At 43.1% G+C, this 71774-nt stretch overlaps 4 protein-coding genes across 5 annotated transcripts; 2 read left to right on the plus strand and 2 right to left on the minus strand.

The window, feature by feature from the left end:
• Window positions 1-4002: 4002 nt before the first annotated feature.
• On the plus strand, window positions 4003-6022 carry LOC136517998 (rho GDP-dissociation inhibitor 1-like). Its single transcript, XM_066511651.1, has 5 exons — window positions 4003-4317; window positions 4442-4508; window positions 4605-4823; window positions 5458-5582; window positions 5655-6022. The coding sequence occupies exons 1-5, from the start codon at window positions 4165-4167 to the stop codon at window positions 5733-5735; spliced, it is 645 nt and encodes a 214-aa protein (XP_066367748.1). The 5' UTR covers window positions 4003-4164; the 3' UTR covers window positions 5736-6022.
• An 8758-nt stretch (window positions 6023-14780) lies between these two features.
• Window positions 14781-16725, minus strand: LOC136518041 (rho GDP-dissociation inhibitor 1-like). The gene is made up of 5 exons (XM_066511693.1): window positions 16380-16725; window positions 16239-16305; window positions 15934-16152; window positions 15189-15313; window positions 14781-15099 (listed from the first exon to the last, which is right to left on the minus strand). The coding sequence occupies exons 1-5, from the start codon at window positions 16524-16526 to the stop codon at window positions 15019-15021; spliced, it is 639 nt and encodes a 212-aa protein (XP_066367790.1). The 5' UTR covers window positions 16527-16725; the 3' UTR covers window positions 14781-15018.
• Window positions 16726-19359: 2634 nt separating this feature from the next.
• On the plus strand, window positions 19360-35113 carry LOC136517669 (protein NRT1/ PTR FAMILY 2.7-like). Its single transcript, XM_066511301.1, has 4 exons — window positions 19360-19546; window positions 19630-19847; window positions 19963-20528; window positions 33948-35113. The coding sequence occupies exons 1-4, from the start codon at window positions 19414-19416 to the stop codon at window positions 34774-34776; spliced, it is 1746 nt and encodes a 581-aa protein (XP_066367398.1). The 5' UTR covers window positions 19360-19413; the 3' UTR covers window positions 34777-35113.
• A 236-nt stretch (window positions 35114-35349) lies between these two features.
• LOC136516395 (putative disease resistance RPP13-like protein 1) lies at window positions 35350-40629 on the minus strand. 2 transcript variants are annotated; one of them, XM_066509781.1, is made up of 2 exons: window positions 39809-40629; window positions 35350-38516 (listed from the first exon to the last, which is right to left on the minus strand). In XM_066509781.1, the coding sequence occupies exons 1-2, from the start codon at window positions 40508-40510 to the stop codon at window positions 36033-36035; spliced, it is 3186 nt and encodes a 1061-aa protein (XP_066365878.1). In that variant the 5' UTR covers window positions 40511-40629; the 3' UTR covers window positions 35350-36032. The 2 variants fall into 2 exon arrangements, with proteins under 2 accessions (XP_066365878.1, XP_066365880.1); XM_066509783.1 differs by having other exon boundaries at window positions 39909-40302.
• Between the last annotated feature and the right edge of the window lie 31145 nt (window positions 40630-71774).

Raw genomic sequence — 71774 nt, forward strand, 5'->3', positions numbered from 1 at the left:
TGCTTAATTCTTGTTCAAGCATAACTACCATTTTGGCAGGGTGCATGATATGTTTACCCCTTTTACTATTTTAATGCAAATGCACTTACTTGCATCATCACATGCATACATTCATTACATAAATACATTGCACCGTGGTAACCCAACAAAGACATGTCCATGATCAGGCATCAGGGCCATCACTCTCAAAAGCTTCAAAAAGCTTTACTCGACAAAGACCAATCTGTAGTCAGGCATCAAGACTTTCGCTCTCTCAAAACCTTCAAAAACTTTACCCCTAGCATATTATATGAAATGACTAACCATCCTTTGCGGCAAGTAGAAATCTAGTGTCTTTCTGAGTGTCGAAAGACTTGCCAGCAAGTAGATATTCGACGAAGCTATAACACCCAACCTATGTCCCAAAAAAATGCAGGAGATCAACTCAGGTGCATTTTCACGCGACTTCTCTAGCCTTCGACATGCGGCGTCGGCGTCTACATTGGCATCGCCTTTGGCATTGCGGGCTTCTCCACCATCTTCAATGACTTCACCAACATCGCCTCCGCCAAAGTATATTTTTAAGAAGGGCCTTCATCAAACAACTTTGCAGGAGGGCCTTCGCCATCACCTTTGGCATCTACACCAACCTCGCCTCTGCCAAACACCTTTGCAAGAGGGTCTTCACAAACAGTCATGACAAACTAGGATGACTCACCTCTGCCAATGCATCATCACGAGGAGGCTTCACCAACTCCTTCGTCATCAACACCAATATCTACTCCACCGAGCACCTTTGCAGGAGGGTCCTCGGTAGGAGGGGCTTCACTATCATCTTCACCTACCACAACATCTCGAGAGCCTTCGCCAACACCTCCAGCATCAATGCCTACAATGACTTATCATCATCGCCAAGATCAAGGGGCTTCATCAACTCCTTCGACACCAAGGTCTACCACACCTTCATCAACGACTTTGACTCAAGGGGCTCATCAGCCACTCTAGTCTGAACATCTACTTCCACTACTATGACTACATCGACTACACCTAGGAAGATGGATGATTTAGTCATGAGCACCGGCCAAGAGGGGCCAGGGGAGCATATCGGAAGACCAGCAACTCTAGAACGTGAAGTCTTTTTGCCCGACGCTCATGAGAAGGCCTTGAAGATGAAGACCTCCATGCCAAGAAGGCCTCAAAGACGAAGACCCCCTCACCAAGAAGGCTTGGGGAGGAAAGACCTTCGCACTAGGAAGGCCTTGAAGATGAAGACCTTTGTGCCAAGAAGGCTCAGAGATAAAGATCTCCATGCCAAAAAAAACCTCAGAGCCGAAGACCTTCACGTCAAGAAGATATTGGAGGAGAAGGCCTTGAAGATGAAGGCCTGTGCACCAAGCAAAGCCAACGAACCATGTCATAGAAGTGCATATAGAAGCCAAAGCCCAAAGGTGAAGACATCCAAAAGAACAAGGCACTTAGAGGTAGACGCCTCAGGACTTAGAACATGTATAGATTAGAGTTGTACACATGCTCTTTTCTGCATGCCCTTTTTCCCATAGGGTTTTTGGATGGAGTTTTTAGCGAGGCATGCGCATGTGGTTTGCGAAGGGCAGTCCTCGCAACTAAGGTTTGAGTTGTATTGTGCCTCTTCTAGTATGGGCATCTACTAGGTCATTTAGTACTGGCCATAACCTAGTAGATGAGGGGCTATTGTTGGGACATGCCATATTCATATGGGCTAAGTCCACTAGAAGAGGCCCAACTAGCGCCATTGGAGTGGCATGTAAAACCCAACCCCACCGAGGGGTCGCATGTAAATTTCCGCTTGCCTATATAGTGCCAAGAGCATGAGGGCAAGCGGGGCTCTCTTCTCTCCCACTGATTTTTTGCAAACCCTATTCACTGTCTCACTCTCCCCTCTTGCATGTTGGAGACTTCGTCGGCGGGCCTTCTCCAGGAGACCTTCTCTCGCCGGCCATCTCCGGCGGGACCCTCTTCGAATGGAACATTCATCACAGGGCCTTCTCTGCAGAGCCTCCGCATTAGAACCTCGTTGTGAAGCCTTCTCCATGGAGCCTTACTCATGGAGCCATCTCCGGGGAGCCTTCGCATGGAGCAATCATCAGGCCTTCGTCCGGAACCTTCGTCCGAGACCTTTTCCGGGAGACCTTCTCCCACCGGCCTTTTCCGGAAGACCTCACGTCGGCCTTCTTCGGGAGACCTTCTCCCGCTGGCCTTCTCCGGTAGACCTTCTCCCGCTGGCCTTCCCCAGGAGGTCTTCTCCTGCCAGCCTTCACCGAGGGACCTTCTCCCACCGGCCTTCTCTGGGAGGTTCCTGTCGGCCTTCACCGAGGGACCTTCTCCAGCTAGCATTCATCGTGGAGCCTTCTACTCTAGACCCTGTTCGGGACGCTTGTCCCAACAAGTTGAAATGTTGTCATTTTTTTCTAAAAATTGTCGAGTTTTAAACTGATTGAATTGTCTCAAACCGTTGATATGAAAATAGGGGTAACAACACAAAGTGCAAAATAAAACAAGGGAAAAATCACATGGGCAAATTTGTCCTTTTGTCCAAATGTTAACGGTGTTAATAAGTAGACTTAACATAATAGGGGCAAACTCTGCCTTCGTTTTGAAACCACAGGGGCAAAATTACCATTTCGATACGAAACAGGGGCACAAACATTTAAGCCCCAAAATAAAAAGCCCCCTATGTGAGGCTACCATCATGAAGTTGGTAGTGCCATGGCCCTAAACTAAGCCGCCATGGGTGAGGGAGCCGCACCAACTTTTTTGGTTCATGAGGGGAGTGAATTGAGCTATGGAGAGAAGTTGTACAAGAAATGGGAGATGTGGATGGGAATTGGGAAATTCGCTGCCTATGGTGGATTCCATGAGGCAGGGCGTGCTACGCATGTGCTGGTGCAGCGTGTGTGGGCTATGTCAGTGTTGATACACGCGGTGGGCTGGTAGTGCAAAGTGTGTCTTATATATTATTTCTTTTCTTCCTCACCGGCAAATATGCATGTGCGTACAAACACAACATACGGCGGTGAAGACCGGCACTATGTTCGCTGCCGGACCATACGCATGGCTGGTGGTAAAAATGTTTATCACGGCCGATAAGTCATCCAGAAGGGACCCCTCAGGCTATGAACCAGAGATAAGTATCATCACCGGTTGACACATGCTTGTTGCTAGATGATCTGGACCTGCCCATGCTGATTAAGGAGCTAGCTATATCTTATTAGATTCGATTGATCCTGGCCCAACCTCTTTTCAATTAAATCAAATAAATTTTAAGGCACATAGTAAGTGCTAGATGCAATAAAGGATTAATCTCCTATGGAAATTCAATGGAGATTATCTGACCTTAAAATTGATGATGGCTATTTTCTACATATGTTATCATGTTAACAAAGATGGAAGACGAGCCACATGCATGAGCGAGTAGAGCTGTGCCGTGCATAGGCTCGGGCTCGAGTAGTCAGGACATAGTATGAGCGGTGCGAGCAACGCCATGTATTAAATAAGTTTAAAAAAACATATTGTTGGATTGAATGTTTGGAAATTCTTAAAAACACCTGAAAGCCACGGAATCATAAAACAGACGTTGGATAATGGAGTATAGATCTTTCAAACAAAAGGAAACAGAATAGACATGATATAATTTTCATGATAAGAATATTTTACAGCTTGGTCCAAATTAGACAGCATGCAGCATGCATGTAGTATTATGCATTTTTTTCACCTAGTCGTCTTTTCCTGTCTAAGAAAATAGGTAAATCTGCATGCATGCACTTATTTTTCAACCCAAAAACACAGACAAGACAAGGAAAACATGGAGCGACACGGAAGGGAAGAAACAAACGCAACAGGAAAATTCATGCCAACCACAGAAACTACCATGCCAAAGCGTAACGAGCGGTGCGACGTAACGGTTGGCTCCCCGGATCTCCAGCAGAGGTGCTTACACAAGGAGTGGTGATGCGCACACCGGGCGCCAGTTCCGCAGCCGCCCGGCCCGCTCTCTTGTAAGCTACGGACCATTTCTCTTCCCTCTCTATCTCCACTTTGAGTAGTGCTGCCCCGTCCTCCTCTTCTCCATTGTCGTTTGTTCTCTCACGCGAGCCACCATCATCCCTGTCAACCGCGTTGGGAGCGCAACCGTGTGCATAGCAGCCCATGGACGATAAGGAGAAAGAGAAAGAGAAGGTGAAGGAGAAGCACGCCGACGGGACCGACGTTGAGGAGGAAGAAGAGGACGAAGAAGGTAACAAGCGCATTGTCGTGCTTGGCCCCCAGGTCCCCCTCAAGGAACAGCTCGAGCTCGACAAGGTATGTATCATCAATGCCTGAATAATTCAATGGTGCGTTGCTTTGATGTAGGATTTGACATATTCATTTCTGTTTCTTCTGAACAATCAAAACTACTCTAATGATCTGCTACTTGCTTGCATAGGACGATGAGAGCCTGAGGAGGTGGAAGGAGCAACTCCTTGGGCAAGTCGACACAGAGCAGCTGGGAGGTGATTATAACCTCTTATTTATCACCCTATATATCCTCATGTTCATATTGATCGAGCCATGGTGCATTCCTCAACAAACGAACATTTTTCAAGCAGAAACCGCGGAACCAGAGGTTAAGGTGCTGAACCTGACAATCCTGTCACCTGGCAGACCGGATCTGGTCCTTCCGATCCCATTCCAGGCGGACGAGAAGGGCTATGCATTTGCTCTCAAGGATGGCAGCCCCTACAGCTTCCGTTTCTCCTTCATCGTCTCCAACAACATCGTGTCAGGCCTGAAGTACACCAACACTGTCTGGAAAACTGGAGTAAAAGGTTTGGACTTCACAAGCGTAATGCATGATAACTAGTATTCTCAACACTTCACATCGGCTTTGAGTCAACATGCTGTCATCGAGAATTCGCGAGCCAACATATATAGTACAGATCACATAAAGGGAACGTTTCATCTCATCTGATATTCTGCTTCAAATTAAACTACAGACATGAGTACTGTCAACTTCCCGTTTTGTTCTCTCTTTTGTTTTGGAAAGTAACAACTTTCTATTTCTCTAGTTCAAGATGTACTTAAAGTTGAAGTGTAATTTGCATCTTTAGTGCAGTTAAATAATAAAATTTTTAGTGGTTCATCGTGGTTAGGAGGCATCACATGGTTCACATGATTATGCAATCAATTTAAGATGTCGTAATACTGGTAATGTGGTAACTGCTACTATAGAACAAAAGGAATGGACCTCTACTTTAAGATTAAACATGATGTATATATCGAATAATCAGGTAATCAGGTTCATGCATGCTACATGTCATATCAGTCATTGCATTGCTCATCCAACCACAAAGAATAACATGAGAACATACCATCTGGTTTAGGAGCAGGGTTTAGTCCTTTGTAATCTTTCTACCATTATTGTCCAAATGATGTTGTTGATATTTTCAACGTTTCTTGCAGTGGAGAACCAGAAGATGATGCTGGGGACATTCAGCCCCCAGTTAGAGCCCTATGTCTACGAGGGCGAAGAAGAGACCACCCCTGCTGGCATTTTTGCAAGAGGTTCTTATTCTGCTAAATTAAAGGTATTTATACTTACCACGCTTTTCCTTTGATGCTTGAAGATGCTTCACCAATCACTAATGCCGCATTCTCAGTTTGTTGATGATGATGGCAAGTGCTACTTGGAGATGAGTTACTACTTTGAGATTAGAAAGGAGTGGACAGCAGGAACCTAATGATGTGGACCGGGGCTGACTCGTCGGAGTATGTTAGAGTTCATAGCTAAACCAAGCAGAAAATGTGCTATTGCTTCAAGAATGATTCATTCACTACTTCTTCATCATTAATCGCATTTTAATTTATTTTTTGAGTTGTTATTGTACGTTGTTTGTCGCATAAAACTATTTATTCGCATATATAATTCCTGTATAGAGATACTTAGAGATATTTATGTAGTGTTGTTGAACTTCTCAACCCGAAACACACACGATTTGTTTGACATATATTCATCAATTCTTCGGCATTTTTGTATCCTGTAGTTGTGGGGTTGTCACTAAATTTGCAAGCTTGTTGCTTCTTAGTACATTTAATATTAAAAGTGCGATACTGGGACATGTTTGGAACTGTGATCTCTCACCACATGGTGTGGTGGCCGTGTGGTGGTGACCATGCCGCAATATGTATAGTCGTCTTCATAGTATCTTGCAGTAAATGAGTTTGTTGAGGTTGTGAGAATCAAGTGGACCATGTGCGATCTAGCGGGATTCTCCACTCCTTTTGACCGCCGCCGTGAGATATGCGATCTCAAACGCAGCACTAGTATCGGTTGTGTTTCCACAACGAACCTTTCAAAGGGAGCCACGTTGAGATCTGACGTGGCTATAGCGGCGTTCGAGCTAGAGAGGAAGTGAGGGTGTCCGGGGACTGTGACTGAGACGAACTGAAGGAGGTGAAGGTCCTGCTGGGTGCTGCCATCAACTTCCTCCCAGACCATGGCTTAAGGAGATTCTTTCTTGTTGTCTCATTGGTGCGATGTAAGTTTCGCCTTTCTCTAGCTTTTGTCTTTGATCTTCTTGAACCTATGATCATAAGGTCTTCTTCCTCCTTTGAAGTTATTTCTTTGGGAGAGCATGTGTTCTCTTTCTCGGTCTCTTGCAAGGCAGTGGGTTTTCATATTTATGACCTCTAGCCTTTTTAGTGCTTGGATTTCAATGTGTTCCATATTTGGCACAATGGTGATACTCCCTTTTTTCGTGAATTCCGCCATTGGCGGTAGGAGTAGGACTTGGCTTGATCTTTGGTCAGGACAAAAATCTATGAATCAATTTTTCGCTGTTGTGCTTATGGGTGCTAATAGTCAGCTAGTTGGTCCATCTTGGCATGCTCAAGCTCCTTCCAATGGCGGTCTTCTTCCTCGCCGTTAGTGTTTAAGCGCCTTAATTTCCTAAGAAATTTTGGTCTTTGGTCATCATAAGTTTGGAGTCTATTTCACTCTTCATTCAAGTAATGGCATGGATTCCTCAGTTTCAAATCATGTTCAGAGTGGCAATCTAGCTCGATCTGCTCTAACCTCTTTACATCTAAGTTCTCCCTCTAGATCTTCTTTGGTCACTCGCTACTGTGTCCACTATTTCTTGTTTGCTCATGGGCAAACCGAGTGTTGTGCATAATTAGATGTTCGGCTTGTTTTTGTTAAGGACATGTTTCCTCATCTGCTGCTTCCTGCCTTGGTTTTTTGGGAATCTCTTTGGAAAATTTGCCTTCCTTTGGTTCTCCTATGTCCCTATTGTCTACCATGACCTACTTTTCTCCCTCTTAAGCTTGTAGATGAGTCCAGGTGTCATGGGTCTGTAACCGCGGCAAGCATCATTGTTCGTCAGATGTTAAGAGTGTGGGTCTCCGGTGACTCTGGTGGACACAAGAACATAAGAGAAGACATGGCGATGTATTCTGGTTCAGGCTATCAGAGCCCTACATCCAGCAGTGAGTAGTTCTTTATATTCGAGAGCATCCAAACCAGGGGTTACAACAATAGAGAAAGAGTTTTGGCATGGGATCACTCGGTTCTATCCTAGGCTCATCAACGGTGAGGTTTCTTCCCCGGCGAGGAAGGCCTCTCTATTGCCGGGTTGCTAGGGGAGGAACGCTCTGTTGTTCCCCTCGGTTGCTCTATGCTGGGCTGAGGCTTGGAATGCTCTGGATCTATCTGTCTGGTTTTTCTCGCCTCCCCCTCTCTTGGAGCTGACCTCCTCGTTATATGCCGATAAAAGTTGGGTACAAGGCAGTTTGGGATTTTAGTCTATGGTCTTCGTGCACTAGACACCAGGAGGGCGTTGCTATGGCGTGGATGGACCCTGGCATTGTCCTAGAGTTGGGAGCACCTCGGGCGCCGCCTGACTTTGTTGGCCCTGACGCTTTGACCATCAGGGGTTGTCTGTTGTGGGTTTGGCCTCCACTGAGTAAGCCTTCTCAAGGCTTCCTTGGTGGCAAAGGTGCTCCGACTCAAGGGAGGATGAGCGGGCATGACAACCCGACGCCCCTAAGATCAGAGGGATTATTTGTCCCCTTGTGTCTGCCATCTGCGTGGCCTTGTCGGTGGAGCGCCCGGTGATACCTCCCGCTCATCGATCAGGCGAGTGCCATGGAGACCCTGAACCATTTCTAAAGCTTTGGAAGCTCAGGAGGGTGGATGCCCATGGCATTGGATCATGCCCAAACACTAGCTCGGACTAGGGTCAAGCCGAGGATCAAGTTCGGGCTACAGTCGGTCGAGAGCCAGCCCCAGAGTCCTAAGCAGGGGTCATGAGCGTGCTCGGGCTTTGCCTGATCCTTGACCGGAGGGTACGTGCTAGTGTACCCGATAGGTATAGCCCCTGAGCCCCAAAGCGACCCTAGAGGGGGCGGTCGGGGATCTCTCGGTCGGGAGTCTCTTTCCTAGGGACTTGACATACCCCTAAGTTTGACTCTCATCACCGGGCCTAGTGGTGCCCTATGTTTTGACTCTTTTGGTCATTTGGCTTAGGTTAGGTCCAACGCTTATAGATCCCACTATAGCATCCTAAACATTTTCCTCTTTAATCCCTCTATCGCTCTCTTAAGGTGCCGAATGTCTCAGTGGTTCCGTATTTGGTCACCTCCACGGTTTCCTTAGCTTGCTGGTCTTTCCTTTCTTGTTGCCCTTCATGGATCGTGCCTCCACTCCACCGCTTGTGCTCTTGCTTTCTTTCTCTCAATGTCATTGAGCAACCAAGTCCTCAAGCACCAGCGCACCATCTACAAACATGGCGATTCATTTCATTTATCCTTCTCTCTTCTTGACAAGGGGATACAATCGAGTGTTGGTGGATGGCCATTGCTCAATACTAGGGTCCTTCTTGAAAGGGTGCTGCAAAGGAACAATGATGCCATTGCTTTGACCTCACCTCTGCCTCGACATTTGGGTATCCTTCATTGGGATAAGAAATATGTTTGCAGATTTTGTGAATGTTCACAAGCGGCTCAGTTTTCAATCTACTCAACCATGCACATTTGGTCAAGCATATCAGCGGTTCAATTACATTCATGATAAAGATTTTTTGGTTCATCCTGGTCCACATAATTTTTGAAATTTTCATATTTCTTTTATTCAGCATTATCAGGCCTTGTTAGGGGGACCGACCTTTGACCGCTGCCCCTACCTTCGTTTCCTTTTGTGTTTGCGGGTCTGCTATGCAAGCCGCACCCGAAGGTACGCACGGGGTAGGAGCTTTTGTGTTGGTTGGGAGACCAAGGCTTCATGAGACCTAATGTTGAAAATACTATAAAGAACTTAAATTAAGCCTCCAAGTTTGAATGTAATTCAAATTCATAAAAGAACTTTGAATATTCTTAGTGGTGAAAATAATTTAACATTTACGAGATTGACACTTCATGTTCTTTAATTTTTGTTAAACAACAAACCTAGTTTCCAAAATACTTGGAAGATGAGCCTTGGGTGGCTGGTGAACATTTTTATCATGTTTTGGTCATCAAATTTGAATTTAGACAGTGTAAAAATGAAATCCCTAAAGCAATGCCATGAACTCTAGAAACAGCTTGATAGTGCCTACTTTGCGTTTAATTACTCACTAATATATGGCCCCAATGACCTTGAGCCCTTAATAGATGTCGTAGATCACGACGTGGTGATGATATTTTGTGTAGGACGCCACACCCGAGTGAAAGGTCCTAATGGCTAGAGGGGGGGTCAATAGCCTATTGAAAATTTCTACAACAACACTTAGCAAATATATTAGAAAATTAAATAGCAAAGTGAGTATTGCGCTAGCCTACTAAAAGAGCAAGCCACCTACCATAATTCTATTGACTATGGTCACTAAGTTATTGAGCTCTCAAAGGCTAACTAAAGTGCCTCACTAACCACTAGACCCGACACAAGCTAGCTCTCAAAACTAATTATACTAAAGAGCTTAGCTACACTAAGAATGTAATACAAGAGAGGTGATGATGTTTATACCGATGTGTTGTGGAGTGTGCCAATCACAATATGAAGGGACCAAACAATCAAGAAATCCTCATAACAAGATGACACAAGATTTTTTACCAAGGTTCACTTGCATGCCAGCAAGCTAGTCCTCGTTGTGGCAATTCACCCACTTGGAGGTTCACACGCTAAATGGCATCACACGCCAAACCTGCAATCGAGTGCTGCACAACCAACACAAGATGGGGATCACACAAGCCACGAGCAATCCACTAGAGTTGCCTTTGGCACTCTGCCAGGGAAGGCACAAAAAAAACCCTCACAATCATAATGATCGGAGCCAGAGACAATCACCTTCCTCCGCTCGACGATCCACCAATCACTGGGCCATCTAGATGTCGGCAAACACCAAGAGTATCAAGATCTCCACCAGCCCAAATCGCCCAACTAGTGCCACAAGATGCTAGAACACTAAGCAATGCACTAGAGGCTCTCCAATCTCACTCAAGATGATGAAATCAAGTGTGCAAGTGAGTGGAGTGGTGTGCTCAGCTCTTAAAGGGTGTATGCAGCTGTTAGAAGAGCCAAGAGAGTGGCCAAGGCCGGCCACTAGCTCTATCTATAGCCCACAAGCAAATAGAGACGTTACCCTTTGGAGCCAGCCTCTGTGAGGGCACCGAACATGGCGGTGCTGGCACCGCCCTAGGGGTGGCAGTGCCCCCAATGGTCAAATCCAAAGGCTAGTTAACTGGTCAGGTGGTCACCCAATAGGCGGCGGTGGCACCGCCCCTAGGGTGGCGGTGACCACCCAGCCAACTACCTAGAAAACCCCCTTCTCTGGACTTTTATGGCGGTGCACCACCCTTAGGGCAGCGATGATCGGGCGGTGCACCGCCCTCAGGGCTGCGGTGCATACCGGACACACCGGTGCCTGCTCTCTCCTCTGCTGCTCTCTGGCACGTCAAGGTGGGCACTGCCATAGGGATTGTGGTGCCACCGGATAGGGTGGTGGTGCCCCACCAAAGCACCCCACTCTCGGCCTCCTTTGCCGATCATCGCCACTGGGGTGGCGGTGCACCGTCACAAGGGTGGCAGTGCCCTTGGGGGCAGCAACACAAGCCAGGCTATGCCTCCTTTTCTTCACCTTTCTCACTACCTTTGCAAATGTGCTAACACTCCAAGTGTTTCACCATCACGTGCAAGTGTGTTAGCATTTTCACAATTATTTTTTAAAGGTTAATCACTTTCTCACCGATTGTGCACTGGGTCTAAAATGCAATGCAAGTATTTCAACACCTAGTGGCACTAGATGACCGAGTTGTCCGATAAGAACTCCCCTCTTAATAGTACGACCATCTATCCTAAATGTGATCACACTCTCTATAGTGTCTCGATCAATGAAAACAAAATAGCCCTATGGATATCACCTTTGCCTTGAGCTTTTTATTTTTCTCTTTCTTCTTTTCAAGTCCCAGAGCTTGATCATGTCCACACCATCACCATGGACTTCATTTAATGTGGCCATCTCCATCCATTAGTGCCACATCGCTCCTTCACTTGGATTGGACCATCCTATCTAGTCACACACTTAGATGCAGATGCAAGGATTAGTCCAACTAGGTTTCATCAATTATCTAAAACCAAACTAGGGCTTTCACCGAGTCTAAACGGAAATGATCACAAAACTGATCATAAACTGCACAAGGTTTTGTTCCACCCACATGTTTTTGTGCCAGCTATTTGGTGGTTTGCCCCAATGGCAGTCGTGTGCCGCCCACGTGTCACCGTGCTTATGCTACCTTGCCATGTGCCCGCCCACGTGTCCCTGCGTGTCCCCTGCTGCCCCCGACCATCGCTATGTGCTACAAGTCGTGTCCGCCGCTTGTTCACTGCGCACATGGTTGCTGTCCGCGAACCACAGCTACCTTGTTGCGTGTGCCTTGACCTAGCCCCCACACCCTCAAGATGTGGACACCGTGCACAAGGAAAAAAGTTATGAGCTATCCACTAGCTAACTATTAGAGTTAATGAATCCAAACGGGGACTTATTGCTCCTGTGTGCAGGATTTTTGGAGAAATAGCTTGCCAACCCTTGGCTTTCCGAAATCTCTTAATCCTTTCAGGATTGGATGGGTCCACATGGGAGATTTGGAGCTTACGCAATAAAATGGCCATTGGAAAAGACTAACAAGGCCATTGAATGTGATGTTTCACTACTACAGAATTGGACATCACTGTCGGCCTCATCACTGTTAGATTTTAAGAAACCGACAATGATAGCCCATCACTACCGGTTTTTTTTGCTAAAACCGGCAGTGATAGGACCAACCGACACTGATATTCAGGTCTTCATTGTCGGTTCATATCACTGTCGGTTTTAGTCAAGAACCGACAGTGATATTGGGTCATCACTGCTGATTTTTGCTAAGAACCGACACTGATACTATCATTGTCGGTTCATGGCTTGAACCGACAATGATATGCTACAAAAAAACTTCATAAGTTTCTCATATGATGTTCGAGAAAGACAAACTTTATATCAAAGTTGTAGTACTCAACGAGATCTACAACTTTGTAGTTCAAACTTTTTTAATTTGAGATTGTTTGGATGTCAAAATATTTTTATTTGAAATCATCTATCTAACGAAAATTACGTTAGATTTCTAAAATTTAAAATTTGAATTTTTCAAACGACCTCGGATAGAGAAATGCCCAAAGCAAAAGTTGTAGATCTCGAAAAGTTATGCAACTTTGTAGTTGATAACGTTTTCATTTGAAATCATTTACTACTTTAAAATACTGTTTAAAATTAAAATTTGAAATTATTGAAGAACTCTGATTTCTCTTTTCAATTTTCAGCTAAAATTTGTAACTAGTCTTTCTCCCTCATACTAACTTCAAATTTAATTATTTTTTCCTAAAAAATTCTAAAATCATGCTCTATTAATTTATTATGTTCTTACAGCTATTATTTTATCCATCTTATGTGAGTGTGTTTTATCTATTTGAATTTTGAATTTTAAAAAAATGACAACTTTAAACGTTATTTTGGAACACTAAATGATTTCAGCTGAAAAAATCATGAACATAAAAGTTGTAGAACATATCAAGATCTACAACTTTTATTTTGGTTATTTCTTCATCCAATAAAGTGGTAGTAATATTGTTCATAAATGTTACATATCCCTCTTATATTTATGAAACTCTAAGAGGGATATATAACATTTGTCAATAATGTTATTACTACCGTGTCGGATGAATAAATGATCAAATCATTAAAATAAAAGTTGTAGGTCTCGTAAAGTTATGAAACTCTGTAGTTGACAACTTTTTTATTTAAAATCATCTTGTGAAGGAAAACTACGTTTCAATTTCTAAAATTTGAAATTCAAATTTTATAAACGATCTCGGATGGAGAAACTACTAAAATGAAAGTTGTAGATCCCAAAAAGTTATAAAACTTTGTAGTTGATAATTTTTTTATGTGAATTCATCTTATCACGGAAAACTATGTTTGAATTTTCAAAAATTTGAAATTTGAATTTTTTAAACGACCTCGGATGGACAAACAGCAAAAACGAAAGTTGTAGATCTCAAAAAGTTATAAAACTTTGTAGATGATAACTTTTTTATTTGAAATCATCTTGTCATGAAAAACTATGTTAGAATTTTTAAAATTTGAAATTCAAATTTTGTAAATGACCTCGGATGGAGAAACTACCAAAATGAAAGTTGTAGATCTCGAAAAGTTATAAAACTTTATAGTTGGCAACTTTTTCATTTGAATTCGTTTAGGGTCCCAAATACTCATTTTAAAATCAGATGAACATAAAATGGCTTATTTGGACATAAACTGCTTGCAGGTGGAGTGGTTAGTGGTTGAAGATCCGAAGCAAGAGATCAGGGGTTCGAGTGTCGGTGGCCACAAAGCGCGTGTTTTTTGCGCGAAAAATCTCGTGACTTGTGACTTACGACGCGCGACCATATGGCTGTCTAGTGGGGCCTCTCCCGGAATTAAAAAAAAATCTATTTTTTAGCCTGTTTTTGGATTTCCTGAATACCACATCACTGTCGGTTCATAAGAATCGGGAGTGATGTCAATCCCACATCATTGCCGGTATGCCACCGCCAGTTCAAAATCCGGCAGCGAAGGGGTTTTTTTGAACCGGCAGTGATGTCAAGATCTGAGGTAGTGTTTCTTGCTTATCTTACATGCAAGAATGGTTAGTCATGCTCAGTGAGGAGGACGAGGAAAAGGTGACACGCATGCTCAGGTGACACGCATGCTCAAAATTGTAGCCCTATTCGCTTGGCTTATAAACCGTACTTTTTCAGCCAACCAATAGTATTTTTCTCTCATAACAAATCAGACAACACTACTTTCAGCCATGGCTTATCAGCCAAACAAACAGGGCATATGACGTCGTGGCTTACTAGTTTATCACCAGGCACTATATTAATATTAACACTTCTAATGTTCGCGAAGATTGAGGTTTAGTTGAGTGCCGAGAGTTTCTTGTTGTTTCATGTAAGCTGGTAATCCCAGAATTGGAGTCTTGTATCACAGCTTATCATGCTCTGATATGCTTTCCAAGAAAAAGAGTTTTGCTCCTTTTAAAAAAAACGGTAGGTTAAAAAAAACAGCTTAGCTTGCAGCCTTGCAAACAAACAACCTTGACGTGACAACTGGGTCAAATGCATTCATACAATAAGAAGTGGTAAGTTCTTGAAAATAAATTATAACAAAGTGACTACAGGATAGAGAAATGTTAAACAATTGATGTAGTGAAGGAAGCTGGGAGCGTGCGTGCTTCAGAGAAACAAGAAGGTCATCAGTTTATAAATATATCTTTGGTTCTTCATACATGACTGATTCTATAATGTGAATTAACAATATTACGCAACAGAGAGCGTAAAATAACGGAATCAAAACAAATTATAAGGTGGTTAACGACAACGATATGTGAAGCAATCATTCTGTAGAAGCAATAAATAGATCTTCTGCTTGTCTTAACTAAGAGTTCTAACATATTTAAAGAAGCCAACACTGCTCCATATCATTGGGTTGCTGGCCACTCTTTTCTAATCTCAAAATAGTAACTCGTCTCCAAATAGCACTTGCCATCATCATCAAAAAACTATAAGAGAATACATAACGTTATTAATGATTGGTGAAGCAACAATGATGAAGGATTAATAAGAAATAAAAGTTGGTAAATAGAGGTACCTTTAGTTTAGCAGAATAGGAACCTCTTGCAAAAATGCCAGCAGGTGTGGTCTCTTCTTCACCCTCATAGACGTACGGCTCTAGCTGGGGACTGAATGTCCCCAGCATCATCTTCTGGTTCTCCACTGCAATAAAGGGGGAAAATATCAACGACTTCAAAAGGATAATAGCAGGTAGACCATGAAGAATCAAATCCTACTCGTCTACCATATGGAAATGTCTTCAGGTACTCATGTTATTCTTTTTGTTTGATGACTAATGCAATGACTTATCCTGCAACATGAACCTGATTCCCTGATTCTTTTTGTTTTTGTTTTCAGCACTTATGTACCACGTTATTATTTTTACATCTTAAAATACTGTTACAATAATGTGAATCATGCATTGCCTCATAAGAGGATTACTATGAACTAGAAAAACTGTCTTCAAATGTTACGTACAAAAAAACTGTCTACAAATGTCACTAATGCATCAAATCTTACTGCGATTTTAAGTATATCATGAACTGGAGAAACAATAAGTTGTCTATTCAAACAAAAACAAAATTAAAATAGCAAGTTTCACACTGATGTCTATTCTTAGTAAGTTCATATATAAAGACTATGAGATTCAAACTTTCTGTCATCTGTATGACTCGGTCGGCAGATTCAATGAAAATTGCATGAGCAGAACACGAAGATCTAATCAAGTTGTATTCAGTACTAGAAAATAGTAATCATGCACAGGCATATTTGGTGTTGCACACCTCTTACTCCAGTCTTCCAGACGGTGTTGGTGTACTTGAGGCCTGACACGATGTTGTTGGAGACAGTGAAGGAGAAACGGAAGCTATAGAGGCTGCCATCCTTGAGTGTAAATGCATAGCCCTTATCGTCTGCCTGGAATGGGATTGGTAGGACTAGATCTGGCCGGCCCGGTGATAGGATGGTCAGGTTAAGCACCTTAACCTCTGGCTCCGCAGTTTCTGCAACAAAATTTCTTATATGTTCAGAAATCCACCAAAGTCTGTATGAATATAAGAAAAACATGCAAAGAAGAGGCTAAAATCACCTCCGAGCTGCTCTGTGTCAACTTGCCCAAGGAGTTGCTCCTTCCACCTCCTCAGGCTCTCATCATCCTACACTAACAAGTAAAATATCACCCGTTTTTCCTAAATGGTCAAAACAGAGATGAAGATGTTAATGCAGATACCTTGTCGAGCTCGAGCTGTTCCTTGAGGGGGACTTGGGGCCCAAGAACAACAACGCGTTTGTGACCTTCTTCATCCTCTTCTTCTTCCTCAATATCAGCCCCATCATGCTTCTCATGCTCATTCTCTTTCTCCTTATTATCATCCATGAGCTATTCCTGTGCTTGTGTTTCCAACACTGTTGATTGGGAGGACGAGGGAAAGCAAGTAAACTAACACCAATGGACAAGGGAACGAGGAAACACTGCTCAAATTTTGCGAGAGGGCACGTCGAGCTGCGGTGTGTTTGTGCGCAGCATAGGGCGATCAATGATGCATAGGGTTTGGAAGTGTTGAGGAGGTGAGGAGGGAAGAAAAGTTTTGTAGCGTACAAGAGTGCAGCCCACACGGCCATGGGAGGGCCGCCAAGTGTGTGCTCTGCCGTGCCTCACGTAAGCGCCTCCACCGGGGGATCTAGTAGCCAGCCATTGCGTCCCATCACCCATTGTGCCTAGTATTAGTGATTTTTGTGGTTCGCGCGCCTTTTCCGTTGCCTTCTTTCTTTATATTTGGAGTCCCTGAAATTTTTTTCTTTGTATTGTTATGTGTTTCCATGCAGCATTATTATCTCAAATCAAGTACATGCATGCAGTGTTCGTTATTTCCTTAACCAGGAAAAGACGAGTGGGCGAGAAAAGTGTATGCATGTACTCTAATTTGTATGGAGAACAAAAATGTTCATTTGCATTCTATATGAAAGCTCTATAGTGAGGAGGAGCTGCCTATATTAACCCACAACCTGAGCAATATAGGCTGTCCGACTAACCATCTTAAAAGGAATAACTCTGATATTCCCTCCAAAAAACCATAAGCATGCGCCTCACAAGCACAAATCACAACTGCTGCTAGCCTTGATTATTACAACACACAAGGTTCCAAGTTATTTCAATCCAGTTTCACCACATTGAGGTACAGTTCCCACAGTAGAATATTCATGCCCACAGTCACGAAGTTTCCAATACGAAGGGTACGCCGGATACGTGAGATGTGGATAAAAAATTCAAGTTCCCAAGTTCAGAAGAGGGGGGGTATATCTCTTTGAGAGGATTGTTTCGAGGAGGGCAACACGATCACTAGATAATTGGGACAACGTACCTTTAACATAGCCATGGAAAGAGGATTGTGATTGCGGCATATTTATTGACATAAACGTTTACTAGTGTATATAATTCTAGATTCCATGGAGAACATTAACGTGTATAGATAAATAAAAAAGAGCATGAACCACTATTCTAGATTGCACTGGATTGAAGGCCCATTTACATTATGCTCCAATTCTACGCTCGATAAAACGCGCCGCCACCCCCCCCCCCCCAGCCACTGCATGTCGGTTGTCCATGGCCGCCGGCCGCTGGTGTTCATCCCAACGAAATCCTGGTTCCTAAAGATAGATAAAACACACAAGTTAGTTTGCTTCTCCACTAAATTTGGGAATAACGATTAAGAATTACATGTGCTTTCTTCATACTTCTCGATGAACTAGTTTGCTTTGTTTCAGTGGTATGGACCCAGGGTAACTCACCACCAATATATTAGCCCAATACTGTCAGGATGGGCCGAATACAGCGAGGCCCACCAGAACCAGGGTAAATCATCAGAAGTTGTGGAAAAGAAACCTAACGTGGAGGATTCGGACGCCGACTCGTACAAAGATACGATAGATTGGTTGTTATATTTTCCTTGTAACCGACTAGGAAACATATCTATAAACCTAACATGGAGGATTTACATGAGGTATCTCATTAATGTGCTATATTAGGCATATCGAGATCAACTGGGATTATTTCTGTAATCGACTAGAAAACCATCCTATAAACCAATCAGGATAAATCTTATAATCTTACTCCCCTAGACTATATAACAAGGGGTAGGTAGACCCTAATCGATACTTCATAGAGAACCTTAGACACAAGAAGCAATTCTAGCGCATATCGGCATACGGTGCACAAGTGATACTGCTAGAACACTTTTGTGCACTAGGGGCACCCTCTACTCTGAAGCAATATAAATTTATATATGTCCCGTGTGCTATCCTTCTTATTATCTGCTACGTATGCTACACTCAAAAATTACGGTGCACAAGTGATACTAGAACACTTTTATGCACTAGGGGCACCCTCTACTCGAAGCAATATAAATTTATGTATGTCCCGTGCTATCCTTCTTAGTATCCGTTGCTTATGATATACTCAAAAATTATTGCCGGTGGTAAAAACACCAATAACGACCACATCTGTTAATCGCCAATTTCCTGCGGCGGATGTCGGTAAGCGTTCTCAGTCGACCATCTCTATTAATCAACTATTTATAAAGACAATCACTTTAGTATGCCCGCCTCTATGTAAAAAGTTAATAGAGCCGTGCATCTTCTCGAAGTACAATAGCATCTAACAGCAAGGGAATATAGGAAGTGAATATAGTAAAGGATACCAAGTCTAGTTTCTCGATGATTTTAGATGTCTTTTCATTAAAAAATTCTACAAAGAAATTTGGATGGATCTTCCACCCATACAATGTGCCAATCTTATCGTCACTGGCGAGTGGTATCATATCACCCGTCATGAAAATACCAGCAATCCATCTAGTCGACATTTTTCTTTTCTTTTCCTACTCGCACTATATAGTCCTAATATTCCAGTACTACAACAGCCTTGGTGATGTCTTGTCTCAATGAAAAATCTGCTATTTCGCTAGAGAGGTACCTAAAAACACGTGTCTCTGTTAATTTGGAGGCCGTTCCCTTGAAATCTTTTTAGGAGTACGTGACCGTTGAATATACAATCCGAACCTACAGAAAGAAATATAAATGCTACTCCCGAAATATCTGGGGCAGTTTTTTTTCTAAATTATGATGAAAAGGATAATGTGGGTGGCCAACTCCACTGTTTACATATCTACACTGTACTATAGCTAGTAGTGTGACACGCTGCACCCGTGCTTAAGTAAGCGACACATCAACACAAGTTCCCAGCGCGACGAGAGAGAGAGAGAAGCAGCATGGAAGCAAACGTCCCGCAAGAAGAAGGAACACTGCCTCGCCAAGGCCTCGGCGTCGATCACGAGTCCCTGCAGCAGCCGCAGAGCGATCAGAGGAGGAAGGGTGGATGGATCACCTTCCCTTTCCTCGGAGGTCTCTCTCGCTGTTGCTCTCGATTGAATCTAAATCGATTGATCCATGCATGAGTGTTACATGTGCGCATGTCATGGTTGCAGCGGCGATGATGGGTCTGGGTGTGGCGACGAGCGGCGTGTTGAGCAACCTAGTGGTCTACCTGATCAAAGAGTACAACGTGCCGAGCGTGGACGCAGCTCAGATCTCCAACATCGTCGCCGGCTGCCTCAGCTTGGCCCCTGTGGCCGGAGCCGTCGTCGCCGATGCCTTCTTCGGCTGCTACCCTATCGTCGCCGTCTCCATGGCCTTCTCCGTCCTGGTCAGTGACTACTCAGTAGTGCCCATAACAGTCGTGTGTTTTCTCGATAGAATACACAACACAACAGGCTCCTCTACTTGCTGCTGACAAGACTAATGCGTGCGCGCGCATGCAGTCCTCGGTTGTCTTCACCCTCACGGCAAGCCTGCGCGGCCTCCGCCCAGCGCCTTGCCATCTCGGCGCCGGCCCCTGCGAGCCGGCATCGGCCCGGCAGATGGCTGCGTTGTACGCCGGCGTGTTCCTGATGTGCGTGAGCGCCGCAGGCTCGCGGTTCAACCAGGCGACCATGGGCGCCGACCAGTTCGACTCCGCCGCCGACCGGGACGTGCTCTTCAACTGGTTCTTCGTCTTCTTGTACGCATCCTCCGTGCTCGCGTCGACGGTCATCGTCTACGTCCAGGACACGGTGTCGTGGACGCTGGGGTTCGGCATCTCCGCTGCCGCCAGCGTGGTCGGCCTCGTGGCGCTGCTCCTCGGCACGCGGTACTACCGCCGGTCGGCCGTGCGGGGCAGCCCGTTCACGGGGCTCGCTCGGGTGGCCGTCGCCGCCGTCACGAAGTGGAAGGTCAACGTGCCGACGTCTGGGGAGTTGAAGTTTTACCACGGCCGACCACGGCGAGGTGATGGTGAGGACAAAGCTGGCAATAGTGACACTGACCTTGCACCAAGCGACAGTTTTAGGTAAGAAAAATTATGCTCTTCAACACATATCCCATAATCATATAATAATGTGTGCTGCGCGATCATTAAAATAGTTTTATAGTCGATTAGGCTACATGACTGAATTTTTTTTTAAGAATTACACAGTACAACATAAACGCTCACAATACGCACGCACACTCACCCCAGTAGCGCTTGAACAGAGCCCGAGCAAAACTCATGACGCCTACAAGATTATGTGTTTCTAACCTTCTGGTACGGCCCAAAGTGATGAACTTCTCTGTATACGGCGTCATTGGAGCCCGGGCGGGGGCCTGGGTCCGCCAGTGCTCACCCCTATGAACATCCCACTCTTAAGGTGGACTCAACTAATATGGTCTGGCTATAACTTTTACATACAATTCCAGTTTTTACAGCCAGGATCTGTCGAGTGATATGATCAGGACAATAGCTAATCCTCCAATCACAAATACATGGCGTGTTGAACATGATTATAAAATCTTATATTTTTATTATTATTATGAAAGTCTTGAGAAAAATTCTTATATAGCACACGATTTATAATGTGTTAATTGGAATATTGGTATGGAATTTATATGATATTATTATGAGAGTATAATACATTATATTTGGAGACAAATATGATTTTCTTTAAAGGTTACCCGGCCCCTAATAACATTTTTAAGACTTTTGCTAAAACCGTGTTCTAAGCACCAGGTTTTCATAGATTGGACAGTAGGTATATCATTACTCTTTTTTGAGAGAGAGAGAGAGAGAGAGAGAGAGAGAGAGTCATTAATTGATTGTCCGATGGTCTCCAAGTCCCAATATATAGCATATATATAAGCTTGAGTCAGAGCCTATTTAAATCCATTATTAGCTGCTTATATAATAGTTAGTTCTAGTGAAAGAAACTCAGCTATATAGCTTTTTATTAACAGGCTATTAGTGAACCTACTAAGTTGAAGCCCGTCTGGATTCTCCATCTAATAGTTAGTAGTACTTAGCTTGGAGAACTTAGTTAATAACTTTTTATTAGCTAGAAAGTTCATTTTAAACTATTATTAGTTGAACAATCACTACCACAAAAATAATTTGTAAAGACGTGGGGTATTTTGGGTAAAAATGGTTTTCGAAATGAGCCGCATTTAAAACTCAACTTTTACAGGGGGTTAGATCTAAAGTTACCTCTAAAAATCTATTTTTAGGGATGACTAGACCTAGAGTCGTCTCTGAAATAGGTGCAGTATAGTAAAATTTATACATTTTCAAATAAAGTTGGATGAAGACAAACTTCATATCAAAGTTGTGTAACATAAAGAGATCTACAACTTATAGTCAAAGTTGTGTAAAATGAAGAGATCTACAACTTATAGTTGATAACATTTTCATTTAAAGGCCCTGTTCGGCTTACCCCATATTCGGCTTGTTCGACTTCTTTTTTCAGCCGGAACAGTATTTTTCTCTCACAACAATTCAGCCGGAACAGTATTTTTCAGCCAGTTTCAGCCAAGTTTCAGACCAACGAACGGGGCCAAATCTCAAAACTTCTTCTTGAAGTTCTTATATTTTAAAATTCATTTTTTTTAGTTTTTTAAACTACCTTAGTTGGAGAAACAATCAAAATCAAAGTTATAGATCACAAAAAGAACTAAAACATTGCGGTTGAGAATTATTTATGTGAAATAATTTAAGGTCCCAAAATTTAGTTTGAAGTTCTCACATTATGAAATTCAAAATTTTCCAACGACCTCGGATGAATAAATGGCAAAAACTAAAGTTGTAGAGCTTGTAGAGATAAAAACAACTTTTATTTACCAACTTTTCATTTGAAATCATCTATCAAAGAAAAATTATGATTGAATTTCTCACATTTGAAATTCAAAATTTTGAAACGGCCTCGGATGGAGAAACTCAACAATATCTATACCTTTGTAGTTGAAAAACATTTTTCATTTGAATTCGTTAAGGGTCTCAAATACTAATGTCAAACTCGAGTAAAGTGAATACAAAGAGAATGTTGTGCTCTTTAGTCACAGGTAACTTTGTGGTGCATTGAATAGTAGAGGAATGCGTGAGGCCTTAGGTCATGCCGCAGGTTCAAGACCTCGCTGCCGCATCCACTCGTATATCGCTCTAAAATTCACGTGTGGCAGCTTGATGGCAAACTTGCCAGATTAAAAAGTAATTAGATTTTTTTGCACGGTTTATAATTTCTAATAAAGTTGGTTGTATTTGGAGCCATCTCAATAAATTGATTTTTCCGGCCGTCTCTACAAATCCCAGCCGTCTTTATAAATAGCTTATTTGAAGCAGCCCAGCCACCTCTAAAAAGCAACTGAGTAGTACTAAATTAGTAGGGTGTTTGAATCCATTAGTGCTAATTTTAGCTTGTACCAATTAACACGATTTTGTTACACTAGTTCTATGCCTTTTTTTGACAGACATGCACTGGTTTTAACAATAAGTAACGAGAATCTAAGTAAACTTTTGGCAATCCGACATGATATAACGCGACTTTGTGAGAACAAATCATTTTCAGCCACGCAAGTTGTTTACAAAAGGGCATGTACGACGATGATTAGCGACTCATGCATATATATGTTTAAAGCTTCTCGTGTGACCTTTTAGCCTACAGTAAGCATAAATTCCTTCCGCGTCCATGCATATATATAGCAATGTGCGGTGCACAATCCTGAGCTTTATATTATTCTGAAGCGCCGGAATACCTTTACATCATTAGCCATGTTTGTTTGGTCGTATTTGGCTTATAAGCCATGGCTTATCAGCTAACGAACAGAATTTTTTTCTCACACTAAACCAGCCAACAGTACTTTCAGCCATACCTTATAAGCCAAACTAGCCCAAACGTCCTCTGCTCGGCTGTTTATGCGGTGAATCCATGCGAACGCCCTGGGCGTGCAGTGCTCCAATTTATTAGGCGCTGAAGATCTGCTATGCTACTAATAGCAGGGAGCTTTTACTAGGCGTTGAAGATCTACTACTACTAATAGCAGGCCGTCATGCCAAAATCTGATGATGCTTTTCTTTTGAAAGAAAACCCTGATGATTATTCTTTAGCCCAGACTGGCCGAAAAGGATTTAATAATTCACTTGTAATTTAAATGTAGAAATGAAAATAGGAGATGGTTTTATATCAATTAAGTTTTCACACATGTCTATCCAAATATCATTTTTTTTCTAATAACACATGCATGTTATAGGGTCCCCTAATGTCAAACGGTGTTAGCACACGTTTCGGACTGAATATGATTTCAGTGACGACAAAAAATAATTGTGAAAGTGATTTGTTAGTATCATATTACTGTCATATTTGCTATATAATCTGGCTGATATCTCCACAGCGCAAAAACGAACATAAATTTGTTACCAGATCAGTGTCAGTGTCGGTTATTGGTAACCAATAAAACACCATTTATGTATCTTGGACTTGACAGGTAAGCTACCCATGTTCTTGCTCCCGGTGCTTCCACCAAACATGAATACTTAGTATCCATGAAAAACGGAAGTCCAGGTTATATATGGAACACTAATTATCAGAGCAAAGCTAAACATGAAACCAAAAATATTTCAGACCAACTGAACAAGAATATTACAATAGCATCTATTTTCAAAGAATTAAAAAATTATGAGTAATAACACTGGCCATGCGTGACATCACCAACACAATCGATTTAGAACAGCGCCACAGTGACATGCAATCAATTTAGCATCGCGGGGGATGGTGATTAACAAAAGGAGAAAGCCTTTGATAAGATCGATCAGGCAATGGATAGACTATATACATATAGGCATTCCGACAAGATGTGAGAACGAATCAATAAAGACGCGCAACAAATTGCATAGAAAACAAAGAGCTAGGGAGGAGTACAGAACGATATCTGCACGTACTTGCCCAGCTACTTTTCACGGTGCACCACGCTTATCCTCCTCCAATTTTCTTTGATTGGAACGTGCACACAATCCTTCGCGCTTTATTTTAAAGTGTTGCAATTCCTGATCGATTCTTTTAGAACAGGAGTTTCGCCCAGCACTAGCCACCACCAGTTGTGTGAGTAAAATGTGCGACGTTGGTCAATTGGTTAAAAACTAAGATGATCAACAATATACAAAGGTTAGTTTGCACCGTGATCAAATTCTACGTTTTTATTTGGGCTTAGAACAATTCATGAGCGAGTTAGAGATGCATTAGTAGAGAAACAGTCTTTCGTCGATGGCCGAAAAGTATTTAGTCTCGGTTTAAAATTGCAACCGGGACTGAAGGGTCTCAGTTTGTAATACAAACCCAAACTAATTCCACTCTTTAGTCCCGATTGTAACGATCACTAAGACATGTCGGAGCAGGAGGGCTTTAATCTTGATTTGAGACACAGATGTGGACTAAAAGTGTGTCTCAAACCAGAACTAAAGGTACCTCTATAACATAGTTCAGCTTACCGGTCAAGCCATAAATATCGATGGGGACCGACAAAAATGAAAATCGTGAAAATCGGTGAAATTTGTCTAAAACTTTGGTCAAAATTTTCAATTCTTCGTGATTTTTTTGCTGAAATTCGAAAACTAGACAAAATGGAATCGGAATTACCGTTAGATGTATTTATCAGAGGTCACCAGTAGGAACGAAAATCACCAGTTTTCGGTGGAAACCGACCGAAATTCTGAACCCTGCTCCAGAGTGAATTTAAAAGAAAAGCATATTTTATCTATGCTAGATGTGTGGTGCAGTTGAGATAGCAACGTGCGCAAGGACAAGGTGGAAGGCCTCGAGTTAGAATCTCCACCACACCCCCACCTTTTTTACTTAATAAACACCTTTAGTCCCTATTGTAGGTACCGGTCAGGACTAAAAATCAACACCTTTAGTCCTAATTCTCGAAACCGGTACTAAGAGGGTTGAAAGACTACCATGTTCGCTTGTCTTATAATCCATACTTTTCAGCCTGTTTTTTTCTGTCGGAACAGTGTTTTCCTCTCACAGTAAATCAGCCAACAGTACTTTCAGCTATGACTTATCAGCCAAGCAAACGAGGCCTTTAAAGACCATTTCTCTGGTAGTGATGTCAATCATGCATCCACATCGAGTAGATTGCGAAACTAGCAGCGATCCATGTTGGTGTGGCAACTAGCCAACTACCAATGGTCCATGTGGGACAAGAACACGGTAGAACTTGCCCCCCACCCCACCCACCCAATGGCCCCATCCACCGTCCACGCTATGATCAAATAATGTATATCACGGCTCACTCATGTTTTGCTGAACTAACTTGCATTACTCAGAATAATATATTATTGGCATAATATGCATATATATTATACAATGATATATCTAATGATACTAATTACGTACTATAAGTAGATTGTTTTGCCAAACTTAAATACATTTGACTCTTAAAAAAACGAGAACCAGATAAAAAGGGACTGGGGGAGTATGCTAGTGGCCATAACTACAAGACAATCAGGTAATGGCACCTATGCCATGTCTGCTGACCTACCTGATTAGAATTTCTGTTCTAAGAGCATCTCCAAAAGTACCTAATAATTTGTTCCAAAAAAATATGATATTTTCCAACTCTCAAAGAAGTGTTGGGAGGAATAAATAAGACCATCTCCAACAGTTCCCAATAATTCACTCCTAAAATATAGAAGACAATTTTATATCAGGAATCCTATACTATTTCTAAATTATCCCAATCACTTATATATGTTCTTTATGTCTTGTACATTTGCATCAGGAACCATTTCCTACTCTTTATTTTTTTTCTGCCCTTCCATCTTTAAATTGGCCGAAGAATACGCACTCAGATCGGGAGAGGATACGCGCAACCTGAGGTCCACGCATCTTTACGCGCAAGGGGTTTTTTTTCAAGTGTCAAAAGATTGAGAGGTGGTATTGGGAGTTGTTGGAGATGGTTTTTTTCTTATCCTGCCAAAAATCGTGAATTGAGACAGTGTTTTGGGTACTCTTCCAGATGCTCAACGACCGCACAGAATAAGCTGTGTACTGTCTTCCGATGGTAGAGACTAGGACCTTCGTTTTTTATTCGTTTAATGGAATATTTCTCTTTTTTTGAAAAAAAAGGACCACATAGGCTATTGGAAAAAAAATGATGGCCTTGATTTGATCCCCATGTGATCGAATGGGCCAGGTGGTTTGTGCTAACCAGCTACTAGCAACTAGCATCAGACAACATAAAGGTATGCTGGTTGCCTTAATATTCGGGGATGCATAAATAATGGCATACAGAGCCAGTATGCTATAAGAACCAAACAGTGATCAAACCTATGATAAAATTATTTGCAGCATCACATCCATCCATCGGTTTGATAACTTCATAGCAGTACGTATTGATATCTTGGTAGAACAGAAGTCCACGACACAAACTTATTCGGCGTCTATTGCTTTCCATAAAGAATAATAAAAATTCAAGAGCAGTACGTATAACAATATGATACAAGGCCTTAGAACAGCCCTTCCACCTCTACCTAGCATGAAGCACAAGAGCATAAAAATTCAAGAGCAATATAACAATATGACATACAATTTGTGCGTAGTGTTCGTGCAAATGACAATGATAATTAAATTCCATGATCCAAAATAAATGTCAGTGTAATAAAGGATTAATCTTGTATTAAAAGTAAATAGGAGATTGACTCAATTTAAATATATGACTATTATGTGCACTGTTGTGAGGTCACCCACATATGTGCTTCATTCATGGAATAAAATACTGGATCCTCACGTATTTAGCGAAAAAATCATATGTACTACTGCTCAAAGAGAAAGAGTTCTGAGAATTTTTATTCAAAACACAAACATAAGCGTTCGTATTCACACAGTTTGTGTGCGGCTGTGCCGTATATTTGGGGGAAAAAAAGATGAACACTTGAGACTGACGCCAGACTTAGTAGCAACCACGGATATATGAGACCACTTTAACAATTCTAGATCTTTTATTTTCTACATACTTAGTAGTTCGAGAAGTTTAACTTAAAAGAGTTAAAAACTGTCAAGTAGATTTTTTATTTTCTACATACTTAGTAGTTCTGAGAATTTTTTTCTACAACACAACACATAGTTTACAGCCTCAGCCTCAGCCTCAGCCACAGTCGTAACCGCTGCGTTGCAAAAAGTGCAACCAAGCAAACTCTTTAGTTTTTCTAGATACATTATTTTTACTATATATTTAGATATAATGTATATCTAAGTAAATAGTAAAATATATGTATCTACGAAAACCTTTTGCAATTTAGAGCGGAGGGAGTTCTACTCAACTAGTCCTAAACGAGTGAGTGCTTCTATTTGCAATGAAAATTGCTCCGGTCCTTTCTACTGCTAAAGAGACCTGGTTATCTGAGAGGAGGATGTGGTGGCATTGTAGCATGAGTTTTTGGGAGAAAAATGGGAGAAAACCTGCAGTGCACTGTACAGTAAAAATAAATGGGATTAAGGTTAATAACTGGTAGCATGATTAGTCTAATGACCACAGAAAATTATATACTCGGTCTATTGAAAAAAATACTCCCTCCGTCCCTTATTAACTATCGTTCATGCTTCCAAAAAATATAACTTTAACTAGATTTATATAAAAAAAATTAATATTCATGGTATATATTTAATATTGTTAGATAGATCATTGAATCTATTTTTATAATAAATTTATTTAAAGATACAAATGTTGCTAATGTTTTCTATAAATTTAGTCCTCCTTACAACACACAAACCAACAACAACAAATATTTAGAGACAGAGGAAGTATATATCATGGCCTTGATTTGATTGATTCCTTGGTAGTTGGGATGGGAATGGACCATAGTGGTTTGAGCCAGCTAGCATCAAACTATAAGGTTTCGTTGCATTAATATTGAGTAGTAGTACATAAATGCAGTTCCTCTTTCTCTACAAGGACAATCATAAATGCACTTCCTCTTTAGATAGTCTCAGACTTTTATGACGATAACTGTGATAACAGGTTTCATCTAGATAAAACTTTATGAAACTCTCTCTCTCTTCATAATTAAGTTGCTAACAGAGTAATTTTGCTGATGTTTCACTGCATTAAATGAGAACAAAACTCCTTTGAAGCTCTATTGAGACTAGGCTAAGAATTTGTTTTACTACACTTAATCCACTGGAAACAAATGGATTGGAGTGCCGCAGTCAAACAAGTCTTAAGAAAGTCATGTTGCATTTTTCCTAAAAATCCTCATTCTAACCTGTACAGTAGACATCAACTGGGGGGCCATGAGCACTCCTTTGCATGGTTGGCGAACCAATCCTTGGATGGGCGGCCAGTAAAAATGGCGCCAACCAAACCGTGCATGCGGTTAACAACGAGAATTTGAAAAAAATTACGCAGTCCCAACTCTGGACTATAAGATACTCCGTACTTGCCAAGTCATGTAGACAACATAACAAACGCCATATTTCAAATTGATAGCTTTTTCAAAATATATTTTGTCCAATCACATCACGTATCTTCTACCTCCTATTATCCACCTATTTTTTTAAGATAAAGGATAGTTTATATCCGGCTTCATCTACCAAAGTAGAATCAGACCCATTATTATAAAAATCACAGCACACCACTTACAAGATTAAAGAAGCGTACATCCAGCCCTTGGGAAAGATAACATGAAGAGAAATCTTGACTAAAAAAGACCGAAAAACCTAGTAGATAACCAACCACTGAAACTAAAGAAATGCATGGCTGAAGACTCCAAATGCTGCCCAGCAAGGGTGAGCTGATCTCGTAGATCCTCACGCCGCTGCAGTCTTGCCCACTGCCGTAACCAATGAGTTCCCCTGAAGAGCACCTGCAAAAAGGTTTTTGGTCTGCATTTGTCAAAAACCACTTCATTTCTTGTTAACCAAATTGTCCAACATAAAGCCGCTGCTGCCGTTAATAACAAAGAGTTAGAACTAACACCACCCATCTTAGACCAAGTAACAAATAAATCGTCTATGTTGAGAGGAGGTGCTATTCCAAAAAATAAGTGTACAGCGCGCTACAGAAATTTGGCATAAGCACATTCGAAAAAAAGGTGGTGAATAGTCTCTGTAGAATGACAAAAGCAACAACTTTTGTCACCATTCCAGTTACGTCTTGCAAGGTTATCTTTGGTTAGGATTACACCTCTTTTTAGGTACCACAAGAATATCTTTATTCTTGTAGGAATCTTGATCTGCCATAAATCTTGTGACACTCTGACCCTATTGTTAATTAACTTGGCATACATAGATTTAACCAAGAAAGTACCTGATGAATGTAAAGCCCAAACAAATGTGTCTCTTTCCCCAGTAAGTTCACATCTTGTATAGAAGCAACAATTTTAAGCCAGTCCCTTAAATTCCTACTCACTAAATTACGTCGAAAGGAAATGTTAAGTGGAACCGAAGCAAGTACTGATGCCACAGAATCTTGTTTTCTTCTCACAATATTGAACAACGTAGGAAATCTATCTTTCAGTGGCTGGTCACCCAACCAAGCATCAATCCAAAAACGAGTTTGTGATCCGTCTTTCACTCTGAATGAACCCAAACCCATGAAGGTATCTTTAACATTCATCAAACCTTTCCAGAAATGAGAGTCAGTTGGCTTTTTAGTACAACTCCCTAGAGTCTTATCTTTTATGTATTTATTCCTCAATAATTCTTGCCATATGCCATCCTCATTAAGCAATTTGAAAAGCCATTTACTTAATAGACATCTGTTGTGTAATTCTAAATTTTGAATACCTAAGCCACCTTGGATTTTTGGTTGGCACAAAATTTCCCATTTAGCAAGCCTATATTTGCGCTTGTGTTGGTCATTTTGCCAGTAAAATCTTGATCTTAAACAGTCAATCTTTTCCAAAACTCCTTTTGGGAGTTCGAAAAATGACATCATAAACATCGGTAAGCTAGAGAGCACCGAGTTTATTAACACCAAGCGACCTCCTACCGAAAGCAACTTGCCTTTCCAACCACTAAGCTTCTTGTCAATTCTGTTTTTGATTATCTGCCAATCTTTATTACTCAACCTCCTAGTGTGTATAGGTAAACCAAGGTACCGGAAAGGAAACTTACCCTCCCCACATCCAAACAGCTGCGAGTAAAACCCCTTATAGTCCTTTGCCTTACCAAAGCAAAAGATCTCACTCTTGTGAAAGTTAATTTTAAGCCCTGAGAGTTGCTCAAAAGTACTTAAGATTAGCTTCATGTTTCTAGCTTTTTGAACATCATGGCTCATAAATATTACTGTGTCGTCCGCATATTGGAGGATGGACAAGCCATCTTGGACAAGGTGAGGTACGACCCCTTCTACCTGACCAGCTTCCTTCGCTCTAGCAATCAGTATAGCCAGCATATCTACCACTATATTAAATAGTATTGGAGACATTGGGTCACCTTGCCTTAACCCTTTTTTCGTTTGGAAGTATGAACCAAGTTGATCGTTCACCTTAATATTTACATTTCCTCCTTATGTGAACTGCTTCACCCAAGAGCACCATTTTTGTGAGAAACCTTTCATCCTTAAAGTTTGTTGTAGAAAGCTCCATTTTACTTTATCATATGCCTTTTCAAAGTCTATCTTGAAAATTATCCCATCTTGTTTTTTCGAGTAAAGTTCATGTACCGTCTCGTGAATTATTACTGCGCCTTCCATAATGTTTCTACCTGGAAGGAATGCTGTTTGTGTTGGTCTAATAATCTTCTGGGCAACAGTAGATAATCTATTAGTTGCAACTTTGGTAAAGATTTTAAAAGAAACATTCAACAAACATATTGGTCTGTATTGTTGAATCACTTTCGTATCTTTCTTTTTTGGTAGCAAAATTATCGTTCCAAAGTTGAGACTATTCAAAGGCAAGGTTCCCTCATGGAATTCCATAAACATAGCCATCAGATCATCTTTTAATAAGTCCCAGAAGACCTGATAAAACTCTGGTGGAAAACCATCTGGGCCTGGTGCCTTGTTATGTTCCATTTGGAACACTGCTGTCCTTACTTCTGATTCCGAGAAGGCATCTGTCAAGTACTCATTTTCTAGTTCGGAGACTTGTGGAATGTCATGAACATAGTGTTCATCTAACTGAATAAAAGAATTTTCCGAAGGACCAAAAAGACTCTTGTAATAATTGGTAATATGCTGCTTCAACTGAGTATCACCATCTATTACATTGTGACCGTCCTCCAACTAGAAAATACGAGTTTTCCGATGTCTTCCGTTAGCCAACAAATGGTAATATTTTGTGTTGGCATCACCCTCCAGTAGGTGCTTAACCTTTGCCCTTTGGTACCATTTGAGTTCCTCTTCTCGAAGTATTTCAGCGAGCCTTTGATTTAACACATGTTTTAAGTTTAGTTCGGACTCATCAAGCAAAGAGTTCTCTGCCTTTTTATCTAGCTCATCGAGTTTGTTTAACAAGGTCTTCTTTTCTTTCTTGTTGGCACCACTCACATTTTTTGCCCATCCTCTGAGATATTGGCAGAGCTTTCTGATTTTGGCTTGCCACCTCTCTAGGGGGCTGCCCTCAACGAGCACACTATGCCACACATCTCTCACCATTTCACAAAATCCATCCCTGAGCAACCAACCCAATTTGAACTTAAATTGTGGCTGGTAAGTCGAAGATGGCCTATTTGTACTATAAAACAGTGGAGTGTGATCAGAAATGTCTCTGCTCAATGCTCGGACACTAGAAATAGGATATTTGGACTCGAAATCCGTACAGACAAGAATTCTATCTAATTTTTCGAAGGTCTGATTTTGTAAATTATTCGCCCAAGTAAACTTCCTGCCTGCCATTTCTAATTCTCTAAGGTTTAAAGTATCTATAACAGCATTGAACAGAAGAGGCCATCTATCATTGTAGTTGTCATTATTTTTCTCATCCGGTCTACGAATAATGTTAAAATCACCACCTATAATAATAGGTAATGTTTCTTTTGAACATACTCGGACTAATTCGGATAAGAAATGTGATTTAAGATCCGCTTGAGCTGGGCCATACACTGAGATTAAATTGAACTTAAAATCATCATCCACCTATTACATATCTTTCTATTTTGGTTCTCGTGTACACATGGTTTCTTATATAAGAAACCATTTTCTTCTATCTCTTCCTTAATTCTAATACCACATCACTAATTTGTTTATATGACACCGTAATTAATATCCATAGAATCATCCTAGTTTCTAGGATGGCATTGCCCTCACACAGACGGACACCTATTTCATTTTACCTTCCCACTAATTATAATGATTAGAGTGACTTCTGGTTTTTGGGGACTGAGCGAGTAGTTGTGGCCAAGAAGTCAAGAACCTATACGCAGAGCATCTCCAGCGCCTCACCAATAATGCATCCCCAATATGACAGTATTGGTGACCGCCAATACTACTTTTTTAAACTATTGGACGAGTTGTTGTAGCAGATCACCAATATATTAACCCCAATATACACTGGTCTGCTTGTAACTTCTCCCCACATCTCTGTACTGTTTGGTTGCACGCCCTCTTGTTCCTATCCGCCACTACACCTGTGATTCCTACCGCGCGGGCAACCTCCATTGCGACCTCCTTATCTGCGCCACCCCGCGACTTCCTCTTCGAGACCTCTACCGCCACCTCCTTCCCCGCTCCGCCCCCACAACCTCCTTCCCCGCTCCGCCCCCACAGCCTCCCTATGGGGACCTCCACCGCGACCTTATTCCCTACTCCGAGCCCGTGATCTTCTTCCCCGACACATGAAACTCATTTCATTCCATGAAACATTTATCTTATCTCTCTTCATTAATACTATGCCACATCAGCTTATTTAGTGCTCATGAAACTCTATGAAGCCCCATTGAGACTGTCCTAATGAAAATACTGAATTTTACATTCAAATATATATAGACACAATCCACATCCAGCTTGTCATAGTAGAAATTATTTGCAGCATCACATCCATCCGTCGCTTTGATATCTTCATAGCGCTCAGTCCCACAATTGGGGGTTGAGCAGTTGATATCTTCGTAGCGCTGAAGTCCACGACAATTGTTTTAATTTGCACAGAGAAAGTTTTTTTATTAAAAGTTCAAGAGCATTATATCAAGATGACATAAGGCCTGACTTAAACTAGAATAGCACCCATGACATGGTTTTTTATAACAAAAAAAATAGGTATTATTGTCAGCTGAGGTGATCACGTCCTGCGTCCTGCCTCCTGTGCTTTCAAATTAATAGTTCTGTCGGATCAACACGATTTGATTGCCCTATCAATTAATTTGACGTATATGCGTTCGTACGACAGATGTGATTGGTGGTCTTGTGTGCGACAAAATGGAAAACAACACATCGTCAGAGTGAAGCAAGACTCAGTGGCAACCACGGATCCGTTTGATTTTGATGTATGAGAGCAGTTTAACATCGCTAACAACAATTCATTGCATTGTAGTTTCCTGAACCGCGCCGCACTGATCACGGACGGTGACACCATAGCTGCCGCGGACGGGTCGACGGTGATCCGGCCGTGGCGTGTGTGCACGGTGCAGCAAGTGGAGGACCTGAAGACGGTGCTCCGCATCCTGCCGCTCTGGAGCGCCGCCATCTTTCTAAGCGTGGCCATCGGCGTGCAGATCAACTTCACCATCCTGCAGGCACTCGTCATGGACCGCGCTGTGGGCCGCTTCGTCATACCGGCGGGCTCCATGATCGTTGGCACCCTCATCGCCGTCGTGGTCTCCCTCGGCCTCCTTGACCGTGTCCTCCTCCCTCTGTGGCGGCGCCTCGTAAGGCACGACCCGACACCACTGCAGCGCATCGGCGGGGGCCACGTGATCACCGTCGTCAGCATGGCCGCGTCCGCCGTCATCGAGCGCCGGCACGTGGCCACCGTGCACGCGCGCGGCGATGAGGGCAACCCAGCGTGGGTGTCGCCGCTGTCGGCCATGTGGCTGCTCCTGCCGTTTGCTCTGTCAGGGTTCGGTGAGGCTCTGCACTTCCCCGGGCAGGTGACGTTGTACCAGGAGTTTCCCCCTTCGCTCAAGAACACGGCCACAGGCATGGTAGCCATGATCGTCGCGCTCGGGTTCTACCTTAGCACGGCGCTCATCGGCATCGTCAGGCGCGCCACGGCGTGGCTGCCGGACAACATGAATGCGTCCAGGCTGGAGAACCTCTACTGGCTGCTCGCCGTCCTGGTGTCTCTCAACTTCGGCTACTACATGTTGTGTGCCAGGTTGTACAAGTACCAGAACGTCGGCAAGAAAGTAAATGAAGTCTGAAGGTGCTATGCTAGGATGAGGGCCATCAGGTGGTGACTTGACACTCGCGCTGCATTCTGGCCAATTTGTGCATGCTGTGTGTTGTGCGATCATGTACTGAACAAATTTTAAATGTGTCTGCTATGAAGAATAAGATTCTGCTGTATGAGAGAATCTGTATAATAGCTTCATCAGAATTGAATGGTCGATCGTCATCATATATACCAGCCAATGGAATATGCGAGCCGGTCAACCCTTATCAACTCTGGAGAGTCGTCGTTTCAGACTAACTGATGAGGAAACTCCTAGTTTTTCTGCCCGAGAAAAACAAAGCCAAAGAAATGTAAGGAACAATAGCTCATTTCAATGTACTCTCCAGACAAGTCTATATATCAGCAAACTTCTCTCAAAGGCAGTTGAAAACTCCCAGAGTTGATCAATTATCAAACAGAACAATAGCTCATTTCAATGTAGTACTAGTACTCCGTAGAAGACAAGCCGTAACGTTCATGGCAACTTCCCTAACACTAAATAGTCAACAATAGAATAAGAACAAGAACAATCAGTAAACATTTTTGCACAAGGTCTGTCACCACTGTAATCAAGCAGAAAACACACTTGTTTGTACTAAATACAGAAATAAACAATTCCATTCCCAAACTAGAGACTACAGCTCATATATCTGTGTATGCAGTTAGATTTGATCACAGAGCTGAAGATCCTACTAATTCCACAGTAAAACTTAACAGAAGACTACAGTCGTATTCTGCCTAGTTCACGGTCAAGTGGAAACAGCTAGAGCTTCCGTGGCCCCTGTTTACAATGGGAAGATCCTTAAAAGGATTGTGAAACAATGCCAAGTTTGTGTCCTCATGAGTTAGTGAAATGATGGTTGCAAGGAAAAGAGTAAACACACACAAACATGGGATAATCTTGAACATGGCAAATAGCCAATTTTCTCCATCAGGCATCAGTCCATGAGCAGGCCAATTGCCTTGCTCGTTCCTAACCCTAGGTCTGCAATAAAAGATTGCAAAACAGTGCAGCTCATCAATTGTGGCCTCTGGATTGTTCATTTTCAGTTATGAATATGGACAATATTGAACTGTTCCATTCAATTTCTTTCACATTCTTGTGTTACCATTCACAAATGATGATGAAACATGGCTTCAATGACAAACTACTGGTGAAAACACAGGATGGAGCAGAAACCATACAAGCCCAGCTTACATGTGACTGAGAACTAGTGCCACAATTGCAGTTGGAATGTGGGTTTCCTAAGAAATTATTTTCTCAGTGATATGTCTTATCTTTTGCCAATTTGGGTGCCCTTTGGTCCGACAGCTATCTGTAAGAGAGCGGTTGCATTGAGAAAGTACAAGCGTCTTGAGGAAGCGGGGTAGTTGCGGCAGTGACTCAATATTTGGGCACTCCTGGATGTTCAGTTCCTTCAGTGATTCCAGATGGTCCAAGTTATCTGGCAAAGAGGTCCAACTGCAGCCTGTAACTGTGAGCCTAAAGATATGAACGAAAAGCTTACCAATCTTGGGGGGAATACATGAACCATTGCAATCCCAGAACATAAGATATTGCAAGTGAGAAACATCTGTGCTGTTCAAATCTCGAGTGTCCTGTTCTCCTGACAACCAACGTGGGTATCTCCGACCATCATAGTTTCTGATGCAAAGTGACGTGATCTGGGATGGTGGACGGAGTGCCTCAAGTACCTCCTCTTGAAGTTCTGGGGGGCATCTCTGATGGTGTTTCCATTCTGACACGTTCACAGGTGTCACAGGAGAAAAGAATACCTTCCTCATTTCCTCTATTGCGCTTTGCTTCCTTCTGGAGATTTCATCAATACCGCCCCACTGCAGTGTCAGCTCTGTTAAATGTACCTTGTCAGCTAGCCTGGCTTGAAGAGCTTCCTCCTTGCTACGAACATTTTCGAGGCATTCAATAAACAGCTTGCCGCGAAGGTTGTTTAGGTGTTCCAGCTGCTGTATTTCATATCCCATCTCATTTTTAACATAGAAGTGATAAAGAGATTGGAGTGATGTCAACCTCCCTATGTTAGGAAAGTTCAAGCCATACCACGTGAGCATGTGCCGCAAATTGATAAGGTTGGACATTTTTTCCTCGGAAGAACAGTGCAAAAGGGTGTTAGGTGGCACAGAGAGCACCTGGAGATGGTAAAGCTTGGTAACTTCAGTTGGCAAAGTCATGTCGCAGGGAGGGGGTGTAGAAATACCAAGGTACCGCAGATGTCTTAGTTCACCTATGCATGCTGGGATCCTTCCCAACCATTGGACGTCCAACTGCACCACCCGCAGCTTCTTTAGATGCATGAGCACACACTTAAAATCATCTTGACTGATCTTCTTGACAGAATAACACATTAATAGAGTGCTCAAGTTTCGCAACTCCAGAATTTGCTCTGGGAATGCTTCTTCATTGTAGGACTCAATGCAAAGATGCCGGACATATTTAGGAATTTGTCCTATGACACCTCTGTTAATTCTAACACAATCGCTGCCGGCAACAGACTCTGCTAAGTCATGCAACAAATCATGAACTGTGAAGTACTCTCCGGAATCAATATCAGAACTAGTTTTCCTTTTTAGTTGAAGAAATGCACATGAATGCAAGTCATGGAAGTAGTCCTGGCCCACATCTTCTACATCCTCCTGCTCTCTTGCATTGATTGCCTTAACAAAGCCCTGTGCAATCCACATATGAACAAGTGTATCTCGTTCCAACTCATATCTTCTGGGAAAAATATTGCAGTACTCGAAACATCGCCTGACATCCACATCAAGTTGCTGATAGCTCCACCACAGAGCTCCCTTTGTCTTATTCAATAAGTCTAGTTTTGCGGCTGTTTCCCAAAAACTGATATCCGGGTTTCTCCAAAGCTGCCCGGACACTGTTACTGCTGCAATAGGTGATCTGTGTAGCTTTTTAGCAATCTTTCGCCCAATTGGTATGTATTTTCGATCATCAAAAATTGTACTGTCTAGTGCATAATGCATGAACATTGAGAAGTATTGTTCCTCATCCAAATTAGATATTGGAATAAGGTTGTTAGCACCTAAAGCTGCCTCTTTATTTCGGGCAGTCACCAGGATTCTGCTTCCTCTCTTCCCAACATTGAAGGGAGAAAGTATCTCCTCCAGGTCCTGGTGATTCTCATCGTTGACCCAAAGATCATCCAGTACCAATAAGAAACGTGTGCCGCTCAATTTATCGACCAACTTTGCTTGCAGAGCTTTACAACCACTAATATCAGAGTGCCGATCTCCAGTGATCGCCTCAAGCATATCATGAAGTATATCATTCACTCTGAAAGTCTCAGAAACATGAATGAGCATGATTGGGTTGAAATATTTCTCTTTATTTTTATTTTCATGGTCACAAACATATTGTGCCAGTGTAGTCTTTCCAGACCCTGCAATGCCATGTATGCAAATCACAGAATAACATTTACTGCTACTAGTGCCTGGTGCGCGATCATCTGGTTCCTCACGAAGCATACTCTGTATCATACGACGCTCCCTATCACGACCAAACACTTTCCATGTAGTACTAGATGTAATGCTTCTCCTGTTCATGTTGCCAATATCATTCCATCCACTACTGCTTTGTTGCTTCAACAGAGGACATTTCCGCGCATCGGTGACAACATTTTCTAGCTCCTCTATTCTTTTCCTCAAGTGCCATCTGGCAATAGTAGGCATGAAAGAATCTACAGCAATGCCATCCTCCTGCAAGAAGCAAGTCTCAACTGATTATAAAAAGTACATGCTCAACTCGTACACTATAATGAGTATTGTCACTGATTAAAAATATAAGTGGTTCTAGCAATGTGTGCAACCCAATTTATTTTCAGTTAGAATACCAAATCCCTTTATGTGTCTACGGGTTCATTTATAGAACTGCATCTCTCTGATGCAGCAAGTATGTTCCCACTAAGTAACAAATGAAGCTAAAGCTTGTTGCTTCCGTCTCTATTTCTGACACCTTTCTGTTATCTGTGTATTAAGTTATGGCCTATGTCACGGTAAGCTATCTGTCATGATCGGCAAGACATACGCCAGAAGGAGACACCCGAATAAGGCAACAGGCTAATTATTTAGTGAGGGGCATAAGCCCAGCCGTTTATAGATTCGGTTTTGATGAATAGCCAGGTTCATGGGCCAAGCCCATTAGCAATTGTAAACCTCCTTATATATATGAGGGAGAACAGCAATGAGAAGGCAAGCAAGTTTAGGGTTTAACCCTTATCTCTTCCCCCTCTCTTCTCTCCCTGCCGCCTCTCTCCTTCTCCCCTGCGCGCAACTCCACCGCCCGCAAAGCAGCCAGCCGCTGCTGCCCAGCCCTTGCCAGCCCGCCGTCTCCCAGCCAGCCCGGTCGCCGCCCAGTCAGCCACAGCCGACTGCCCGCCGACTCCAGCCGGCCATCAGGCCGCTCACGCCGGCCCTCAGATGCCCAGATAGGCCTCTGCCGGTTATTCTGCCGCACCGGAGATTAAACGCGTGACACTATCTGTCAGGTATTGGCAGAGACGCTAAAGCTTGGATGCTGTAAATGTTGAATCTTTTGATCCTGAGAGTAATGCTAACGCACTGGAACCGCTGTTGTAAATCATGTTCCCGCTTCCTCTTAATGCAAAATGGGCCACTATGGGTCTGTTCAAGAAAAATGCTAACGCACTGGGGGTTTCTTCTGCTGGAACTCTAAGTAATAAATGAAGCTTGCACTTTTGCTGGCAAGAAGACACAGTAGTGCTTTTATGATGATGAACTCTACTCAATTTAATCAGAGATAAACAAAAGTCAAGATTACCATATCACAAACTACATAATCTCTTGTATAGCACTAAAACATACAAACTTGATTTCCGTAGTGGAGTACTGCCTTCTTGTATAGCGCTAAAACATAGTCTGAATTGAGACCTCGCAAGAAAATGGATTTATCCAAAACAAAGGGAGAACTAGAAAATACATTGTTGCTAAAATTCTTGTAGTTGGAACTCGGCATGAGAGTAGGGTGATACCTGGTAACATGTGCTGCCAACAATGGCGTAGTAGGACCAGTCCCGGCATGAACAGGCAATCTCAATTACATTGGTGGACCAGGTGAGTATGGACTTATACCAGCAATGGAGCCTCCTCATGAAGGAAACTGAGGGCACGCGAGAAACTGGCAGCAACACGGCTGATCTGTGTAGGGTGGCCTGCATGCATCGCACAGTTGGGTACAAGCTCAGCGCCAAAAATTGTAAAGCAGCTCGGGTGGTGCGCAAGCATCGCCCCAACCAACTCCCCTTGCAACAGGTAACACAAGCCCTGATGGCTTTGGAGAGGCACTGGAACAACCAATTCAGCCAGCTGCGGCATTGTAGCTCAGAATCACCGTCACCTATGATGTTCTTCTCGATTTGGTAATAATCGATGAGATCCAGAATGTCTTCTCCTTGGTACAAGGCTGACTTCACATCCTTGGCCAGTAAGTCGAGTGTGCTCACAGCAGATCTTTCTTTTCTCGCTTTTCTCTGCATCCTCTGCTCCTCTATGTCCCTCAGCACCTGCTTCATTTCTGCGATAGTGTGAATCTCCAGCTCGCGAAGCTTTCGCGAGGCATCAAAGCCGATGTTGGAAAGGATCTTGTTCAGGAGCAAGTTGATGATGGGCGACAGGTACCAACCAAATACGGTTATGACCCACCCCGCCGCTGCAATCCTCCATGAATTTGCCATGGAGGTTTTCCAAAAGGTGGGTGAGGGGAGGGGGATGGATCTGTAAGGTTCTTGGTCTTCTTGGAAGCACAAAACTAAACTGGAGGACTATTCAACGCAATTCCTGCCAAATCAAAAATCATCGCTGAGGACCGTGAGTTAAATAAGGCCACGATAGCGACCGGAGTAAGGATTGTTAGAAAACAACAAGAAAAAGATGCTTGGCCTTATTTCCCCAATTCCCTCTATCCTAGTATCCTACCCCAAGTCCGACCAAACAGGTAGAAATAAAAATTTCAGACATATAGAAACTAAAAAATATGCAAAATATTACTCACACTCACAGGTCAGTAGGTCGCACTGGATGAGCACCAGGATAAGACTATCCGCACTCGTTCATCTCTATTTTCATCTCTAAAAAAAATATTCTATCCTAGTCATCGAGATTCTCTACTTTATATCTATTTCTTCCGCACCCGTGTTATCTCTATCACATACTCTATACCTACTATTTTATATTTTATTCCCCTCCCTCCCTCTTTCTCTCTCACACCGACTCTCTCTCTCCTTCACTACAGTGTTCAGCGTTGATCAACCAAAACGCCGCAGGTAGCGATGCGCTGTGCGGCTGGTACGCTGCAGGTGCGTTTACATGCGCGCGGTGCGGGCTATCCAGGCGCGCGCGTGCTGCCGTTCCGCTTGCAGGCGTGCGGTGCGGATAGCCTAACAAAGCCGAGTTGGTGGCAGACAGGCAGGCAGCAGCAGCTCAGGCTCCCATGGATGCTGTCAGATTCCATCTTTCACCTCCACCCTCGATCCTTCAGGATGTCGGAATCAGCCTGTTCGTTCGTAAATTTCTAGCCAGGAACAGTGTTTTTTCTCACACCAAACTAGCCAACAGTAAATAATCCACGATACGATACAGTCTCCCGAACAGGTTGAATCCACACACTGGCATCACAGTCCACACCGCACTTATGGCCGTGTTAACCGCATCCCACGTACCGGTCCCAGGGCTTCGACAAATGGCAATCCTCGTAATTTTTCTTTTATTTTCTTTTCTACTTCCTTCATAAAAGAATGTAATTGTGTCACGTTTTAGTATATCAAGTTTGACCAATTATAAATAAAAAAATAAATATTTATAATATGAAATAAATATTATTAGATTAATAACAAAATGTATTTTCATAATAAATTGATTTAGAGTCGTACATGTGAATATTATTTATTAGAAACTCAGTCATATATGAATCACTTTAATTGGCATGCAATCCATAGTTACGTCCCTTTGGAAACAGAGGCAGTACAGGCTAACTACTTGTTGGTGTGTGACGTGTGAATCTCACGTACAATATAAGTTGTAATAAAATTTCGTAAACTTAATTCATTTTGACAAGAAAATATAGAACTAGAAAAATTCTCATGTTCCAAAAAGACCTTACACAGAAAAAGATAATATCTTACTTAAATATCCAAAATTAACCTCGTTTTCTTGATGAGATTGTTGACACCCAAAAATGTGCACGTAGAAATTAGATTATGTTATCTAGTATTTAATAAAAAAGGTGTTAGAAAATATTTTGTGCAACAAACAACAAAGAAACAAGCAAAAATAAGGAAGAGATGGCGCCTGCCCCGAGACAAAACCGGCTAGGTCGGCTCTTAAGTTGGCTAAGCCGGTTCTACTTGACAGAGTTGGCTAAGCCCCCAGTTTTCGGCCCCGCCACAGCGCCTGGAGCCCATGAGAACCAACTTAGCTGGGTTCCAAACTAGCCAGCCCAGGTTGTCTGTTGAGTCTGAGACGGTTTAGTTTCCAAATCGGCTTTTATCTACTTTTTATGTGGAAAACTTAGAGAACGCATTTTTGGACTTGTTTTCTATAGGGATAAGACCACCCGCCCTCTATAGTAGAGGATCATGGTTGACTGAAGATCCCAACTTCCAATCGTCTCTTTTGCCCTACTTTCTCTCTGCCTCCTATTCGTCACGTCTCCTGGTGAGATTTGACGGCATTCTAGGTGGCCTTGCCAACCTTAAGACAACCTCCACGTGCTCCTCCCCGACGGATCTTTTTAGAGGCGTTCGGAGCCTACTAGGCGAAGAACATACTCAACATTGGCCTAACCGACCCCTCACTCGGTTTCGTCCATCCGCTGCGTTCTTGCAACGATCAAGGTTGTTTGCAACCGCGGTGTGCTAGCCCTTACTTGTGTGTGATCCAATTCAGCGTAACAGAGATGTTCAAACATAAACCTTAGTGTGTCTTCTTTACGGTCATTTACAGCCTATGTCTAAATTAGTTTTAGAACTTGTTATTTAGCTTTAATGTTTTCTCGGGCTTGCAATATTATTTTAGTTGAGCTGAACACATTTCGTATGGAGCTTGAAATTTTTCTATACTGAGCATTTTTTTTATAAAGAAAGCTTTTATTAAAATCTCAGAAGCAATACATCGAGTTGATACAAAGCCAAAGAAGGCAACTTTCGGCCTCTGCCTGGCATGAGGCACACAGCCAAACAAAGAGAAGAAATATGGCACAATCTAATGACTATCAATTCGTAAACTAGACCGCCACCCATGTGCTTGGGAGAAAAAATCATTGGCCACCTGCGTCAACTTTTGTGATACCGCTACAACTGTATCCTGCAAATTCGGCTTCTGCTGACCAAATAGATAACCTACACAGGAGAAACATAATTTTTCTTTTCAAAAACAATATCATTCCTGCTGAGTCAAATAGACCAACAAGTCGCAGCTCCTCTTAGCAGGAGTAAAAGGTTGACATCTATGTTGACACCTCTTAGCTAGCCATTGAACATATGACCTATATTCTAGGGTTTTAAAAGACCTGTCGCAACATGTATAAAAGACCAAATTGAACAAGCAAACCGACAGTCAAAGAACAAGTGCTTAATTGTCTCTTCTTTGTGACAAAAGCAACAAGTTTTACAACCAGGTAAAGGGTCGAGATTGCGACTAGAGGGGGGGGGGGTGAATAGTCTTTTCTAAAACTTAATCACGTCGACTAACCGATACAAGTGCGGAATTAAAACTATCGGTCTAGCCAAGACTATACCCCACTATATGTGTTCACTAGCACCTTGCAAAGATAACAATTAAGCAATAAAGGTGCCGGGCTTCTCCTAAATAATTCTAGGAGCAAGGTTACACAAACCTATGCCACTAGTACTTTAAGTGACAAGGGAGCTCCTACACATGCTAGTAAGCAAAAGCACAAAGCTAACTAAGCTCGCTAGCAATGCTCAATAACAAGGCAACCAATGCCTAATTAGAGAGCGCAAATACTTAGTTACACAAACTAAGCAATGTGACTGACAAGGTTACTAAAACCAAATTAGCCACGCAAGGGAGCTACTTCTATGCTACACAAGCAAGAAGGTAATTAGCAAGCTACACAAGCTATCTAATTACAAGAGCAACTACACAAGCTTAATATGTATAAAAGTAATTGCAAGCTTGTGTAATGGGGATGCAAACCAACGGGAAGAACAAGGTTGACACGATGATTTTTCTCCCGAGGTTCACGTGTTTGCCAACACGCTAGTCCCCGTTGTATCGACCGCTCACTTGGTGGTTCGGCGGCTAATTAGCATCACCCGCTAAGCCCGCACGTCGGGCGCCGCAAGAACCTACCCCTTGAGTGAGGGTAGCTCAATGACACGCTTTACTAGAGTTGCTCTTCGCGACTCCCGCGGGGCGAGCACAATGCCCCTCACAAGCACTTCTCCGGAGCGCCGCACAAGCTTCTTGCGCGCTTCGACGGAGACCACCACCAAGCCGTCTAGGAGGTGGCAACCTCCAAGAGTAACAAGCACCACCGGCTTGCAACTCGATCACCTAGTGCCACTCGATGCAACCTCACGATGCAATCGCACTAGAATCGCTCACTCACACAATCGAATGATCACTATCAAGTATATGTGTGATGGAGGGCTCCCAAGCACTCACAAGCATGGACACTAAGTCCCTTGAGGTGCTCCACACCAGCCATGGCCGAGGGCCACTTCTATTTATAGCCCCAAGGGCTAAACTAGCCGTTACCCCTTCACTGGGCAACGGTCGGGCCGACCGGACGCTCCGGTCGTGTTGACCGGACGCTGGACCTCAGCGTCCGGTCGCCCACAGACGACCACGTGTCCTGGTTCCAACGGTCACTTGACCTGACCGGACGCTCCAGCTTCAACTGACCGGACGCTGGACCCTCAGCGTCCGGTCGTTTCCAGTAAGCTCCCGAGCATGACCGGACGCGTCCGGTCGAACGCGATCGGACGCAGCCAGCGTCCGGTCACTCTCCAGCTACTGCTACACTCCATGTCAGCGCAACCGGACGCAGCCTGCCAGCGTCCGGTGCATTCAGATCCAGCGTCCGGTCAGTTGACCGACGCCAGCATCTTCTCCATTCTCTTCACCCTTGCTCAAGTGTGCTAACCACAAGAATTTGCATCCGGCGCAATAGAAAATAGGCATTCCATTTTCCCGAAAGCGCCGAATCCCGCCGAGCTTGTGAGGCGGGAGGGAGAGAGGGACCCAAACCCATCTCACCCCTGCAAACACCACCGCCTTTATAAATGTGCCAACACCACCAAGTGTACACCACCATGTGTATGTGTGTTAGCATTTTCACAATCATTTCCCAAAGGATGTTAGCCACTCAACTTGCCACGCCACTCGATCCTAGCGACAATGCAAAGTTAGATCACTCAAGTGACACTAGATGACCGATATGCAAACAAGTTTGCCCCTCTTGATAGTACGGCCATCTATCCTAAACCCGGTCATAAACTTCTCTACACACCTATGACCGGTGAAATAAAATGCCCTAGGTTATACCTTTGCCTTGCGCATTCCATTCCATCTCCTTCAATGTCGATGCAACACATGCACCAACACGATCAACAATGATATGATCCACTTCATATCATCACATGATCATATTGGTTCATCGATCTTGACTCTACTTGCTCTTCACCGTTGCCATCGTCCATCGGCGCCAAGTCTTGCTCATGCTTCACCGCCACGCGGTCCATCACTCCAAAGCCTTCGACTTGCCCTTCACGCTTGCAACCGGTCCATCAAGCCAAGTCTTGTCTTGATCTTCTCCACCTTGATCACATGACTCAATGTCATGTCTCATGTGCATTTAAGCTCCTTCATCATCACATGTGTGAGCTTTGCAACATCTCCAAGCCATTTTCACCTTCATGGCATATGTTGCTCACACACATGTACCTGTGGACTAATCACCTGTGTATCTCACATAAACACAATTAGTCCACCTAAGTTGTCACTCAATTACCAAAACCAAACAAGGACCTTTCACCAGGCCAATTGCGCTTTACTAGGTTATCCTTTGTCAATATAACTCCTTGTCATAGGTACCACAGGAAAATTTTTATTTTTAGTGGGGCTTTCACTTTCCAAATGAGTTTGTTAATGTTTGGGATATCAATATTATGTAATAATGTTTGATAACGTGACTTCACCGAGAATTTTCCATTTGGATGTAAATTCCAGCGAAACTCATCTTTTTCATGAGCCAACTCTATATTAGCAATACCTGGCAAGAAATTGTTCCATGCTACTAATTTGGGACCAAGGAGATCTCTTTGTCAAGATAGGTTTGGTGATGGCCCAGAAAGAACCTCTGCAATAGTAACGTGTTTAGGTCTGGCAATGTTGTAAAGACACGGTGTTGTAAAGACACGGGTACTGTTCCTTAATTCTCTAGCCATTTGTCTTCCCAAAACGTACTTGTGTTCCGTCCTTTACAATGAAGGATCCAAAGCGGAAAAAGTCTCGCTCCACCTTCATAAGACTGGACTAGAAATGTGAATCCCCATTTTTTTCATTCCACTTGTATTAATGGTTTCGAACCTAAATATTTATTGCGAAGTAATTGCTGCCGAGTCCCCTCTGTGGTAAGTAACTTGAACAACCACTTGCTAAGTAGAGCAATGTTTTTAATATGTAGATCATGAATTCCAAGACCTCCTTGGTCTTTGGGCTGACAAAATATGCTCCATTTAGCTAAACGATATTTCTTTTTTTGCTCATCACCTTGCCAGTAAAATCTAGACCGGAAATAATCCAATTTCTTTTGGACTCCTTTTGGCAAGGCAAAGAAGGACATCATATACATTGGTAGGCTACTAAGCACTGAATTTTATCAATGCTAAGCGTCCCCCAATTGAAAGATGTTTCCCTTTCCAACTACCTAGTTTCCTCTCAAAACGTTCCTCAACCTTCCTCCACTCAGCATTCCTAAGCTTCCTAAAATGTATAGGAATTCTCAAATACCTAATTGGAAAATCACCAGACTTACACCCAAATAGTCCGTATTGATCAAGGTGGTCTTGGGCATTTCCGAAATAGAACAATTCACTCTTATGATAATTGATTTTTAAACCCAATACTTGCTCAAAAGCACAAAGCAACAGCTTCATGTTTGGGGCTTTCTCAAGGTCATGATCCATAGAAAGAATTGTATCGTCAACGTATTGTAGAATAGATAATCCACCATCGATGAGATGAGGCACTACTCCACTAATCTACCCGTCCAATTTGGCCCTATTTATAAGAATAGCTAGCATATCTGCTACAATGTTAAAAAGCAATGGGAATAAAGGATCGCCCTGTCGAAGGCCTTTCCTAGTTTGAAAGAAATGTTCGACATTGTCATTAACATTAATTGCTACACTCCCACCTGAAATGAAAGTTTTAACCCAATTTATCCACTTGGGCGAAAACCCTTTTCATTCGTAGTGTTTGAAAGAGGGGGCCATTTAACTTTATCATACGCCTTTTCCAAATCTATCTTGAGGATTACCCCATTCTATTTCTTTCAATGCAACTCATGAATAGTCTCATGCAACATAACAACACCCTCTAGAATGTTTTGTCCTCGCATAAACGTTGTTTGAGTTGGACTAATAACATGGTCTGCCACTGAATTTAGCCTATTGGTTGTAACTTTTGTGAAAATTTTGAAGCTCGTATTAAGCAGGCAGATCGACCGATATTGTTGAATCACGTTCGCTTCTTGGACTTTTGGGATAAGGTTAATTACCCCAAAGTTCAAACTAAAAAGCGGTAAATCCGCTGCATATAAGTCATGGAACATTTGCATTAGATCCCCTCTGATGGTATTCTAGAATTTCTAATAAAATTCATCTGGAAAACCATCTGGACTAGGTGTTTTATTATGTTCCATATCAAAAAATCACTTCTTGCACTTCTTGCTCGGTAAAGGGTGCGGTTAGAACGTCATTCTCAGTCTGTGTAACCTGAGGAATATCGAAGATCCTGTCCTCCTCTAGAGTAAAGGAACTAACCTCAAGTTCTCCAAAAAGTTCCTTATAAACTTAGTAATATAGGCTTTTAGGTTTGCCTGACCCTCAACAATACCATTTTCATGATCAAGGGAAAAAATCTTTTTTTTTTTTCTGATGTTTACCATTGGCTACCATTTGGAAGTATCTAGTGTTGTTATCTCCCGAAAGGACATCTTTTACCTTTGCCCTCTGATAGTACTTGATTTCCTCTTCTCTAAGTAGGTGATCCCGAGATTGAGCAAGATTTTCTTGTTCAGGTTCAGTCAAATCCCTGACCTCCAGCAGCAATGTCTAGGTCATTAATTATTGATTGAAGTTCAACCTTTCTTTGCTTATAAACTCCATTAATATGGGAAGCCCATCCGCGTAAGTGTCTCCACAAGGCACTACACTTATTGTTCCAACGTTGGACTGAATTTCTACCTTTCACCGGCCTATTTCAGATCTCAATAACTCGATCATTGAAATCCTCATGGGTGAACCAACTTAGTTCAAGTTTGAACTATTTTCCATTCCCCTTAAAGGCCGATGTTCCCATATCTAAGAGCAGGGGTGTGTCGTCCGACACCCCCTATCCAAAGCCTATAGTGAGACTAAAGGATACTTAAACTCCCATTCAGTTGACATAAAAGCCCTATCCAATGTCTCATACGTGGGTTTAGGTAGTGAATTGGACCAAGTAAATTGTCGTCCCGTTAAATCAATTTCCCAAAGATCAAAACTGTCAATAACAACATTGAACAAGAAAGGCCAACGGTCAACGTATCTGTCATTATTTTTATCTTTGCTAGATCTCAAAATGTTAAAATCTCCACCAATTAATGTGGGTAAAGGATTTTGTTGGCATGCTCTAACTAGTTCAGCTTAAAAGACCGATTTAAAATCGTCCTGGGCTGGACCATAGACCGCCATAAGGATCCATTTGAAATTATCTGTCTTGTTGCATAAATGGAATTTAATATAGAACTCCCCTTCTATAATCAAGGAAAGGTGTAGCATTTCTGTATTGACTCCAAGAAGGATTCCACCAGATCTACCATGAGGTGGAAGACAATGCCAAATGAAATCCGCACCTCCGGAGACTCATGCCAAATTGGTCTTTGACATGTCTTGTTTCCATGATAGCAATGAAATCTAGACTATGGTCCTTTACTGTCTCGGAAATATATCGAAATTTAGTTAGGTCCAATAAACCTCTGCTATTCCAAAAGAAACCTTTCATTGGTAAACTAGGTTTTATTTATGACCTTTTTCCAGATCTTACGTTTTCTCGAGGTAGATTTCGATTTTCGGGTAGTGGCCTTCAGATCACATAATTTTGTGTCCAGATCCATATCCTCAAAATCCACCTCCGACACATCCTTGATCAAATGAGCGAGCAGGTCGTCATCTACGACGGCCTCATCATCACTAGAATAAAGAATCAATGGTTTAGTAACCCCGCATTCATACCTCCTTTTTTCAATTGTTTTGTAGGTGGTGTTACAATCGTTCTATCAACTTCTTTTTTTTAAGCATTGGTAGACAAAGTACCCTCTGCACTGCTATTACCTAATTTTATAACATAAGTTACTGAGATTCTAACACAAGAAGCATTCGAAATAGGAATAAAGGGAATAGCAGGGCAGGAGCTGTGCGTACCAGGCTGTGGAATCAATGGAGATGAAAGCGAATGCGGCACCACACTCTGTGCAGCCGCCGACTTCTTCTCCGGAGGGCTATCCAAATTTCGGATGGCAGCCCTTTGCATAGCTTTGCTTGTCATATCCTCGTCAGCTGTGGAAATTCCATCAGCAAATTGGATATTAGTACGTGTACTACATCGAACAAGGCCCTAAGGAGATTGTGCTTTTTGCCTCTCAGAGCTCATGCCGCTAAGGACGAGGAAGTGCCAGCTGGTCCGTGAGGCTCTGTAAAATAGGAATTGGGTACTCTAGATTACAGAGCATCTCCACCTCTGGGATTTGTTGCAAGCGATTGTGCTAACCCCAAAAGCACCCGACCGCATGGTGTCGAGGTGGTCATGTTACTCAGCAAGGTCCGCTTATAAGACCTGTTTTGCGGGAACAATCTAATTTGAAATCATCCCCACCAGAATCCAATTTTTCCTATAAGTGAGCATACCAACCTCTAGAGTAGCACCAAATAGCATTTTTTTTCTCAAATACTCAAGAGCGTTGCGAATCTTTGTATTTAGATATATAGAAGAGTTCCATACATGATATGTGACTGGTAGTCCAATACAAGATCAACTAATGAAAGTTTATCACACAACCTACACGACCGGTAGACTAGATCGAAGTCTAATTACTCAGATATACTAGACAACCTATAGTTCGGATGCTCCTGACTGGATCCACTGTTCGGCTTTGAACTTGATCAGCCGCAGCAAGGCCTCGACCATCATGCTTGAGTCTCGGAAGCATCGCACATTTCTCTCCTATATCTAGGAAACAAGCGCGCAGAGATTGTCGATTCAACGATGTTGTTGGCAGGTCCATCCTGTCTGCAGCCGCTTCCATCACCGGTAAACAACGTGCTTCAGGGGGCTGCTGGTTCAGCGCTCCGTAGATGCTCTCCCACACAGGTACTTGTCGCTTTCGATTTCCATGCTATTAGTTTGACTGGATTTATAGAAAATACGTGCAACATTTTTATCTCCAAATAAATTTGTTATGAAAATATATTCAACGATCTATCCAATAATATTAATTTTGTACCATAAATATTAATATTTTATTTTATATATATTTAATCAAAGTTGTTTTTCGAGAAATGAAAAAACGACAGTTATTTATTTAGGGACAGAGGGAGTATATACGGAGGAAATAGATTTCGACAGTTGATTGCACAGGTAGCAGTGGTCTCAAAGCATCGATCATGGCGTGCATGACGATCAGTTGTCCAGTGTCTTCGGTGGAATGGAGCCAGAGGATGAGAGGAAGATGTTGACCCCACTAGCATCCAGGTTTTTCAAATTAGATTGTGCCCGCAAACAGGTCTTATAAGCGGACCTTGCTGAGTAACATGACCACCTCGACACCATGCGGTCGGGTGCTTTTGGGGTTAGCACAGTCGCTTGCAACAAATCCCAGAGGTGGAGATGCTCTGTAATCTAGAGTACCCAATTCCTATTTTACAGAGCCTCATAGACCAGCTGGCGCATCCTCGTCCTTAGCGGCATGAGCTCTGAGAGGCAAAAAGCACAATCTCCTTAGGGCCTCGTTCGTTTCGACAGGAACGGCTTGGAACGCGGCCCGTTCCACCTGGAATGATCTGGCCCGGTTCGAAATCGGGTCCGAAGTGGAACGGTTGTTCAGTTAGGTCTGGCCCGTAACGAAATTTGCTCGATCCTAGTCTTTCCCCCTCCCTTTCGGCCCGGAACAGAGCCGCACCATCGTAGGTCCGGATTCAATCTTCCACCTAGTTTGAGTGACACGGATGGAACCACTTAATCTGCCCTCGAATGAATAATGGTGGAGAACGATTCCAGAGTTGCTGAACAAGGCCTAGATGGATTGGCCCTAAACCCAGATGTCTTCCCAGAATAAGCTTTTCTTCCTGTCATCGATGATGGTGTATCTTGAGGCTTTGAAGAAGACCTAGACTTGTGGCGTGACTTTGAGCAGCAACTGACTCAAACAATAGTCCTTAAGTTTGAAGTTCGAACAAGGCAAATATCGGACCATATCAATCCAAGGGTGGTTGTTTAGATGGGTTTTAGCTAAATAATGAAAGTAGTTTCTACATATAATTTCTACATGCAATATTTGAACCAGCTTCTATGGGTTGTGTTTAAAAATAGGATCAACATGATCACTACAAGAAAAAGTCGCTCTAGACACGCTTTTATAGTAACGCACACTAAAAGCGTCTCTACGCAGTCATGTAAAGATGCTTTTTAACACTGATTTTATGAACAGTGTGTTTACACCAAAATTTTGGGAGAAGAACATGGGAACTCGAAGCTTTCAAAATTGTGTCGATCAAGGACTCGATTGCATGAAGATCGATATCAGCTGATTCAGAGGAGGCACTGAAATCAGCTCTCTTTGAATGACGTCAGTAGATAACAATAATGGGCTACGGTTGGCATCGAGAAATACATATCGGACTCTACAAAAAGGGAAAGATTAGGATCCAAGTTATCTTAAGTTAGAAATGTTCTCTTATATACCAAAGATTGTATTGAATCGTACTTAAATATGATTCATATTTAGGCTCCGGGTACAAATACTGAACCCCGGCTATTGTAAAGGACACACAATCAATCAAATACAAGTTACTTACTTTTTCGGCTCCGGCCACCCCTTAGGAATAGGAGTAGAGTAGATCTCGATGAGTTCTTCAGCGAGCAGGACTGCATCGGTCCGACCGACCTCCGGCTTGTCTGTAAGTACCGTTATGGCTACGGCTGCATCGATCCGATCGACCTCCACTGTGACTCTGGTATAAGCTAGTTATCGACTCTTGTCTAGTTCAAGTACGACTGCATCGATCCGGTTGACCTCCATTGCTCGAATTAGATTAAGGTCGAGTTATTGGCTCTACCTAAGAGTGGTAACCTTTGGGTAGATTCATTGAGTCACCGATATTGCTGATGTTTTTATCGTTATTAGCTTGCAGCAACATCAACCTGCCTGGTCAAGATCGATCTAGATCGGCCTTATATCCTTTTAGTCCGTCATTTGCTTTATCACAACATGATATTTCTTACTTTGAGCGGCGGTTCATGTTTTATCGGTTGTTCTATTTCGATCTTGATCGTGCATAGTACGTGGTTAAGGCACGAATGATCTTGAGGAGGTTTGCTGGCTAGTCGAATCTGGTCTACGGTTCACTATTATGGCTGTAACGATCCGGTCGATCCCCACTGATAGCACTTTAGATTGGAGGATGCTAGTTAGTAGATTTGTTCTTGATCAGACGTGACCTTAACTGTTTGCTATGCCTGCATCGACAAAATAGCCGATCACCTATGCATTAACGCCTATAGTGTGTTTACATGATTCTGTTGAACGTGAATAGATATGTTTACTTTAAAGGTTTGATTTGTTGTCTTTATCACGGCTGCATCGATCCGGTCGAACCCCACTGTTAGAGATAGCAGGTTAGATCTGATGAGTCCATAGGTCTGTCCACGTGAAATAGTCGATTGTTCACATGCTGTAGTTCTCTTCACCTGAATCGGCTATTTTAGCCGATTCATCCGAGCCTTCACGTATAACATGTCTTTCGGAAAGTCTGTCGAAGTGTAGATGGTTTTACGGATTCTTCGGTTTTAGTTTGTTATTATCATCATAGCTGCCATCGATCCGGTCAAACCTCGCTGTTGATGGTAACAATTAGATTCAGAGCGTCTATAGATCCGTTTGTATTAGATAGTCGATTTGTTCGCGTGTTATATCCTTTCTCGTTAGATTCTTCGGCTCAATGATTCATACTGGTAATATCCACCTAGCTGATTATCTCATTTATATATACGTGTACTGTACCTATCAATATAAAATCAATCGCTACCCACGAGCTTTATAGTCCGTAATAGCCGATTTCTGTGCGTATCGGCTATTTAATCGTTCTTCCTGTATGGCTGCTCCCAAAGCGGCACACTTGGAACTGTCTGGGCACAGACCAGCATGTTCCACTTTAAATTACTGATAAACTTTCTCTCTTTCTCAATTGTAGGGTCAAATTGACTGGCATGTCTCGGGAGGAATACACATGATCGATTATCCCTGCGTTGAAGCCAGGCGGATCTCCAGCTCCATCGAGCAGACCCTTCTGGCTTGCTCGTGTGTCGACACGTTTCCGTGCCGACACACGTTCTAGCACGCCCGGTGGGACCCCACAATCGTCATGGCGGCTTACAACAACAATGACATCCTTATGGTGCCTTATGAAGACTTACCTAATGGAGATAAAGATGTCATCAACAAAGCTATAGAAGAATTTTAGAACAAGTATTTGTTGTCCTACACCGAGACATGTGACAATATAATTATCTAGAAATATCCACTACCAAGAGTTCTATTGCATGGGCAGACAGATGCAGATGAAGCTGAAGACAAACGTTTCTTCATAGAAGCTATAAACAATTCCGTTCATGATGCCATGTTGAATCATAATGAAGTTTTCTTGAACACATTCCACAACACCATAAAAGAGGTGTTTCATGGGTTTCCAGTTGATCAGGTTGGGCCAGCTTATTACAATATTCCACATCCATCGACTCAGGGGACTTATCAAGCCGGTACTAGCCATCAAGAAGCAGCACCAGCTGGTAATGATAATGTCCTAGGTAGTTCAGAGTTCATCTGAGCAAGTTCAGGGTGCTCATGCTAATCAAATACAGTATAATCCTGGATCATCAGAACAACATCTACAACAACCGACAGGGCAAGCTCAGAATCAAATGGTCAATTTTGGCACATCAGGCCAGATACCATTGTCGGCTCAAAAAATAGCGCCATCAGTTCAAAGGATTCATAGAGATATAGATCATAACATTTACAACCAAAGACTTCAAGCAGCAAACCAGCAGATGATCCAACAGATGGAGATTTCACAAGGGTATCATTATGGCACAGATTACAACACCCTTCACATGATTCTAAATCCAGGGTATCAAGGTACTCGAAATTTTAATCCACGGATGGGTCAGCAATTACATAGAGATTCAAATTCAAATGCTGATGAGTTGTTGCTTAGAGTGACCGAGATGATGAAGAATCAGTTCGGTTTGAAGCTAAAAGGGCAGACCTTTTCATACAAACGCCCATATCCAGAATGGTATGATTTGGTCGCTCTCCCGGTGAATTATAGACTCCTGGAGTTTGCTAAGTTCACTGGCCAAGATAGCACAAGCATAATAGAACATGTCAGTCGGTATCTTACACAGTTGGGCAAAGCATCCATTGAAGAGGCCCATCGAGTTCGTTTCTTCTCCTTGTCCCTGTTAGGGCCAGCCTTCACTTGGTTCTCATCACTGCCAGTTAACTCTATTGCCAATTAGGTTGACCTAGAGAAGAAGTTTTATACATATTTTTACACTGGGACAGGAGAAAAGAAGATTACCGATTTGACAACTATAAGGCAGAGAACTAATGAATTGGGCACTGAGTTTCTTTAGAGGTTCCGAGAGACTAGAAATTTGTGTTTCTCATTAAACTTGGCTGATGATTAGCTAGCTGCTTTGGCCGTTCAAGGGATGTTGCCAATATGGAGAGAAAAGCTGCTGGGACAGGAATTTGACAACTTGGGTCAATTGGCTCAACGAGTGGCAACGCTCAATAGCCAATTTTAGAATATACGCAGAGATATCCGATTCTAGAAAAGTACCACAATGGCCGAAGCCTATAATCCGTATTCAGTCAATGACTGCTATGGGGACGATGAGGAAGAAGTTGTCGTGGCTGAATGGAATTAGGGTAAGAAGACTGTAATAGTGCCAAATCCTTAGGGAAGAGGAGTCGAAGAGAGCTATGACTTCGATGTCACAAAATTAGACAAGCTATTCAATTTCTTACTTGAGAAAGGACAGATCAAGTTGCCCGATAATCATGTTATGTTGCCCCCTGATCAGTTGAAGAATAAGAAGTTCTACAAATTCCATAACGCTACTTCTCATCCTACTAATGAATGTAGAGTTTTCTGGCAGCATATATAGAGGGCTATTCAGCAAGGAAGGCTCAAATTCGATACGCCTCGGAAGATGAAAGTTGATGATAATCCTTTCCTAGGAGATCAAAATATGGTCGATGCTAGGCTGCTCAAAGAGAAGACTAAAGCCCTAATATCAGTTAGATCTAAAGAAACTAGAACAGTCGATCCCGAGATGCAAATATCGGTTGATGAATACAGAGAGATTAGAAGGCGTCGTGATCAGCAAAAGAGTCGATATGAGTAGGGCGAAACATCAAAGGATGGGGCGACAAAGCTGTGTATCACATCTCGGATTTTGTTGAACAAATGACAGCGGCTAAAGGAAAAGGATTATCAGCATTGGTTAGAAGAGCAAGAATACCAGCGTCAATAGAAAAAAGAGATGTATGAAAGAAGACAAGCTGAATCATATTGGAATTATCCTTTCTTCAGACATTGCTGGAATGAAGGTTTAAAATTGCCTACAAGAAATAACTGTCCAGAATGCAGCGAGCAATATTGGGAAGTTCAGGCAATCTCAAGCCAATCGCCGGTCTATCCATGCTCAAGATGAGTATCATCATAATAACATAGATTGACGCTTAAAAATAGAAGTATTCATGATCGGCTTAGAAAATGAGTTATTGATCAAAACTGAGCTGATTATGAAGAAAAAAGTAATGGGGGAGAATATATTTGGCAGGAAGGCCAATGATGTCCAGGAGGTTTGACAAGAAGCTAGAAAATAAGAGTGCAACGGCTAAGGAACAAAGAACTAGAACAGGCTCAAGTATCTGGTAGACCTCAAGTGTGGCGTGCTAAGCAAACAGCCGATAGAAGGCAACCATAGGCTAATATTCAAATGGCTTTTCTATTGCCATCAGAATTCAGAGCTCCAGCGGATCAAGAAGTTTATTCAGATTTCAATGAATCAGAGTATGAAGAAATAGTTGCCAAGTTGACAGTTATACAGCAGGCTATATTCGATAAGCCAGTCAAGCATCGGTACTTAAAGGCTTTATATATAAGAGGTTTTGTTGATGGGAAGCCAATGAACAAGATGTTGGTGGATGGGGGTACTTCTATCAATCTTATGCCTTACCCCACTTTTCGTAAACTTGGCAAGGGACCAGGAGATTTGATTGAGACTGACATGATGCTTAAGGATTTTAGGGGGTAATGCGTCTAAGACCCGAGGGGCAATGAACGTCGAACTGACAATCAGGAGTAAGACTCTGCTCACCACGTTCTTCATCATTGATGGAAAAGAGTCATATAGTTTACTACTTCATCGTGATTGGATTCATGCAAACTATTGTGTGCCATCAACCATGCATCAGTGTTTGATTCAATGGCTTAGAGATGATGTCGAGCTAGTTCACGCTGATGAGTCTGTGAGTATCGCAACAGCCGATCCAGTATTTTGGGAGCTGGAAGACTTCGAATGCTTTTCTGGCAAGTTGTGGGAAGTAGGCTTCATTAAAATCAGTAATGAAAGCCAACAGCCGATCCAAGCAATCGGCTCCGAGAGTTTGTTTTAATGGATAATCATGGCTTTGCGTTGGTCAGTGAATTAAGGGAAATAAACATTGGTCATGAAGATAAGCCTAGACCGACGTAGGTAAGCGCTAAATCAGATCCTGAATACAAGCCAGAGTTGATAAATTTATTAGAGGTTGTTCTGCTTGTCTTAGATCGATCGACTGTTTAATCTTTGGTCTGAAAAGTTCTGGTGCAACCTATCAATAGCGATCGATGAAAAATGTTTGAAGGGATATTGTCCTAGCGTTTGATCAACACTTGACTAGCCGATTCGTTTAGTCATCGGCTCTAATAGCCGATACCAGAAAGGTATCGCCTTTAGTTCAAAATAAACCCAAAGATGTAAGAGCCGATACGATATCTATCGCCTACAGAGCAAAAGCAAAAACAAAGACAATCATGACATATACGAGGGTATTACACTATGACATGGTCATGAAAGAGCAGAAGATTCTATTCATTAGTTTACCCTAGATACAAACTAATTGAAGACCTTGTTCACCACATCCTCAGCAGATGTGATGTCCACAATGGCCTCCGCCTGCGACGACAAATTCTTCGATCAGATCCTCATGCTCCTCGGGGCCATCGCCCATTGGGAAGCTAGTCTCCATGGCGTGGAGCTCGTACCTGGTCTGGACTTGCGCCGCAGCCAGCACCACTGACGTGCCATGACGAACGCCATGAAGAGCGATCTCCTGGACACGGGCCAAAATGTCGTGGAGGTGAGCATTGATGAGGGGGCCCCGAGCATTGATGACATCCACGGCCGTGTTCGCCACCAGTTGAAGGGACTCCAACTGCACCGTCAGGGCTAGCGGTCACAGAAATAGGAGAGCTATCAAAATAAAGGCAATGGAAATCAGAATAAAGGTGTTCCTAGGAATTCATCTTACCCACCACCATGGCGTCAGACTCAGCCAGCCATGCCCGAACAGCACTGGCCTCTTCTTCGACGGCGTGAAGGGCAGCCTAGGAGACCCCGAGACGGATCTCAAGCTGGCCGTTTTCCCAAGTCGTCTCGGAATAACGGTCTTGGGCCGCCCTCCACTCTCGAAGGAAATGTCGGGCATCGTCGCCATTGTAGGAGTCAGAAGAATCCAATGACAAGGCCGGCGCAGAAGATGTAGCATCAGAGGGCTCGCCGGCCCTGGGGAGAGGATGAAGAGTGTCATTTAGAATGAACCTATAGACAAATCATAATAGTTCATCAGTCATGAATAGAAGATGTCAATCTCACCTCATGTGTCAAAGGCGTTGGTTCACTAGGCATATTCTCCTCTGGAATCTCCTCCGGAAATCTCCTCCGCTGCACGTTTGCCACTGGTTGTCCTCACCGGCCATGATGTTGATTGGATCTACAAGAGAGGAAGGAGGCCACTACAAAGGTTATGAGGGTGGAGAAGTGCAAAGGAATAGGAGCGGTTGCGAGTGTAGATGTGTTCGAGACTGAAGCCCTCGACTGATATTTGAAGCCATGGAGCGAGGAGGTGGACGCCTCGGGACGTACAAAAGGCAACTGCAATTAATAGAAGGCGAAGCGCCACCTCACTAATGCTAAAGAGAATATAATGTTGGGTGACTGAGGATAGAAGATCGAGGGGCTCTCTTAATAAAGGTCATGTTTTCAGACTTAATCGGATTAAGGTTGGAAGTCTGGAATCAGCTATTTTTCAAATCGTCTCTTTAGCCGAAACAAGAAGTACAATTAGGCGACAGAGAGTATGGTTACCATTGATTCTACACAAGATATATGTTGACATTCGAATTATAAGTCTAGAACATCTTGGATTGCTTTCAACACTTCTAGCCAGATAGCATCAACTTCTGCGATTTGTTGCTTGTCTTCTTCGGCTGATCCAGGAATGTTCTCGAGGCTACTTCGGATGGCTCTACCTTCTCTGACTTTGGCCAATAGTTCTTATTTCTTTTGTTTGATGGCATCAGATATTTGAGCCAGGGTGGACTTATGACGATCGATGGCAGCCTTCACGTTTTCTAGCTCCTTCTCAAGTTCTGCATGCTTGGTTTCCAGTTGAGACAACTCTAGGGTCGATCCTGAGTGGGGAGTTCTTTAAATCATCAATCAGCTGTGTCAATTCTTTAGCCTCTTGCCTATTGGAGTTCCCCTTGGCCAATAAGGTTTCATGGTTGGATAGGTTCCTCTAGGCCTTTTTCACCTTTGAGGCTTGATCTTCAATAATGGATAAAGGTGACAAGACTCTGGAAAGAACTAGGGGATGGATTATCCTTAATAGCTAAGAAGACTCTTTGCATTGAATCAGTATCTTGGACCAAATCGGCTATATTCTTTTTAAACATTGGCAGTACATCCCTTAGCCGATTTTTTGTCTCTTCTGACAAAGCTTCCTTAGAGGAGGTGGCTGATGAGTTGATCTCATCTTCATCCAGATACTCCTCAAGATTGAGTGCCTATTATAAGAAAATCTTGATTAGGAGGTTTGGATCGGTTTATAATTAAATGAACAGTGAAAGTGGATGCGGTACCTTTTCTATGATAGCCTCTGTCAGAAGAGGAGGAACAGCTAATGATGCACCAATGATATCTGGTTGAATTGGCTTTGAACTCTCAACATTAAACATCAGGGAAGATTTTTAATTCATGTTTGTTGTAGAGAAATAAACTAAGCATATGACTTTCTTACCATCAGTTGTGTGCTAGACTGGGGAATCGACAGATTGAATGTCAGCAACAGCAGGATCATTTTCAATAAAGAGACTGTCAGACTCCTGCTCTTGCATAGGTATTTCCTCAGGAAGTATCTGGCATGATAAGAAGTCAGATGAAGGACAAAAGTTGAATAGAATCAGGAATTTTTGAGAAAATATTTCGACAAGCATCAAGGATAGAATGGAAAGACTTACATCTCCTGCCATCTTAGAAGCATCGGTTATTTCCACTGAAATCGACTCCTTTTGAGGATCAGCCGATGAAGGTTCAACTGGTGCTGAATCAAACGCCTGGGACAATAGCTCTGCACCCAGGGCAGATTGGGACGGAATGGTTGATAACTATGAAAAATTGGATTAGAAGTTGAATATCAGTTTGATAAGAAGATGGATTATTTACCTAAGCAGCTGATGGTCTCGTTATGCACAGCCTTTTCCTAGTAACAACTTTTTGGGTTGCCCCTTAGACCACCTTGCGCTTTGAAGATTGATATGTCATGATCATGGTGGCCGCATGAGTTTTCATCAATTTCTTCAGTGAAGGTGCGGCCGATCCTATTCTTGAAACTAGGCATGGTGATTGATAATCTATAGGACGCCCCTTCCTATCCAAGCTTGGAGGATCGAATATAGTGTCCTGAAAGGGTCATTTGGAACAGTTGGCAAAAGAATTCATCGAATATTTTTTTAAAAATGGCAAGTTACTTCTCCATCAGAAGCAAATTCCCCATCTAGAGCTATACACAAAGGGTGGACCAACTCACAGAAAAGATGAGAGTGCCATTCTTGCCACCAGGAGTCGAAGAGAGTGAAAGAGAAGCTGACTCTGATCCAATCATGCAAGCAGAGGGAAGGAAGATCTGATCCTAGTTGCAAAAATCTGGAGGCTTCTAGTACTTCACTGATACCTTCTCTTGGCCTCAGTATATCCTTGAAGAAAAGTTGAGGAGGCAATTGACCAAGACCAAACTGACGAGCTACAAAAGAGGGGTTGAAAAATTCATAGGTTGGAAGGTTACCTAGGAGGAAGGAGCCTGTAGCCATTTTGCCATGACCATTACGAAATTCGGCTGGAAGGACATAGGGCTTAATGAAGGCATTGAAGATTGCAGCCGTCAGTCTCATCCAAATAGCCCGATTCAAATCAAAATTTGAATGAGAAGATCAGCTCATTGTTCTCATCCTCATCATAGGGTAACCAAGTCAAGATATCTGCATCAAACCCTTTGTAAAACTTTTTGAAGAGATGGCCAACATCGATAGCAATTGTTATGACCGATGCAGCTTCACCATAACTCATGCACTGACGGGTTCTTCCATCTTTGCCTCTATATTCCTCATCAAAGTTGGAAGAAGGAAAGCTCAGGACTTCTAAGATCAGGCCTTACCATCTTATGCATATACAGGTTTAGCCATAACTGTATCAACCACCAAGGGCCACTAATAGTATGCACTAGTTCGTTCTTCAGTAACTGGGCAGCTACCTGATGCATCAGATAATAAGTAGCTCCTAATAGATACTTTCTAAGAGGAATATCATTGCCAACTACCAGATGCTCTACCATAAGTTTATGATTGTAAGTTGGACCACTAAGATGACCCACAGAAGATGAATCTCTCCAACCATATGTTTAGAAAGGCCACATATTCCCTTTCACTAACAGTTGATTCGTCTCCAATATGGTTCAGAATGTAACTGGCCCATCCTGTGCAGTCTGATATCTTGGCTAATTTCTTGGATCCAGCACTTAAGAAATCATAAGGCTACATCGATCCTGTTATTCTGAGGCCGGTCAGCATATAAACATCGGCCAAAGTGATAGTCATTGGGCCATGACAAAAAAACTAAGGCATTTAGGGTATTGGACCAGAAATAAGATGTAGAAATCAAGAGTGGATCATTCCTCTCCATTCCAAACAACGAGTGTCAAGCATTGATTTAGATCATAAAGTTCCCAATCTCCACCCTTTTTCTCAAACAGTCTACAGAGCCAATTTCTTCCACCCCTTAGGCATTTTGGGCCAGTTTCTGAAGGGAGTTTTGGTGTTCTAGGAAGATGAATCACTGCAGATTGTTTGAAGAGGATTTGGTTGGTTTCTTGATAGATAAAATCAGATGGATCCGGGTCACCCATAGATCTAAGAAAATAAACATTGGAAGCAACAACTGATGGAATCAAGATTTTGTTCCTCATTTCTTAGAAATTGGATGAAATAAATTCGAGAACAAAGGGAATACAGGGTAGCGACCGATACTTTGAGAACAGAAACTTGAAAGCATACCTCAGGGACATGGTTGCTGGTCGCCATTACAGCCGAGTCAAATTTGAATCTAAGGAAGACCGCTTGAATAAAGGCTTGATAGGGCAGAAGATTTGTTAGGTTTGAGGCCTTGGTGAAGGCGGTGTCGGCTGTTAAGATTTGCTCAAGAAAGAAGGGGAAAGCAAATAGGCCGAGTAAGTTAGAAAAGATGCTATTGGGATAGTTATATAAGACTCGGGCTAGGAAGTCAGGAGTCACACGTGTATCTCGGAATAAAACGGTTGCGGCGTGGTAAACAGATAAATAGGAATTTTAGAATAAAATCATTTTTATCCCAAAATTGGGGGGCATGTGTTTACACCAAAATTTGGGGAGAAGAACGCGGGAACTCGAAGCTTCCAAAATTGTGTCGATCAAGGACTCGATTGCATGAAGATCGATATCAGCTGATTCAGAGGTGGCACTGGAATCGGCTCTCTTTGAATGACGTCAGCAGATAACGATAATGGGCTACGGTTGGCGTCGAGAAATACATATCGAACTCTACAAAAAGGGAAATATTAGGATCCAAGTTATCTTAAGTTATGAATGTTCTCTTATATACCAAAGATTGCATTGAATCGTACTTTAATATAATTCATGTTTAGGCTCTGGGTATAAATACTGAACCCCAGCTATTGTAAAGGACACACAATCAATCAAATACAAGTTACTTACTTTTTTGGCTCTGGCCACCCCTTAGCAGTAGGAGTACAGTAGATCTCGACGAGTTCTTCAGCGAGCAGGGCTGGATCGGTCCAGCCGACTTTCGGCTTGTTTGTAAGTACCGTCATGGCTTATACTTCTGTTCATATGGTTGCATCGATCCGGTCGACCTCCACTACGACTCTGGTATAAGCTAGTTATCGACTCTTGTCTAGTTCAAGTACGGCTGCATCGATCCGGTCGACCTCCACTGCTCAAATTAGATTAAGGTCGAGTTATCAGCTCTACCTAAGAGTGGCAACCTTTGGGTAGATTCATTAAGTTACCGATATTGCTGATGTTTTTATCATTATTAGCTTACAGCAACTTCAACCAGTACGGTCGAGATCGATCTAGATCGTCCTTATATCCTTTTAGTCCGTCGTTTGCTTTATCACAATATGATATTTCTTACTTTGAGCGGCGGTTCATGTTTTATCGGTTGTTCTATTTCGATATTGATCGTGCATAGTACACGGTTAAGGCACGAATGATCTTGAGGAGGTTTGCTGGCTAGTCAAATCTAGTCTATGGTTCACTATTATGGCTGGCTGTAACGATCCGGTCGATCCCCACTGATAGCACTTTAGATTGAAAAATGCTAGTTAGTAGATTTGTTCTTGATCAGACGCGACCTTAACTGCTTGCTATGCCTGCATCGGCTAATTAGCCGATCGCCTATGTGTTAACGCCTACAGTGTGTTTACATGATTCCGTTGAACGTGAATAGATATGTTTACTTTAAAGGTTTGATTTGTTGTCTTTATCACGGCTGCATCGATCCGATCGAACTCCACTGTTAGAGATAGCAGGTTAGGTCTGATGAGTCTATAGGTCTGTCCACATGAAATAATCGATTGTTTACACGCTGTAGTTCTCTTCACCTGAGCCTTCATGTATAACATGTCTTTTGGAAAGCCTGTCGAAGTGCAGATGGTTTTATGGATTCTTTGATTTTAGTTTGTTATTATCATCATAGCTGCCATCAATCCGATCGAACCTCACTGTTGAAGGTAAGAGATTAGATTTAGAGTGTCTGTAGATCCATTTGTATTAGATAGGTTGATTTGTTCACGTGTTATATCCTTTCTAATTAGATTCATCGGCTTCAATGATTCATACTGGTAATATCCACCTAGCTGATGATCTCATTTACATATACGTGTACTGTACTTGTCAAAATAAAATCAATCGCTACCCACGAGCTTTACAGTCCGTAACAGCCGATTTCTGTGCGTATCGGCTATTTAATCATTCTTCCCGTATGGCTGCTCCCGAAGCGGCACACTTGGAACTATCTGGGCACAGACCTGGCATATTCCACCTTAAATTACTGATAAACTTTCTCTCCTTGTCAATTACAGGGTCAAATTGATAGGCACGTCTCGGGAGGAATACGCAGGATCGATTATCCCTGCGTTGAAGCCAGGCGGATCTCCAAGCTCCATCGAGCAGACCCTTCCGGCTTGCTCGTGTGTCGGCACGTTTCCGTGCCAACAACGTGTCACATTTTTAGTGTTCAATGGCATCTAAAGACACTTTTTATGATGATATTATAAGCGTCTCAAAGTGACACTGGTGGTAGACACACTTTTAATCGTCAATGGCTTCTAGACAGCGTTACAAAGCGTATCATAGAACGTTCCATAGACAATTAAAGAAGTTTTTTGATACAATACTAACGTCGTCTCAAAATAACACGAAGTTAGGCACGCTTTAAACCGTTAGTATAATTTATACATGTTGCAAAGTGTATCAATAATCGTATATAGTCACGTAAACATGCTTTTTGATACGATATTGAAATCATATCAGAGTGAAACGAAATTAAATGTGCCTTCGTCATCCATCAGTAGCATGTAGAGACATTGTAAAAAAATTTATTAACATCCGTTACATATCTAAGTCCTCTCGTACCAGAAGGGGATTGTAACCCTGGACCATCATTAATATTCACTGGAACATCTTTGCCCGGCTTGCTTGAAGCCGATGGCCGCGGAGTCATCAACCTTGACACCAACAGACGCGTGATTCTGCACTACATTGCCTTTGGCATTCTTGGCCAGAGGGGAAACATACACAGCCGGTAGATTAGCTGAGTCATCGAGGCTTAGTAACTAGCTCAGTTTCCCTAGGCCTTTTTTCTCAAGCAATGACATCACAGTCGCCAATTGCATTGGCACAGGTCTACCTCCAGTAGGGGCATTAGATGAAGATGACGTGTTCTCTAGAGTTTTCTGCTTTTTCTGGGCCTGTCCACCATCACGCCCTGATTTGCATCATCTTTTCCGGCCGCATCCTCATCCCGATCAGAGTAATCTGGGTTCGGTGGAGGAATTGCTAGCTCAAAATTTGCCTCCTCCAAACTGAAAGTTACTTCATGTCCTCCTTTTCCTATGAGTGAGCATATCAACCTCTAGAGTAGCACCAAATAGCATTTTTTCTCAAATACTCAAGAGCGTTGCGAATCTTTGTATTTAGATATATAGAAGAGTTCCATACATGATATGTGACTGGTAGTCCAATACAAGATCAACTAATGAAAGTTTATCACACAACCTACACGACCGGTAGACTAGATCGAAGTCTAATTACTCAGATATACTAGACAACCTATAGTTCGAATGCTCCTGCCTGGATCCACTGTTCGGCTTTGAACTTGATCAGCCGCAGCAAGGCCTCGACCATCATGCTTGAGTCTCGGAAGCATCGCACATTTCTCTCCTATATCTAGGAAACAAGCGCGCAGAGATTGTCGATTCAATGATGTTGTTGGCAGGTCCATCCTGTCTGCAGCCGCTTCCATCACCGGTAAACAACGTGCTTCAGGGGGCTGCTGGTTCAGCGCTCCGTAGATGCTCTCCCACACAGGTACTCGTCGCTTTCGATTTCCATGCTATTAGTTTGACTAGATTTATAGAAAATACGTGCAACATTTTTATCTTCAAATAAATTTATTTTAAAAATAGATTCAACAATCTATCCAATAATATTAATTTTATACCATAAATATTAATATTTTATTTTATATATATATAGTCAAAGTTGTTTTTTGGGAAATGAAAAATGACAGTTATTTATTTAGGGACAGAGGGAGTATATATAGAGGGAATAGATTTCGACAGTTGATTGCACAGGTAGCAGTGGTCTCAAGCATCGATCATGGCGTGCATGACGATCAGTTGTCCAGTGTCTTCGGTGGAATGGAGCCAGAGGATGAGAGGAAGATGTTGACCCCACTAGCATCCAGGTTTTTCAAATTAGATTGTGCCCGCAAAACAGGTCTTATAAGCGGACCTTGCTGAGTAACATCCGTCTGGTGACCACCTCGACACCATGCGGTCGGGTGCTTTTGGGGTTAGCACAATCGCTTGCAACAAATCCCAGAGGTGGAGATGCTCTGTAATCTAGAGTACCCAATTCCTATTTTACAGAGCCTCATGGACCAGCTGGCGCTTAGTGGCATGAGCTCTGAGAGGCAAAAAGCACAATCTCCTTAGGGCCTCGTTCGTTTCAACAGGAACGGCCTGGAACGCGGCCCGTTCCACCTGGAATGATCTGGCCCGGTTTGAAATCGGGTCAGAAGTGGAACGGTTGTTCGGTTAGGTTTGGCCCGTAACGAAATCTATCCTGGTCTTTCCCCCTCCCTTTCGGCCCGGAACAGAGCCGCACCCTCGTAGGTCCGGATTCAATCTTCCACCTGGTTTGAGTGACACGGATGGAACCACTTGATCCTGCCCTAGAATGAATAATGGTGGAGAACGATTCCAGAGTTGCTGAACAAGGCCTAGATGGATTGGCCCTAAACCCAGATGTCTTCCCAGAATAAGCTTTTCTTCCTGTCATCGATGATGGTGTATCTTGAGGCTTTGAAGAAGACCTAGACTTGTTGCGTGACTTTGAGCAGCAACTGACTCCAACAATAGTCCTTAAGTTTGAAGTTCGAACAAGGCAATCATGGGACCATATCAATCCAAGGGTGGTTGTTTAGATGGGTTTTAGCTAAATAATGAAAGTAGTTTCTACATGCAATATTTGAACCAGCTTCTATGGGTTGTGTTTGAAAATAGGATCAACATGATCACTACAAGAAAAAGTCGCTCTAGACACGTTTTTATAGTAACGCACACTAAAAGCGTCTCTACACAGTCATGTAAAGATGCTTTTTAACACGATTTTATGAACGTGTCAACATACCACGATATTAGACACGTTTTTAGTGTTCAAAGGCATCTAAAGACACTTTTTATGATGATATTGTAAGCATCTCAAAGTGACACGGTGGTAGACACGCTTTTAATCGTCAATAGCTTCTAGACACGTTACAAAGCGTATCATAGAACAGTAGCATGTAGAGACATTGTAAAAAAAATTATTAACATCCATTACATATCTAAGTCCTCTCGTACATATTTTTTATACAAATTTGTAGTTACTAAACATTTGTACTTATGATTTATATCGCCATAAAAATTAAGTTTAAAATTTGAAAATATTTTTCGTAACATCCTACCTCAAGTATTTTTTGGACCTGCCTGTACTCTTGGCCAGTATAGTATATAATAATGTAATATCATGAAAAAGAACACAAAAAATACTATAGAATATTTATAACATAAAAAGAACACAAAATAGTGCTAGTAATAGGTTGGAACCTCGAATATGTGGTATTTTAGATGGCAGCACTACCACTGGTCTAATTGGAGAGCTCATATATTAATCTACTTATTACTACATTCTCTATAATAATATGAAGACGAGGCTACTATAATTCCAATCCACAATGTTGTCGTCCTCACAAATCAAAAACTCTTTGGCGGCAGCAGTGAAAACTCTCTCTTTTTTTCTTTTTTCTTTTTGATTTTTTGGAGAAAACTGTCACCCTTTATTAACTCATAACAGAATTACATACACCATCAGGTGATGACAGAAACCAAACATGTCTCTTTTTTTGAGCTAATATATGCGCATCCTCATTCCAACATCTTCTTTCATGGACCAACTCCACATGGGAGAAGCTTGCTTTTGTCGCCTTGATCTCCTTCACAATTGGGCCATACAGCCCCAACCCCTCTCCATGGATACTCTTTACTGCATTGTTTTTTTTATACCGCAGCGAAAACTATTTGACGGCCCAACGCAACCACACAGCCCTTTGGCGGCGGCAGCGAAAACTCTTGGACGGCCCAATGCAACCAGAGAGCCCTTCATCCAATCGGCCTCTCTCTTGAACACCGTACTCGCCGGCCGCATCTGCTCCCCTCGAGAAATTTCAATATTTGATATCGAGTTCATCTGCCTCACAAGATTTGACATCCAATTCGTCTGTCTTTTGAAATTTGACACTGGGGCTGCGAATTGTTTCAATTCAGGGGATTTCAGCCATTTTCTCATTTGTCGAGTGATATGATCAGGACAATAGCTAATCCTCCAATCACAAATACATGGCGTGTTGAACATGATTATAAAATCTTATATTTTTATTATTACTATGAAAGTCTTGAGAAAAATTCTTATATAGCACATGATTTGTAATGTGTTAATTGGAATATTAGTATGGAATTTATATGATATTATTATGAGAGTATAATACATTTGGAGACAAATATGATTTTCTTTAAAGGTTACCCGGCCCCTAATAACATTTCTAAGACTTTTGCTAAAACCGTGTTCTAAGCACCAGGTTTTCATAGATTGGACAGTAGGTGTCGGGTTCACAAACCCAGGGTCCCTCATGGACCGGATTCCCTGCAAAAGTTCAGCCCAGCAGGCAACGTTGCAAACAAACATGCAACTCATGAGCCGGCCCAAGTACCTGAACTACAGGCCAGAAAGGCGATGCAATCACCGACCAGAAGGCATGGCGGAGGAGGAACGGACGCCCACTTCCGACTTCGGCCCACCTCTCCGACCGGAGCGATCGCTTTAGTCTCTAGCCCGCCTCCGGACGGCCTCTCCGACCGGAAGGCTAGGCCAAACGCCACTTCCGACTCCGACCCGCGTCTCCGACCGGGGGTGCGCTGAACCCCTGCCCACTGCTCTTCTCCGACTGGCGCGATCAGAGCCGACCAGGAACTCCCGCTCGGTAAGGACCAGGAAACGGGCGGAGAAAGTAAGGCAGGGCGCACAAGTCAAACCATATTGGGGACCGTACCCTGTACACCTGCAGAAATCGTACTCTGCAACCTCCTTGGCACGACAGAGCCCAAACAGTGTTGTAGGCGCCTGACATTTTCCCCTACAGTATTGTGGGCGCCATTAACTCCCATACGGGCAGGCTCCCCTCAGATGCCTCTAGGCAACAACAGTGTTGTGGGCGCCGGCATTTACCGTACCAGACGAATATGGTAAAACCCCTCACATGCCCCTAGGCATCAACAGTATTGCAGGTACCGACATCTGCCATAAGATGTCATACCTGAAGAAGACGACGCAATCCCCACGTGCATTTGACATCCAATAGTGTTGTGGGCGCCTACCATCATCCTGTACCCACCGGTGTGGGCAACAAGACTTAGTAGCAAACATACTCCTTCCCTCTCACTTGTAAGGCCATCCCCTTCATCTATAACAGGGGATGCACTCTCTTCCAACGGATAGGTTGATTCATTCATGCTCACTCAGATTCATTAGATCGATCAAGTTCACTAGCACACAACAACGGAACCGTCAGGTTCAAACCACAAGCACACGCTTGAACACTTAGCTCATAGCGGGGCTCCCGTCACTCTCGGCCCTTCCGACCAGAGTTCGACCGGACCTCTTGTACCCCCTATCTTTCTCTTTCTCATTTGTAACCCCACTGCAAACTTCAAGCACCTGGGCTCAGGAATAAAGTCACCAACCGACTCAAACTGGACGTAGGGCACGTTGCCTGAACCAGTATAAACCCTGTGTCATTGAGTGCTAGGCCACCTCCGATCACAACGTACGGCAAAACTACAAATATTTACGTGTTGGTCACTTTCTGCACCGATAGGTGGCACCGTCCGTGGGGAAGACGTTGTACGTTCAACACTTTTGGTCATCGGATGGCCCACTTTTCCGCCACCTTCGCCATGGTGGGCTCAAGCGATACGACTCACTCTGGCTCACCGGAGTTTCCCGCACTCCCACCTATTGGGATGTGGGTTCCACCTGTTTTCGAGCCGTCCTAGGTCTTCCTCTTCAGAAGCCTAGACTTCGTCACCGATTGGCTTGGCGTACTACACCTCCACGAGGAGGCACTCGTTCCAACGCTCATCGGAGGGATGCCCTCCATTGGCTCTGGGATGCATGACGACTTCAAGGACATGGCATCTACGCTTCATTCCGAGCAAACTCTCTGCTCAAACCCCGATGTAAGTAATATACATACTATTATTTACTCGCTATTTTCTATCTTCCGTCAATTATTCGAAGGGACCTCATTGTCCGTACCACAACCACCGCACGACTGGTTCCCCTATGGCCTCGTGTCCTCCGCGAACGCGTATGCCTTGGGACTCCGAAAAATGCTGACACCGCCTCCTTTCACATCCGAATTCGTGGGGATGGCAAGCTATGCTCCCGCCTATTTCTATGAACTCCTGGATGACGAGGTTGAAAGCGACGCTTCCAGCATCGGCAACATGGTGCCTAGCCACCAACTATCCTGAGAGTGCGCTATGGCAGACGCTCTAGGGCAGCCATGGTAGTCGTGGAGTCTATGCAGACTCACACCCCTCCGGCGCATGGGGGCCCTCGCGCTTGCGCAAGGGCATGCTGAGGAGCTACGACAACGGAGACAGAACCATCCGCCGCCTGCGCCGGCACGCTCGGTACAGCATGTTGAGCCCTGTGCGCATGACCCGGCAGGCGGCGCTCGGGGTCGCGCTCCGCCAGGTCCATCATGACATCATAAACGAGGGAAATGACCCCCCACAATTCGCTCGGGCTAGCCAGAACATCGTCGCTATGGCAATGCTTTTGCATGGCGTCCCCGAGCCCGATGAGCCCCAGGAGCGAGCGGCCTATCGAAACCTCCAGGCACTAGTAGAAGTCACCGCCGCTCAACAAGCGGAAAGCTCCACATCGTGACTCCGACATGCGCCTTCTCTCCCCACTGGGGGAGTGGAGACGTGCCAGATGGATTGCTCCATCCGCTCACCGCTACAGCTGCCAAGCACAGCTCAAGAGGCAGTGGCTGCGCCACAGTCCGACCTGGCGCCTGCTCCACACCGACCGCCAATACACGAGGGGCCCGGTTCATACCAAGACTGCTCGCAGCGTCATCAACGACTGGCATCATGCACAGTATAATAATGACGTCCACCGAGCGACGATGAGGGCAGGCGACACGGGCCCCGACCGAACCATCGTGGGGAGCGGTGAAACGCGCCCCAGGCATGGTTGCTAGCCAGACGACCGGAGTCCTAGCCCTGAGGGCCCAGGACCACGGGCCTTTGGCCAGCGTATCCAGAGAGCGCCGTTCCCATAGCGCTTCCGACCGCCCACCAACATCGCCAAATACACCGGGGAGACAAACCCCAGTATTTGGCTCAAAGAATTCTGGCTCGCCTACCGAGCCGGGGGGTGGATGATGATCTTTTCATCATTCAGTATCTTCCCATCTGCATAGGGGAGCATGTTTGAGCATGGCTCGAATTCCTCCCGCACGACAGCATCCGCGACTAGGTAGACCTCAAGAGGATCTTTGTCAGAAACTTCTAGGGGATGTATGTCCATCCTAGGAACTCCTAGGACCTCAAGAGCTGCCAGCAGGAGCCTAGCGAGTCCCTACAGGATTACATCCGCAGGTTCTCCCAACGATGCAACTCCCTCCCTAATATCGTCGACGCGGACGTCATCAGCGCATTCCTCTCTGGGACGACCTACGAGTCCCTGATCCACAAGCTTGGCTACCTGAAGCCCCGTACCACCCGCGACCTGCTCGACATCGCCACTAACCACGCCTCCAGCAATGAGGTAGTCGGAGAGGTCTTCAACTGAGGCTAGGACAAAGGCAAGGCCAAGCACACAGACCAAGCGAGGGCCCCTCTGCACAGAGGGGCAAGAAGAACAAAAATGA

This window comes from Miscanthus floridulus, chromosome 17, assembly GCF_019320115.1.
Source record: "Miscanthus floridulus cultivar M001 chromosome 17, ASM1932011v1, whole genome shotgun sequence".
NCBI lineage: Eukaryota > Viridiplantae > Streptophyta > Magnoliopsida > Poales > Poaceae > Miscanthus > Miscanthus floridulus.

Excerpts from the sequence above, each read along its gene's own strand:
- LOC136516395 (XM_066509781.1), bottom strand. The coding sequence starts at position 40,510 with ATGGCAAATTCATGGAGGATTGCAGCGGCGGGGTGGGTCATAACCGTA. Across the intron at positions 38,517-39,808 it reads TTGGCAGCACATGTTACCAG|GAGGATGGCATTGCTGTAGA; the intron begins GTATCACCCTAC and ends TGCTTCTTGCAG.
- LOC136518041 (XM_066511693.1), bottom strand. The coding sequence starts at position 16,526 with ATGGATGATAATAAGGAGAAAGAGAATGAGCATGAGAAGCATGATGGG. Across the intron at positions 15,314-15,933 it reads CTGGAAGACTGGAGTAAGAG|TGGAGAACCAGAAGATGATG; the intron begins GTGTGCAACACC and ends CCTTTATTGCAG. Across the intron at positions 15,100-15,188 it reads CCTATTCTGCTAAACTAAAG|TTTTTTGATGATGATGGCAA; the intron begins GTACCTCTATTT and ends ATTCTCTTATAG.
- LOC136517669 (XM_066511301.1), top strand. The coding sequence starts at position 19,414 with ATGGAAGCAAACGTCCCGCAAGAAGAAGGAACACTGCCTCGCCAAGGC. Across the intron at positions 19,848-19,962 it reads CCATGGCCTTCTCCGTCCTG|TCCTCGGTTGTCTTCACCCT; the intron begins GTCAGTGACTAC and ends GCGCGCATGCAG. Across the intron at positions 20,529-33,947 it reads GCACCAAGCGACAGTTTTAG|TTTCCTGAACCGCGCCGCAC; the intron begins GTAAGAAAAATT and ends ATTGCATTGTAG.
- LOC136517998 (XM_066511651.1), top strand. The coding sequence starts at position 4,165 with ATGGACGATAAGGAGAAAGAGAAAGAGAAGGTGAAGGAGAAGCACGCC. Across the intron at positions 4,509-4,604 it reads CGACACAGAGCAGCTGGGAG|AAACCGCGGAACCAGAGGTT; the intron begins GTGATTATAACC and ends TTTTTCAAGCAG. Across the intron at positions 4,824-5,457 it reads CTGGAAAACTGGAGTAAAAG|TGGAGAACCAGAAGATGATG; the intron begins GTTTGGACTTCA and ends CGTTTCTTGCAG.